General features: G+C 32.8%; 1 protein-coding gene and 1 pseudogene across 1 annotated transcript; both read left to right on the forward strand.

Moving 5' to 3' along the window:
* The first annotated feature begins 34,416 nt into the window (after nt 1–34,416).
* On the forward strand, nt 34,417–40,913 carry LOC123205772 (probable sucrose-phosphate synthase 3). The gene is made up of 12 exons (XM_044622804.1): nt 34,417–34,854; nt 36,526–36,761; nt 37,051–37,114; nt 37,209–37,910; nt 38,059–38,190; nt 38,262–38,393; nt 38,478–38,654; nt 38,746–38,799; nt 38,893–38,955; nt 39,096–40,052; nt 40,115–40,242; nt 40,324–40,913. The coding sequence occupies exons 1-12, from the start codon at nt 34,573–34,575 to the stop codon at nt 40,604–40,606; spliced, it is 3,210 nt and encodes a 1,069-aa protein (XP_044478739.1). The 5' UTR covers nt 34,417–34,572; the 3' UTR covers nt 40,607–40,913.
* A 321-nt stretch (nt 40,914–41,234) lies between these two features.
* Nucleotides 41,235–43,008, forward strand: LOC123205769 (annotated as a pseudogene).
* Nucleotides 43,009–64,141: the final 21,133 nt, after the last annotated feature.

Here is a 64,141-nt window from a genome sequence, read left to right on the forward strand (position 1 = left end):
AATTTTCTTCACTATGAGCTTATGGGAGTAAATAATACGAAGGTGGTTTCATAAACTTGATGATTGGTTGGTTTTGGGAGATGCTTTCCAAACATAATAATGTGATCCATGGAAAACCAAGAACGTGTGATCTAACAATGAATGACTATGACAAGAGTGTAGTAACCTAGATAGCATTGAGAATGTTGAAGACACAAGCTAAAGATAATAAGTATGACATGACAAATGACGTGAAAAACATCAAACACATGAGAAATGATATTATACATCTTTGGTGACATTTTTCACTTGTCAAAATACGAAGTGGAAGCTCGATTAGGCAAAAATTTGTGTGAAGAAAGTAAGAGAATTTAATTGTAGTTCAACTTTCTAGTATTTCTAGTTTTCTAGTTGTTTAGGAGTTTTATTTGTCTTAAGAGTTTTAGTTTTATTTTCTTTAGGAATTATATTTACATTAGGATTATTATTATTTTATTAAGATTATGATTGTTATTATCCTATAAATTATGTTTGTTATTATTCTATTTAGACTAGGGCCATAAATAATTATGTAACCCTGGGATAGATGATACATATTGGTATAATGAAATTGTGAGATCTTTTCTCTTTGTTTTTTGAGAACTTATGAACTTATCAAGAATATTTTCTTGTGACGTTCAAATATGACTTATCACTCTCCTTCTTTTCTATTATAGAGTGTGACATCAATTTATACCTTTGGTTCATGTCAATTATAGACATTGGGTCAATGTTTTTATATATTTGGTTCATGATTATCTATAATCATTAGGTCAAGGTTTTTATACTTTTGATTCGTGTCAAGTATACATATTAAGTCAAGGTTTTCTTTCGTTTATATAAATTTGATTTAGCTTTTTTGGGTTTCTAGCTTTTTTGCTTGCATGTAGGGTCTCATAGTTCATTTGTGAGATTCAAATCAGTTTGGTATCATAACTCGGCTCTAAATAAAAAAAAGAAGAAGAAAAAACGAAGTAAAAAAAAAAGAAAAAAAACCATTAATTTAAAGTGTGCAAACATGAGTGATTGAGTGATTCATTTTTTTGGAAATGAGTGAAACATGTGAAGGAGTGTGTGAGGTCCTTCTAACATATTTTATTTGTTACAATCATGTCATTAAGTCAAAATAAAAGTTTTGTTGAAAGTAACGATTTGAGGACAAATCCTTTTAAAGAGAAGGGGGATGATATGATCTATAAAAAACCAAGAACATATGATCCAATAATGAATGACTATGACAAGAGTATGACAGGCTGGATAACATTGAGAACATTGAAGACACAGGCTAAAGGTAAGAAACATGTTATGACACTTAAGGATGACATGAAAAACATCAAACACATGGGAAATGATGTAACACATCCTTGGTGATGTTTTTACTTGTCAAAATATGAAGTAGAAGTTTGATTAGGCAAAAATTCATGTGAAGAAAGCAAGAGAATTCAATTGAAGTTCAACTTCTTAGTATTTTTAGTTTTCTAGTTGTTTAGGAGTTTTATTTGTTTTAAAAGTCTTAGTTTTATTTTCTTTAAAAATTATAATCACATCAGGATTCTCATTATCTTATTAAGATTAGAATTGTTATTATCCTAGAGATTATATTTGTTATTATCTTATTTAGGCTGGGGCTATAAATAATCATGTAACCTTGGGATAAATGATACACATTGACGTAATGAAATTATGAGATATTTTCTCTTGATTCTTTTGAGAACTCATAAACTTATCTAGAATATTTTCTTGTGACATTCAAATATGACTGATTACTTTCCTTCTTTTCTATTCTAGAGTGTACTGTCAACTTATACCTCTGGTTCATATCAGTTATAAACATTGAGTTAATGTTTTTATACCTTTGGTTCATGATTACCCCTGATCATTAGGTCAATGTTTTTATACTTTGGTTCATGTCAAGTAAAGGTGTTGGGTCAAGGTTTTTTTCACTTATATATATCTGATTTAGCTTTTTTGGGTTTCTAACTTCCTTACGTGTGTGTAAAGTCTCATAATTCATCTATGAGATTCGCATCACATAAGCATATGGTACACAACCTCATAACATATGTTCAATAGCTATTCAACCAACATATGGTTGCATTCGAGTCAACATTAGCAGATGTCAACAACTATTGACAACTTACACTTATGATGCATCTACTATAGAGGTCAAGAAAAGATGCTTTTCTATTGATGCTGTAATACCTCTCTCAGAAACATACCCCTACATGGAATATAACCTAAACAAACGTGCACTACTTGACCTCTTAATTAAAACAGTGGAAATAAAAGCATGATATTAAATATTTTACTTAAATGGGTGCAAAAAGGTGTAATATTTTACTTTATTCATAAATACTAAAATTCATCCATAAATATTGTATCTGAAAACCAAACTCATAAATATAAGTGTATAATACATTCATATGGTCTCAAATTGAAATAAAAACATCCTATCAAATAAACTACAAAATGATTGTTTTATCTCCTGCCTTCATGTAACAATTCGGCTAGACTGCTAGCTCCCTCACATACACCATTACTCACCTTTATTTATGAAACCACTGAAAAGGAATGTGTGAGTGAAAAACACTCAGTAAGTAGGTAACCTTTTTACACCTTATATAACCTATAAACTGAAACTAACATTCTACTGTTGAAGCTTGTTGTGGTAATAACTTAGCACCTTGATGCCTTAAATATAGGTCATTCACAAAGACTACTAAAACCTAAGCTGATCTTGATATATTTGATACCCTAATAAAAGTAACTGTCCACTATTTGATGTGCCTTGTGCACATGTCATACGACCTATTGCACTAACTAGCTATGATAACCTAATCAAATGGGAAAAATGGTTGTAACTTCTCTCTTACCACATATGCATAATACAAGATTACTAACTAAAAAACCATCTTTGAATGGCCCCTACCATAGACATATATGTGATGTACCCTGCTGATCATGTGAGGAACTAACTACAGTGCCACTATCCTTTACTATGCACAACCAAATTAAACTGAACTATATGGCTAATGCACCTTGGTATTAAGTATATGATGCATCTCATAAGTATCTATCTCTAGTAAATTCTTATTTTTTTCATTTATCATGCCACTTATGCACATAGGTGGTAACTATATAGGTGCATACCACTTTCCTTAACTTTCTTGATTTTTGACTCAGATTTGATCCAATCAAGGTTTGTGTCGTCTTTCACATGGTCAAATATTTTCCTATAGCTAACTATCTTATCTCACTTTACTAAGGTCTTTCTATTCTTTTTCTTTTCTTTTCCACTTCTTGTACTTAGCTTAGGGGTAAAATAGTCTTTTCTTCCCTTTAATGTTTCGCTAATTACACATACATGGGCATGTTACACTTCTTGCATCCCTATATTTCTCACATTGTTTATATACGGGTGAGTTATTATCTTACGCCCCCATGTTTGATTGTTGTACATAATTTGCTTCCTAATATCAACACAAACAATCATTTTTGAGGAAACGACACATGGGCATGTGTCCCATATCACACGACTTTATGGGCATCTCTTTAAAAGAAATGTGAGGTCACACTAAATTTCCTATTTCAAACAAAAGATGCACGAGCATGTAAGTTACCCTATATGGTCGTGTATCGTAACTTGGACACTATCGGATCTACTGTTTCAAGATTTTCAACAATCCAAATGCAAACCAAAGGCCCTAATTCATGTGAAATATATTCTAAGTGCTCTTAAACATATTTCAAATAAGGAATAACCATTATGCACATTTATATTTGCATATCAACAATTTTACTTATATATATATATATATCCCATCAACAATTACACTTACGTTTAACATGTACAAATACTCTATGAATTAATCAAGCTTATATGAATCCTCATAGTCCAGAATATTAGTTACACATATAACAATCATCACACGACATGTTCTTTAAAAAAAAAAAACTAAGCCAAAGCCATCATACTTGGATTCCAACGACAAGCTTATCTTCATGTGACTAGGGCAATTCCAACGAGCTTTCAACTCTCTCTTCTCCTTCTTGTTCATATGGTTGTGGGTTTAAAAATAACATAACCATTAGGTTAAATGCTATTCTTACTTTGCTCAACAAACACGATACATGGGCGTGTATAATGTTGTTCAATTAATGCAGTTTCTGATTTTACCACGAAACTTATCTTATCTAAATTTTCAAATTTTTGTGGATGATGCACGATCGTGTATACTAACATACATAGTTGTGCACCCTACTAAAATCTCATCATTAATTACAATTTAATGCAATGAGAAAAGACTAATTTGCCTTTGGGTTTATCCATGGGTGTTACAATCCTTTCCTCTTAAATAAGTTTCGTCCTCAAAATTCACATGAAGAGCTATAAAAGCCTTTGTCTCATATCCTACCGACCTTCCATGTGACCTCCTTTACTTGGTGATTTCTCTAAAGAACCTTAACCAAGGGAATTTGTCTATGTCTAAGCTCTTTGACTTGTTTGTCTAATATTTAAATTGGGCACTCTTCATACGTTAAGTTATTCTTGAGCTCAACATCCTTAAATCTTAACGATAGTTAAGTCACTGATATACTTGTGCAATGACATATAAAACACATTAAAAATGCGATCCATGCTCGTTGGCTATGAAATTGATAAGTAACCTTACCTATATATTCCAGTACCTCAAATAGTCCCATACAACTCAATGCTAACTTACCTTTCCTGCTATTGTAGGAGGCTACTTTGACGAACACCTTATCACCTACCTCAAACTTAAGATCTCATCTTTTCTAGTTTATATAACTCTTCTAATAATCCTTAACTTGTCTCATCCATTCCCTTATCTATCTGACATCCTTTATCATCCTCTAGGTCATCTCGGGTTTTAATGCTTAAGTCAAGCAATGCAATAATGATTTACATTTTTTACTATATAATGTCTCATACAGAGCCATCTTTGATAGTTGTTATTGTATTACAAATTCCATTAAAGGCAACATCTTCATCCAATTCGCTCCTTTGCTTAGGCAATAAGCCCTTAAGGTATCCTCAATCACCTGATTGACTCTCTCAATTTGTTCATCTATCTAGGGATGATAGGCTGTATTGAAAGCTAATTTCATACTCAAGAACCTCTACATGCTTTACCAAAAAGCTGAGACAAACTTAGTATCTCGATTTGATACTTTAATCCTAGGTATACTATAAAGTTTGACTATTTCTTTGACATATATTTGACCCAATTGATTTATGCTTATGGCACCCTTAACTATTATAAAGTGTGCTGACTTAGTCAATCAATCAATTATGACCTACAAAGTATTATAGCCTTTTCAGACCTTTGGCAAACTAACCATAAAGTTCATCAAAATATGTTCCCAATTCCACTTTGGAATACTGAAAGACTACCATAACCTTAATGGTCTCTAGTTTTTAGCCTTAACCTATTGATACGCAAGATATTTAACCACAAAATTTGCTATGTCTTTCTTTATACCATATTAGCAGAATGATTTTATCAGATCTTGTTACATTTTTACATTTTTAGGGTAAAAGGAATTATACACCTTAGTAAGAATCCTATCCTTTAAACCTTGATATCAGGATACCTTTGATGACCCTCTATCTTATTTGAACATACCAATCATCTGATACTTGGGTTATATAAAGCTCATTCATAAGGGTTGATTGAATCTATAAACCTGTCAGTTACCCTATAATCACCTTAATATACTCTCTCACTAAGCCTATTATAACTCTCGATAAGCAATAATATATGACAAAACTACTTTCTTACTTAAGGCATCTACAATGACATTGGCCTTGTTTGGGTAATATATGATCTTGTAATCTTTCACTAACTTTAAACACTCTCTCAGCCTCATATTGAGTTCCTTATGGACAAAAAAATACTTAAAGCTCTTATGATACATATAAATGTTGCACTTGACCTCATATAAATAGTGTCACCCTTTTTTCAATGCAAACACAACAGCTACAACTCTAAATCATATGTCGAGTACTAAGTCTCATAATCTTTCAATTGATAGGAGGCATATGCTATAACTTTACCTTTTTGAATCAATAGTACTTCTAATCTCTGGTATGAGGCATCTGTGAAAATGTCATACTCTTTGCCCTTTATTGGCAAAGTCAAAATGAAAGCTTTTGTCAATCTCTTCTTTAATTCCAAAAAGTTCTGCTCGTAAACATCAGATCATCTAAAAGGAACTTTTCTACGAGTAAACTCTATTAGTAGCTAGGCTAATTTGACAAAACTCTTTACGAACCGCCTATAGTACTTTATTGACCTAAGGAAACTTCTTACATCCTTAGTTATCCTACCCCTTTGGTACTCTAATACAACCTCTAATTTGCTAAGGTCCACCAAGATACCATCAACTAAGACATGTGTCCAAGGAAAGCCATTCTGTCTAACCAAAACTTGTACTTGAAAAACATGGCATATGATTGTTTTTTAACATTTGTAGCAAAAACTTCAGATTTTGCACATACTCTTCTCGAGTCTTGGAATACGCTAAAATATCATCAATGAAAACTACAATGAACTTGTCTAGGCAATCTTGGAACACCCTATTTATAAGGTCCATTGATATATGTATAAAATACACATAAATAGGGTTATAATAGTATGGTTTTAAAGTGAATTTTGGTCTATTTTGTCAAATTCTTTATTTTTTATGTAATTTTGATGACTTGATCTTATTTTGCACTTTGAATTATATTCTTAAATGTTTTGGAGACATTCAAGCCCTTTCAGAGTGAAAATGAAAGCTTAAAGAAGCAAATGAGAATACTTTGTATAAGGAAGTAAGAGGTTAATTATAGGCAATCTTATGACCATAATTGGTACCCATAATTACTGGGTGTAAATAATATTTTAAAAAAAAGAAAATAGGGTTATGTGGCAACATATAAAAAGAAAGTTACGTTCTCTCCACTTCGTCATCTCCAATATACAACAGTCTAAAGGATTTTTAGAAAGAGAAAGCTCCAAAAAATAAGTAGAAGAGTGAAGATTCAAAATTTAACATAGAAGACCTAAGAGAATCAAAATTTGAAGACCTTAGAGTTTTTCCTATCTCTATTAATATCTTCTTTTACTCATTTAAAATGTCTTTCTCTTCAACTTTGTCTTGTAGTTTGAACTTTATAACTACGAATAGCTAATTTCCTTTGCTAGGGTTTATAATGAATCCATAAATTCTCTAGGATTATGTACTAGGTTTGGATTTTTAATTAATGAAGATGAATATTTGATTTAGTAATTGTGATTTTAACTTTTTGCTTGGTGTTAGGACTCAATACCATGCTTGTTTGTATATTGAAGTGTGTTATTGAGAAATACATACTCAATTAGTTCATGCATTTGCTAAACCTAGGGTTTTATTTAAAGATAAATGTAAATCTTTTGTGAGTAATTGATTGTCATAGAAAGTAATGGATTTTGATTAACATCATACCACGAAAGTAGGTAAACTTTTAATCCTAACACGTCTAATTCATCTTGAGAAAGGAATTGGGTAAAATAGGATAATCAACCATTAACAATTCATCTTATCATTGATTTTAATTGGATTTGTTACTAATTTTTGAGTAATTGATAATGAAATCATAAATCCTAGACTTCTCTATGTTAGTATTTTACTTTTAATTTGTTGGGTGTTTATTCGTTTTGTTAATTTTACCTTGTTAATTTATATTTCAATTAATTTTAATTCAATTTCACTAATTCAACATTTAATTCTCTAGCTAATTTAGATTACAAAACAAACTAGTATTCGATAACTAATTATGAGACTAATATCTTTTTATATTACTTGATAGATTTGTATACTTGTGAGCCATAAGCAACATTCATAAACACTGTTAGGACATTTGCCAACCTAAACGACATAACTATAGACTCATAATACTCATACCTTGTTCTAAAAGTAGTCTTAGGTATATCTTACTTGATAATTTGGACTTGGTGATATTTTAGTCTCAAGTCAATCTTGGAGAATAGTAAAACACCTTTGAGTTGGTTAAACAAATCATCTATCCTTGGGAGCAGATACTTATTTTTCACTGTCACTTTGTTTAAATCACGATATTCGATGCATACCCTTATCAATTCATTATTCTTTTTGACAAATAAGATCGGCACAACCATTACAAGTGACTTGATCTAATGAAGCCATTGTTCGACAACTTTTACAATTGTTTCTTTCACTCATACAGTTTAGTTAGAACCATTTTATGTGGTGCATTGAAGATTGGTATTGTCCCCAAGGCTAACTCAACGATAAACTATATCTTTCTTTTAGGGGCCAAAATTAGAAGACTTGCACCACGAGAGTATCTCTTACACTTGGGAAAACCTCATCTGACTTATTTACTATATGTGCCAAATACCTTGTGCACCTTTTACTTGGTATTTTTTTAGCTTTGATACTACTAATCAACATACTAGGAACTCGACCATTTCCAAAGGTGAACTCATCACCATTATCTAAGTTAAACCTGTAACACCCATCTCTAGATACATACCTCTGATAGGAATATATCAAAAGAAACGTTCACAACTGGACTATTTGAAAACTTTAATGCATGATCATGATTATAAAACATGAAAAAAAGTGATGTAATAAAAACACTTTATAAGTCAAACTCATAAAATAATAGTCATTTGAAAATCTCTATAATAAAATAACTACATCAATATATTTAAAAATATTGATAATAATAATAATAAGCATATGTCTAGTAATAATGAGATGACATATGTGCCTCTCTTCTTGTGCAGTTACTTATTGGACCATTGGTTCCTTGCTTGTCCTATTACTTACTTCCACCTATAAAACAAACAAAGAACACTTGTGAGTAAAACTCAGTAAGTGGAAACCTTTTGACATCAATGGTTATTAAACTATCTGGTGGTTAAACATGCGTTCTATTTGTAAGCTAACTATTGCTACATTATGGTACCTTGGTGCCCTAACATGGATCATTCACGAAAACTGCAGAAACCCAAGCTAGAATAGACATATATGATGTTTTAGTGAAAACAGCTATGGTGCCTTACGCACATGCCAAATGACCTATTGGGCTACCTAACTGGGACACCTTGATCACAAAAAGAAATTTATGATAATAGCTTATTCCCTTACCACATAAGCTGATCAAAACTACTGACTAACCATCTAGATATGACCTCTACTTTGGGTACATATATGGTGCATGTTAGAGTATGCCTTAGAAACCAATTGCTTTGTCGGTTTCAGGGCTATATATCTTACTTATACATTTATTAATAGAGGAACCGTTCTGTCATACTTCACATGTTTATTGCATCATTTTCATATACATGTTATAGTTGTACATTACATCCATATTAGCTACATACATATGAAATATGAGAGGTCTTGACGAGTTTTAATAAACGTCATCAAATTGTTCCTTATATAGGCAATATGTTAAGGTAATAGTATTACATAGTAGGTGTGTGTTAAATTACCATAGTATATCATTGGATGATATTAGACATGGTGAATGTATGCATGAGTAAACAATAGAACTGTTTGATGGTTAGAAAACTGATCGAAAGTTATTATATTATATTGTTTATCGACATGACTGTGAAATGATGATCACATGGGCATTGATATACAATCAATGATACATCGTAAATTATATTAGTTTATAGATCATTTGACCTAAGATATCACGGTTGTATTTCATTATGGGATGTATGGTTCATATGGTGTATACCATAAGACTAATCATGTCTGGTTCAGAAGCTGATTTGATCATATCTTGCTTGAGCAAGAGGACAAGTGATGATCATACAGGGATCCGTTGACTCGAATGCTCTGGAGTTTCTGTGCAAATATTGAAAAACATGAAAATCTAAGATGTTGTCCAGTGCATATAAAAGTCCACATGAAAAAAGTTTTGATGTGGCATATTCTGATGTATTACTTAATATTCAAAAAGATTAAATATTGGATTTTGACATTCCATAAATCTAAGTTTAATCAGGATGTAATGACAGAGGGATTGAACTACATGGTAAGTATGAGTAAAAAAGGTTCATTTGGCATCATGTGAAGTTTGTACTTCATTGTGATGTAGGGGTCATGGGACATTGCTAGATGACACCACATGATCATGGGAGCTTCGTTTCATAGTGAAAGACAAAGTATATCGGTTAACGATAGTTTTGGATTATACAGTGATATAACAAAAAATATCGTTTGATATAAGGCCCACAACTACATCATTATGAACCTTGAAGGTCATACCCATATTTCGAAGAAGAAAATGGTATTATGAAGATGAAAATATTTATCCAAGGTTGGCTAACACTTTTCATGGGTAAAAATGGTGTTTTTCGAATGAGATTCAAAAAAGGGGCAAAATTGTTATTTTACAATTTTTAAATTGCTTAGGAAGTTGAATGAATAATTTTGGGCACAAATTATTCAACATATGTCAAAAGAGTAAATAAATATTATTTACTCTTAATTACAAACTAATAGAAAAATGACATATGCTTTAACTTGAAAAATATCAAGTTTATGCTTAAAAAAAGTGTGAGAAGAAGGAAAAAAAAGAAAAGATTTTTCCCTTTTCTTCTTTCTTTAGCCGAGAAACACCATTGTTTTTCCTTGAAGGGTGCAAGTCAAGAGATTACTTATTTTAGTGATTCAAGCTTCCCAACTTCAAATTAAATTACAAGGTGCAAGGTATTTTTCATATTTCTATACTTTATTTCTTGAAACAACATCCGAATTTCATATTACCATTGTTGCATATGATGTGAACATTATCTAAATTATTTAATTTTGTTACCAAAGTCCTTCAAATGGTATCAGAGCAAGAGTTTGATCCTTGAATGACAAGAATATGCCATAGTTTTAGGTATTTGGAAGTGTTAGTAATCAAAACCTAAAATATAAGTTTTGTTACATGTGACTTGTTCAAACCAATGTAAATATGTTATTGAGAATGTCTTAATAGCATTTAAAAACCTTTAATTTGTTGAAATTGTGTTAGACAAATTTTGACATAAAAATCCTAATTTTGGAAATTTGACTATTTTTGAAATTAATGGTTTAATAATGTTTTATACATGATTGTCATGAGATACACATGAATTTTTAATTTAGACTTTACATGAAAATATGTTTTTAAGAAATTTAGTTTGTGATTGGGCGAAGGACATGAACAAGTTAACATAGTTTCCATGTGTTTTGTTGATAGATATAACATTCAATGTTGATTGAATTGTTATTAATACATTAAACTAGTATTTGACTTGGTTTGATTGAAAATTGGATTTTTGATAGCTTGGTTTGGATGAACTACATTAAATGTAATCTTGTTTATGCTTAAATAATAATCATATGGTGAGATAGATTATGTTTGAGTGATGAATGATTCATATATGTCATGATTTGGTGAAATGCATGACACTTGTGAATTTAGTTCACATTAGGCATGTGTTGTGTATTTAGTTTATGACTTGTCATTCTAAAATCTTTTCATGTTTAAGTATGAATTGAAACATGTTTGGTGAGATTTTGGTGAACTTGACATGTTTGGAAACATTAAGAGTTAGGGTTTTATGTTTGGTTTTAAAAAAAATGTAATTTTATATATGTATAAAATTTTGGTTTTAATTACTTTGTATACTTGTCATAGTTTGATCTTGTAAACACCAAACATTGGATGTGTTTGTGTTTTAGTAAACTTGAATAAAGAAAATAAAGATGGTAAATCACTTGTTAAGTTTTTGAATATTTTACCATGATGTTACAAAATTTATATGGTGCCCATAATGTCATGATATTATAATGTATATGTGCTAGCATTAATGTGTGACATGTGTATGCTATGTATAAGACATTATGATATGTTAAACATCATACATCTAAATGCTTAATATTATGTATAATGATATAAGTGTTGAAATGGACATAACATATTAGATATATTTGTTGTCTTAGATGCATAAATAATGAAACATCCCACCTCAAAGGTCATGTCCTATGAAGGGAATTTTTTTTTTTTAAATTTGGAATTGAGAGAGAAAAAAATTAAAATTAAAATTAAAAATAACTCCAAAGCCTTATTTACTCGAAATTCATAAATAATTTAATTTCATTAATAATTCATGCGGAAACCAAATAAACAAATCAAGTATTAACTAACAACCAACAATAAAATAACAGAAACAATGTTAAAATTTAAAACAAATAATTAAATAGTGTGTTCCAGTTTCGCATGTCAACCTCGAGATAAATTTATTAAATAGCATAAAAGATATTCCAAATTTCTATGCCTCCACCACTGCTCAGCTACCTGTAGTCTACTACAAACTCATTTCATACCTGTAGGCCGAATATAAAATGAGTGAGTGATAAATCATTCAGTAAATAAGAATCTCTATCCTATTTTATTAATCAATCTTTTTGAATTTTTATTTGTCACATATTTAGTCTTTTAGAATTCTTGTTTGTCAAAGAATAATTATCATTTCAATTTTTTTCATTTCTCCATGTCGATCGGTCTAGATCATATCGAGGATTCGACACCCAAGTCATGTAACTTCTTTTTCACGGCTATCACAGTCCATGGTACATATAAATCAATCTCAATGATATCACCTTCCAATAGGTGCCCTTTCATATAGGTGCATACAATGGACTATGTGTCCTCTCAATGGACCAACACCTCTCAATGGTGCAAAACTTATGTCACAGATATCCTCTCAATACAACCTTCTACCTCAAATCATTATATGACACAGGTAATTAATTATTCTTTCAATCTTAGGAGTCCTTGTCTCATCATCCTAATCACATGTCACACAATATTATATATATATAGTTATAAATTTAATCATATTTTGAGAAAAATCTGATTTGATATCCTTTTAACAAAAAAAAATTTCTTAATTAAAACTTATTTAACAAAGTCAAATGAATGTATAATCGTACATTATTTTATGCCCAAGTGTGCACAAAAATAAATTTTCTTATTTTTTTTGCATACCTATTCTATCATAAAATGTATAATCATAAATTCATACAAGATTATATTAGAAAATAATATAAGTATTCGTAATACTATTTATAATTTATTTACAGCACTAAAAACATACTATGATGTAAAATCTATACTGAATAATTGTTCAGTTTAACAACAAAAACTAAACTCGTAAGTAAATAAAAATAAATTCCTTCGTCCGCTGCCATTTTCTTTCACCACTATCACAAACTTTAATTTTGCATATATATATATATATATATATATATATATATATATATATATATATCTAATTTTTGTTTCTTTCCCCCTCACACCAACTCTCCAGCAACTCAAGTCCAGAAATCAAAATTAATTCCCACATAATCATTCTACAGCTGCCATTTTCCCCCACCAACATCACAAAAATATGTTTTTGTCTTTTTCTCTTTCACGTCACACTAACTCTCCCAGCAACTCAATTCCCAAACCAAAGTTAATTCCTATATAATCTTTCTATAGCCGCCAATTTCTTCAACCTAACATCACAAAAGCTTTTTTTTTTTTCACAACACAATAACTTAATTCTTCCAACAAACTCAAAATCCCAACCTAAGCATTAATTCCCAGAAAACCTTATTACACCGCAGACTATTATAAAAATTAGCATACGCAATTTTTGAAAAAATTTTCAACACAATAAACATTGCAACATTTATAGCTAGAATATACTACAAACAGTCACTAAAAATACTTATATCATGTAATCACACTGCAACATATTCCAACAGAAATTTTCTATCTTCCATACAACTTGTATTGTAATTTAACGACTAAACAAAACACCTTTATATTAAATACTTATCTTTAAGAGAATCATCTTTATTTAATGTCGATTAATTAATTAATCCCTACTAATACAATCAAATCTTAAAAATTTCATTCAATCATTGTCATAAAAAAATATATTCTACTTACCTTTTCTCTAGTAAGACTGTTTGATGTAGACTTAGTCTCCCAAGAATTTTTCAAAGTTTAATCTCTACTCTCTAGTCTTTTTTCTCTTTCTAAGTTAATGAATACAAAAAAAATCCCAAATTACTTTTGCCTTTTGTATTTTCTTTATGCTTAAATGAAGAAAACACTAGCGTTATCCCCTTATTATGCAGAACGTGAATTAACTGCCTTTGATATTATTCTAACCTCTCTCTCCTTTTTTTAACTATAAAATCTATCCACTAAATAATTAAACAAATTTTTGTAAATACCTAAAATGTCCCTTAAGTATACCTGAGGTGTCACAAATAAGAAATCAAGTTTGCTATTATAAACTTAAGTTATAAGATATTAGATATCTTATGTTCAAGATCAACCCAACATACATTTTAGATATGTGATATGTTAAGTTATATGAAAATATGAATTCTTTTGATTATTGAACAATATAGTTGATATATGTTCAATAATATGCCTAAGTTTTTATGTTTTATGTTACCATGTAATTTATTTATGACATATAATGTATAGTTTTGTGCTTTGGAGAACTAAAACTTTTAGGCATGAAATATTCTTATAATACCATTTAGTTATTAGATAAGTTTTAAATGACATAAATTGCAAGAATATGGTTTAGTAACAGGTCTTGGGTGACAAATACGTATCCTAAGATACGCACTAAACTACTCAAGATATGAATTGAACCTAATTAATAATAATAAAACCTTCCGTAAATCTTAAATATCAAATTCGAGCCTTCCGTTGTGGGTCGATTAGGGTTGTGTCATACAGCTAGAAATCCTAGATTTCTATTATGTGACGGATACTATGCAATATGACATAAAATTAGTCGATTGATGTTTAGAGTAATATTTCTATCATTTCCTAGATTTACTACGTGTGGGAGTGATGGGGTATTATGTCTGGAATGCATAATAGGTTGAATTTGACTAGTCCAGAGTGCCTAGGTCTATTATGTGTGGTGCTCAAAGCTAGAGGCACACATGAATCATAGCTTGCATTTGGAATGCAAAAGGAAATAATTTTCTACTTATTGAGTTTGTTGGGCCTTGATCTATTATGTGCGGTTTGTCAAGTTTGATAAGAACTTGATTCCCCACTAGAAAGTGATCCAATGAATTGTCCGAATCTTTAGCCAAGGAAGTATGAGATTTGAAAAAAATAGTGGGAGTTAATAAGATTAAGTTTCTTGGCAATTAATGATGAATTTGTCATTTCTTGCAGCATTTTCTCTTGTGATACAGAATCTCAAAATGTCAACGGCAAACAATATACTACTAAAATTGATGGACTCATATGTGCTTATTGGTCCAAATTTTAAAGACTGGCTGGAAAATCTGATGATTGTTCTCAAATCTTGAAAAGTCAGCATATGTATTGGAGGCTCCTCTACCAATAGCAGTGGACCCTAACACCCCTAAGGAGAAGCAAAGGGCTTTTTCTGAGTGGGTAGATGCCGACTTACAAGTTCTTAGTTATATGCTAGCATCAATGAACTCTAAACTGCAAACTCGGTTTGAGAACGTGCAAAATGTGTATGAAATTATCACTACTTTAAGAGAGTTATATAGTGAAAATGCTCGAGTGAAATAATATAATTTGATGACTTCACTGTTCAACATACGACTCAAAGGGGGCTTTTCCCCAGACGATCATGTTATTAAAATTATTAACAAGACTAGGTAGTTACAAATTATAGGCACATATTTGCCGTATAATGTTTGGGTGAATTTGATTCTCCATTCACTCCCCCAACTTTTAAGTCATTCATTACAAATTATAATCTCAATAGGATTGAGCGCACTTTCCCTAAGCTTCTTAATAATATTCAAGAATTTTATAATAATCAGAATAAAGGGAAAACACCAACTTAAGTGCTAGCTACCTCTGCCACACGAGGCAAAAAGAGGCAAGCTCAAAAGCCTTGGAGGATAGGTTCACAGATAGGATTTGGTGGACCAAAGGTACAAAGAAAAGGTTTTAAGAAAACCACTACCAGGCCTTCTAGGTTGAAGTGTACTAGCATTAGGGCATCACATTCTCAACCTCCATAGCCTTCTGCTCCACAGAAAGAAAAGAAACAGAAGAAGAACAATTGCTTTTATTGTAACCTAGAGGGGTATTGGAAGAGGAATTACCCTTTATACCTTGATGATCTGAGAAAAGGCAAAACAAGTACATATCAATACTATGTAATTGAATTTGAATTAAGTGTTAATTTCAAATATTGATTCCTAGATATTGGATTCTGCTGCAACTTACATGTTTGTGCTTGTTTACAGAATCTGTAGAATAGTTCTATATTGAGACGTGATGAGATCACACTAAGAATGGCCGATGGGACATGAGTTTCCCAGAGATTGTATGTGTATGTAGTGTATAGTTATTTACTACGTATGTAATAACTTTGTATAAAATTTTATATTTTACTAATACGCCAAGAATATTATTTTTATTTCAGTTTTGTGTAAAAATGGTTATCAGTTTACATTTAATGGAATTAGTGTCTAATTTATTTTGGAAATAGATTAGTAGGAAATGCTATCAATACAAATGGTTTGCATGTGATATAACTTGATTTACATGACGCCATATATTTCATATCGTCTACAAGAACTAAAGAACACATAAATCCAATAGTTTTATGACATCATAGATTTGGTCATATTAGAGAAGATCAGATTCGATAATTAAGAAAAAAGTGGACTTTTAGTTTTATTAGATTCAGAACTCTATCCTACTTGTGAATTTTGTCTTCAAGGAAAAACGATCAAGCTTCCATTTAAGAATAAAAGGAAGTGAGCTAAAGATATATTGGAATTGATACACACTAATGAAATGGACCGAGAAGGTTTTTCGTACTTTATTACTTTTATTGATGATTATTCTCAATATGGGTATTTGTATTTGATGAAATACAAATCTGAAGTTTTTGAAAAATTTAGAGTTAAAAAAAAAAACTAGACTGGAAAGAGTATTAAAGCTTTGTGTTTAGATTATGGAGGTGAATACTTGAGTATAAAATTTCAGGAGTTCTTAAGAGACAAAGGAACACTATCTCAATTGACTTCGCTATTCACACCATAACATAATAATGTGTTTGAACGAAGAAATAGTACTTTGTTAGACATGGTATGATCTATGATGAGTTTTACTGACTTGCCAGTTCATTTATAGGGATATACCCTTTAGACAACACTGCATGTGCTGAATAAAGCACCATCAAAGTCCATTAGAAAAATGTCATATGAGTTATGGTATGACAAACTTCCAAGTGTAAACTACTTGAAAATCTGAGGATGTCTAGCATTTGTTAAAGTGGTTAGAACAGATAAATTGGAATCTCGAGTAAAGAAAGGTTGGTTTATTTGATATTCGAAAGAAAGTTTAGGATATTATTTCTATTTTCACTCTAATTAAAGGATTATGGTAAGTAGAAATGCACATTTTCTAGAGAAAGAGTTCTTGGAGGAAGGTGGTGTACGAAGAAAAATTGTGCTCGAGAAAGAGTTTGAAGAACTAGTAACCGAGCCTATTAAGGTAAATCCTTCTAGTGTACAATCACCTATACCAATCACTTATACCAACTACAATGGCTCAATTAAGAAAGTTTACTAAAGTGTCTTGGCCTCCCGAAAGATATGAATTTCTAACAAAGGAAGATTTTGAATCGCTTCTAATAGGAGAAACTAAACATCTAGAGGATCAAAAAACTTACTAAGAGGTAATATTGGATATTGATTTTGACAGATGGCTAGAGGCAATGAATTCGAAAATTAAATCTATGTATACTAATCAAATATGAACACTCATTGATCCACCTGATAGAATAGTTTCAATTGGATGTAAATAGATCTTTAAGAGGAAAATTGGCAAGGATGGAAAAGTTGAAACCTATAAAGCTTGACTGACAACTAAAGGTTATATTTAAAAACAAGGGTTTGACTATGAGGAGACTTTTTCACTAGGTACAATACTTAAATCCATCATAATTCTGCTAGCCATCACAACACACTATGATTATGAGATATGACAGATGGATGTTAAAACCGTTTTTCTCAATGGATACATTAAGAAAAATATCTATATGAAGCAACGAATCAGTTTTGTATCCACTACCAAAAGGTATAAAATGTGCAAACTGCATCAATCTATATATAGATTGAAATAAACTTCAAGAAGTTGGAATATCTGATTTGATAAACAATCCGAGTATTTGATTTCATTAAAAATTTGGATGAGTTATGTGTCTATAAATTAATAAAGATAAAATTATCGTTTTTCTAGTATTATATGTAAATGATATATCGTTAATTGGAAATGATATAGGTACTATGACTAAGGTTAAGCTACGACTATAAAAATCTTTCTCCATGAAGGATCTAAGAGACGCAACCTATATTCTAGGTATTTGCATATATAGAGATAGAGCAAAAAGATTAACATGTTTATCTCAAAAGTTGTACATAGAAAAATGTCGAAACGCTTTCACATGTATGACTCTAAGAGAGATCTTTTATCATTTCCTCGTAAAGCATATCTATCAAAATATATGTGTCCAAAGACTAATGATGAGCGACAATGAATCCCTGAGGTGCCATATGCTTTAGTAGTAAGTAGTCTCATGTATCCCATGTTATGACATGACCAGACCTTGCTTTTACAATTAGTGTAGTAAGCAAATATCATTCAAATCCTAGAGAAAGACACTAGATGATAGTAAAAGCTATCTTAAAGTATTTAAAGAGGACCAAGAAGTTGATACTAGGTTATAAGGGTTCAAAGTTAATACTTAAAAGATACTCAGATTCTGATTTTTATCAAATATAAACGATAAAAAGTCTATGTCTGCATTTGTGTTTGTTTGTAATGAAGGTGCACTTAGTTAGAAAAGTTCCAAATAGTTGATTACTACAGACTCCACTACATAAGCTAAATATATTGTTGCTTTAAAAGCTACGAAAGAGGCTGTTTGGATAAGCAATTTCACCATAGAGTTAGGTGTGGTTCCTTAAATGAGTAAGACAATAATTATATTCTGTGACAACATTAGTATCATGACACAAGCAAAGGAACAAAAAACGCATCAAAGGGCAAAATATGTTTAACAAAAATATCACATTTTGAGAGAATTCGTTGGAGTTGGAGACATTGTCATTCAAAAGACTGCTTCAGCAGAAAATCTTGTAGACCCACTAACTAAAACACTGACACAAAGACCGTTGGACTATCATCTAAAGAGGATAGGCATTAGGTACTACAATGATTGGCTTTAGTGCAGGTAGGAGTTCTTGTTAGAGTATGTCCTAGAAACCAATCGCTTTGTCAGTTTTAGGGCTAGTTATCTTGCCTATACATTTATTAATAAAAGAAAAGTTTTGTCATACTTCGCATGTTTACTACTTTACTATTATATATATGTTGTTATTATTTATTGCATCCATATTAGTTACATACATATGACATGTGAAAGGTCCTAGTGAGTTTTAATAAATATCATCAAATCATCCTTATATAGGCAATTTGTTTGGACATAATATTGTATAGTAGACGTGTACTATATCACCATAGTATATCATTGGATGATATTAGACATGATGGATGTACATATAAGTAAACAATATAACGGTTTGATGGTTAGAGAACTGATCAATGGTTATTATATTATATTGTTTATTGAATGAGACCTCTAAACGATGATCACATGACATTGATATGCAGTCAATGATACATCATAAATCATATTAGTGTATAGATCATTTGACTTGAGATATCACAACTATACTTTGTTTCGGGACATATAGTTCATATGGTGTATACCACAGGGCTATCATATCTCGTTCAGAAGTCAAATTGATTATATCTTGCTTGAGCGAGAGGACTGGTGATGATCATATAGGGATCCATTAGCTTGAATGCTTTCGAGTTCTTATGCGAATGTTAAGAAATATGGAAATCTAAGAAGCTAGCCAATGTATATAAATGTCTATACGAAAAAATTTTCAGTGTGGCACATTTTGTTGTATTACTTGATATTCAAAGAATTAAATATTGGATTTTGACATTCCCTGAATCTAAGTTTAATTGGGATATAATGATAGAGGGATTGGACTACATGGGAAATATGAGTAAGAACGGTTTATTTGACATCATGTGAAGCTTGTACTTCATTATGATGTAGAGTTCATGGGACATTGCTAGATGACACCGTATGATCAGTGGAAGCTTCATTTTGTAGCAGAAACAAAATACATCTGTTAACGATAGTTTTAGATTATATAGTGATATAACCAAATGTATCATCCGATATGAGACCCACAACTACGTCACTATGAACCTTGAAGGTCACACCCATATTTTGAGGAAAAAAATAGTGTTATGAAGATGAAAATATTTATCCAAGGTTGGCTAATACTTTCCACGGGTAAAAATGATGCTTTTTGAATGAGATTCGAAAAAAGGACAAAATTGTTATTTTACAATTTTTAAATTGTTTAGAGAGTTGAATGAATAATTTTGCGCATAAATTATTCAACATATATCAAAAGAGTAAATAAATATTATTTAGTCTTAATTACAAACCAATAAAAAAAAGACATATGCTTTAACTTGAAAAATATCAAGTTTATGCTTAAAAAATGTGAGAAGATGGGAAAAAAAAAAATATCCTTTTTCTCCTTCCTTTAGCTAATAAACACCATTGCTTTTCCTTAACGGGTGCAAGTTAAAAGATTACTTATTTTAGTAATTCAAGCTTCCTAACTTCAAATTAAATTAAAAGGTGCAAGGTATTTTTCATACTTTTATACATTATTTTTTGAAACAACATATAAATTTCATATTACCATTGTTGTATATGATGTGAACATGATCTAAATTATTTAATTTTGTTATCTAAGTATTTTAATGCATCTTATTGATCATGTGAGGAATATTTAAAACCCACATCCTTACCATGCACAATTAAACTGAACTGGATGGCTATGCGTTTTAGTGTTGAGTGCATGATGCATCTTATGGGTATCCAACTATTGCTCTCACAAATATTGTCACTTATGCATATAGTTAGTGACTATCTAGTTATGTGACACTAGCTTTAGGGTGGTTGACTTGTTGACTTGATCTGAGTTTATGCCATCATCCACACAATCGAGGGTACCTCATATATATCTTTCTTAAATTCTTCATCCTCTATTAGCTCATTACTCTTCTTATGTAACTCTCCTCTTTCATGCATATAACCTAAGTGTGTAATCATCTTTTGACTTTGTCTAGAGGTACGCGATCGTGTGCTTCTCAACCTATACTTGTGTGCCTCCTAAACCATATACATAGGCTTGTCATATTCAATACACGATCATATGTAGAACAGATGCACATGGAGAGTTAACCTAGACACATATCTATGTCTTTAGGGTCCATGTGTATGAGCATGTGTCCTCTAGTGCATGTCGTCCACTTTTGAAAAGCCATACACAATAGTGTATCCCATACCATATAATCGTGCATTTCTCCCCTCAGAATAAGCATGAGATCTTCAAGTTTTTAAAATTTTGGAATGACACATGAACATGTATGAGATCACACAAGGCCGTGTGTCGTGCTCTGGAAATCACACCTTTGGGTTTTTATGTTGTTCCAATCATGCATAAAGCCATTCAAACACATATTTAGGCCAATACTAAGAGTCTCTAAGCCTCCTAAATAATTTATTCATTGGAAATCATGCATTATAACAACTATATATATCACATCAACGATATTATTAAACTACCAACTCAAAACACATAATATTCAAACTCAAGAGGCTAAACATGCTTATGGTTCATCATAATTGCATACAAAATCAAGTTCATCATTTAGATCCATCACACTTATATCTACACAAATATAGATCGTATGAATATTGGAGAAACTTCAAAGATTTCATGATTAAATAAGGGAAATTGCTTAATTTACTTGAATTTCGGTGAAAACATCCCTCTTACACGTCTACGGTGATTCCGATGATCGGCGACACTTCTCTTTCACCATCTCTCACTTTTTGAGCAATTGGGAAGTAAAAAAAAAGTGAAAATTAGGAGGATTGCATTTTTATTTTTTCTCTAAGATATGATACACAGTCGTGTATGGACTATACACGGTCATGTGTCTAACTGTATAACTAAGACAACTTCTTATTTCGCTGTAATCATAATCTAGTCCAAAAGTTTGACTTTTTATGAACTATACATGGCCATGTATATCTCCATACATTGGTATGCACTATTAAAAATTTAAAATCACGAAATTTAAACTAAGAAAAAAACTGAAATGCCCTTAGGCTTACCTGTGAGTGTTATAGTCCTCCCCCCTTAATATGAATTTCATCCTCAAAATTTACTTGAATAAATATGGGAATCTCTACTATATAACCTACTCAACCTCCCACGTAGCCTCTTTAACTTGGTGATTCCTTTAAAAAACTTTTACCAGAGGAATCTACTTATGTTTGAGCTCCTTAACTCATCTGTCTAATATCTGAACTAGTCGTTCCTTGTAGACCAGATTATCCTTGAGCTCAACATCTCCCTTACTAACATTAAACTGCTGTGAACTTGATCCCTATCTAGCTTCTCTATTCTAATCTGGGAGAACAACTATGCCTCTAGTAATAAAATAATACATGGCACCAAAGTCAATTAAAGCATATAAAGGACAAATATGAAATAGTAACTGACCTGTCATAGCTATAAGGCTAGCATCCGCTTGTGTTTGAGTAGTTGCGAATACTCGGGTCTGTCTTCCCCCAACTATTTGCTCTATTGGGGTTGACACCACTAATAGGGTTATGCACTACCTAGCAAAATGTCGTGGTTGATTACAACTCTAGCATACTCTCTATTAGGTTAAATACTCGCTGGTGTGCCTCCTACCATATCTGTGACATGTAAGGGAATCAATATGTCTAGGTTGCTCATATTTCTTTATTTCTTACCCCTCTAGTTTTTCTTATTCTTAAGTTAGAAGGGCATATTTGTTATCTCCCTTCCGGTTGCCATCGATGGTCAGTTGACTTTGCCTTTACACTTAGACTAGTGTTGTAGACACTTTTGATAACTCTTTGTTAATGGCCATGCACTATCTCATTATCCCAGATCCTAGTGGTTAACCGAGGACCTTTGAAAAAGTTTTGGGAGGATTATTTCTCATCACCATATCTTTAGCTATATCTAGCCTTAACCCTTCTATAAACACATCCAACTTGCCTTTCTCTAAACTCCTTGATTGACATGTTCCTCTGTCTCAGATGGAGGAACTCTTGGGCCTTCACCTACATGACTTCAGCTAAAATATACTCTGAATGAAAAACCTATTTGAAATCTTCCCATGACATCTTTGAAACTTGACAAGTCTTACATAGTGTCGCCATCAGACTTTAGTATCATCCTTTAGTAAGAGACTGACATACTTAGCATCCATCATGAAGTAGATCCTAATGACATCCTCTATTATCTCCAACCACTCATTAGCTTGCAATCCTCCTAACATTGCATTGCCTTTAAAATCTAAAGGTTGATGATGATTAGATAGGCTATAAATAAAATGTGCTTACCCTTGGTTGCTGCCTTCAATCTCTATTCGAGATGCTTCTACACTCCCCTTACTATATTGGGAAGGTACCTTTGTTTTTGAATGTTACTCTGATATTGATGAGGCCTAGGTCAGATGCTTTACACTAGCTGACACCTCTCTGTTTTGCCTCATAACCTTTTCCATAATCTAACAAATGGCAACACTATTAATGGAGGGCACAACTTGCATATCGAATACTTGTCGCTAAGCTTTAGCTTGACTCCTTCTTGACTAGGGACCTTGGGGCATCTCTAATTTATCTCTTAGATCTCCTCATCTTGAAATCACAACAACCTTTAGACATATATTACTTTTAATCTGAAACTAGATATATTATACTTATAGCAGTAGGCATGCAAGGGCAATCAACGCTGCACGAGGGGTTACTTCCTTGCTTAACTCTATATGCATTTTTTTAAACAAATAAAACTTTTCACCGTTTTGGGTACTAAGATCATGTTCTGATATCATAAATGTAACAACCATCTCTAGATACATACCCCTAATAAGAATATACCAAAAGAGATGTGCACAACTGACCTATATGAAAACTTTAATGTATGATCATAATTATAAAGCATGTAAAAAGTTGATGTAATAAAAACACTTTATAATTCAAACTCATAAAATAATAGTTATCTAAAAATTTTTATGATAGAATAACTGTATCAATGTATTTGAAAATACTGATAATAATAATAACAAGCGTATGTCTACTAATACTGAAATGACATAAATGCCTCTTTCCTTATGCAGCTGCTTGTTGGACCATTGGATCCCTGCTTGTCTCATTACTCACCTCTACATACAAAATGTATAAAGGAAATGCGTGAGTAAAACTCTGAAAGGAAACCATATAGTGCTTTGATGATTTCTAATTTGCAACTTACAAAAGATGATGAATTGTTTGATGATCCTAAAAAATATAGAAGATTGATGGGAAAATTGAATTATCTTCAGTGACTCATTCTAATATTGCATATTTTGTTAGTGTTGTAAGTCAATTCATGTCTTCTTCAACAATCGATCATTGGGTAACTTTAGAACAGATCCTATGCTATTTAAAAATAGCCCTTGGACGTGGCACATTGTATGGGAATTAAGGACATATGTACATTGAATGTTTCTCAAATGCAGACCAGACAAGTTCCAAGATAGATAGAAGATCTACTATTGGCTATTGTGTCTTTGTTGAAGGGAATTTGGTATCTTGGAAAAGTAAGAAACAAAGTGTGGTATCTCGATCTAGTGTGGAATCAGAATATAAGGCTATGACATAGTCCGTGTGTGAAACAATATGGGTATATCAACTGTTGACTGAAGTTGGTTTCCAAATTCCATTAGTAGCACGATTGTGGTGTGATAACCAAGTGGCTATTTACATTGTTTCTAATCCTGTGTTTCATAAAAAAACAAAACATATCGAAATTTATTGTCATTTTGTTCGTGAGAAAATTCAACAAAATTTGATTTCTATAAAACATGTCACATATGCTTTGAGTATTTTTTGGAATACCTAACACAGGAGATGCAATTATGGTTTTTCCTTTTGGTGTTGATAATAAAAAGCTAATCTGCTGCAAGGTTAGTAGAGTCCATGGAATTCTAAATTCCATTGCTATTGAAATGACATCCTCTTTCCCCTACAGCATTCCCATATATGTCTTTCATTTCCAAGAAAATTTAAGCATAAAAATTCTCTCAAGCAAACATACTATTAGTAAATTTATATTTTAGTTAAAACACCTTTAAAGATGTGTGCTCATAGACACTTAATGGAGCAGAGAGAAGTTGTGGCATAACACTATCAAACACTGATATTCTTTTTCTTTTTTCTAATTGAAGAAAAAAGATACAAGTTTTATTAAGTGCCAAAATAACACAAAATACCAGCATCCACTACTGCAAAAGACCAGATCTTACAAGAGAAAAAGAACACAGTGATTCCAATTTTAAGCTAAAACAAATTCCCAGTGCCCATGGATAAAGAATACAGAAGTATTCTAACATTGTTTAGAACTAAAAGACTACATCTGAAGAACAAATTTTACCCACCCGTCCACCAAAAAATTCCTCTAATTTTCTCAAACAAAATGACCAGGAAAACAGCTACAACACAAATCGTTCATAAAACAAAAGCTTGTTTATCATCAATGAAAGCAGAATGACTCTCAATGAAAAACTACACACATGAGCCCAGAACAGATAAAGATGTTATGGGTTCCATGAATATATTAAACCACAAACTTGAAGCAGTAGAACAGACAAGAAACAAGAGGCTAGTGCTTTTCCCCTTTTTCTTGCACATTACACATTATTTTTTTCTGTAGGAAATTATATAAATAGAAAGGAGGATAAAAGTGGATTAGATATCCACAAACTATCAAATTACGCAAGGAGGCAGGCAAAAAACTATAGAATGAATATACCAAAACCATCCCATGAGTTTAGAAAACAAGGTTTCTACTTCCAACAAACATATGCATCTGAGTTCAAATTTACTTCAAAAGTATAATTAACCAAGCAAGAGGTAGAAAACATCAGCTTTAATCAAGCAATATCTAACAAATTAACTAGCCATGTCTAACTGGCAATGGCATGGTTATGATACAAATTGTGTACAACTTAAAAAATGAGACACAGCAAATTGTAGGCCTAGTCCTCAGTGGCAGCAAAATGCATTTGAAAAGGCTCCCTAAGCTTTGTTTAACTTTTTATGAGCACTAAATGCACTAAGATTTTCTCTTTCAAAAATGTAGCAATTCAAGATTATATTAAAATTCAACCTGAGGTTAAAATATTTTCTTATTTTGGTATAAATTATAATGTTACAACACATACAACACAAACATAATTTAATAGATATAGTGACAAGTTTAAAGAATGAACCCTGAACAAATTGAATAATGTGTTGCTTTTTGTAAGGGCACTGCACCGCTTTAAGCTCCTCTTGATTATGAGAAACAACTGCAATTGATGACTGAGGGCAACCAAGAAATACAGTGACTATGATAATGGGGAAATCATATTACATTACATATTTTCCAATAAGAATAAGTTTTATTAATGCACTCAAAACAAACTGCATGAAAGGATCTTGAAAAATTAAAGTTCAAATTCCCAATTGTACCAACTTGGCATTCAGTATTATCCTAATATTTGCTAGTTGTTTGCACCAAGGATGAACTAAAATTATTTAACACCAAAACACTTAACCACATAGTTAATTGTCAGTAGTTAAAGGGATCTAATTAGTTAGGTTATTAACTATATCAAGACTGCACCAATTCTTTCTTGATATTATTCAGACATACAGATAGGAAAAAGATTGGACCAGAAATCAACTGATACTAATAAATCTCCCCAAGGTTAAAAGAAAAAAAAAAAAAATCTTAGTATAAAACATGTTAAGCAGCCTCCAAAAAATATAGGTCAGCCCAAATTTGCACTATGGTTAAAGTGAAAAAAAAAAGAAATGATGCATCTATTAACTCGTTGAGATTGAAGGCCAAGTGCGTACAGGTTAGTATAGAGCAGGGTCAGGTTGGACTAAAGCAGGGCTACAGTATAGATAGCATATTTAGCAGAATAATATATATTAACAGATGCAATGGAAGCATTTTAATACACACACACATACTTATATGTACATAGGTCAAGACAACCTGATTTAATTAATTTTCTTTATCTATCTATATATAATGTATTTTATTTACAGTTCATCTTTCTTGCATAAAAATTCGTGACAAAAAAGTATGTTTACCATTTTCCCGTAGTTGCATCCAGGAAAGGAAAAGGTGGGTAGGAGAGAGAAACTGAACCAACCTTTTCAGTTAAGAAATTAAAATTTTGAATAAAATATTCATTTATTCTCCTTCTTGATGTATATTTTCTCTTTTCTTTCCTAAAACAAAAATTTTCATTTCAAATCAAGACTCTTAATGCAAAATTGCAAAAGAGAATCAATAATTGACATATTCGAGATGAACTATTGATTGTTGGATACTAATTACAGTTACTGTGTTAAAAAGTCCTAATTTCAAAAGTTTTTTTTTTCCAGAGAGTGATGAAAAAATATAAAAGAAAAGAGAATATATGAATATTTAATCCAAAATTTTAATTTGTCTATATGAAAGGGTGGCCCTGCATTCTCTCTCCCACCCATCATTTTCTATTTTCTCTCAACTGCAATTTCACAAAAAGGGTAAACGAATGAAGTCCTTACACATTTATATACAAGGAAAAGAAAACGATAAATAAAATACATATGTGAATGTACCCCTAAATTTGCATTTATGCAAATTTTCACGTCAAGACCATGTTCATTGGATTCACCTGTAAAATATTTTATTTAACTCAAATGATGATGAATTCAATGTCATTTAAGCACGATTCTAAAACATTTAATATCCTTTTTCTTGACTAGAAAACTACTGTGTGTGAGCACTTGTGTGCCCGTGTGTTTTGTTTGTTTGCATGTGTCTGTGTATCATGTCGGTGACTTGATAGATGCCAAAGTGAACGTCATAATAAGGCCAATGGATTCATTGAAGAACTAAAATTGATCCAACAAAATATCCAAAAAATCTTAGCTAAATATCAAAGAAAGACGCGAGACAATGATTGAAAGTGGATCATTTCATAATTGGCTTCTAGAATATTAAATATATAATAAATTTAATGAAAACAAACTCTTTTTCCTCTATTTTTTTTTCTCCCTTCCACTCATGTCACTTGCTCTCCTTTTTTCTTACGAACACCGTTTATAGGAAAAGGAAATTTGAATTTTACAGATTAAATGAAAGAAACCTGAGAAAAAGATTATTAATTGACACAAAATTGTATCATATCATTTTGAGGAGGGTAGGTGTTGAATTGGGAATAAAATCTTTTGTTGGTGGTTGGGCGGGGATTAGAGTAGCCAAGGTTGATTCATAGAACACAATTAGAGAGATCAATAGGCTCCGGTTAGTCATAGTGAAATTGCATATAGGGGATCATGGGTTCTGATAATTAGATACAAGAATGAAAGTATGACCCATTGATATTCTTTGTTCGTTAAACAGTGAAATGAGAACAAAAACAAAGAAATTGGATTAGTAACAAATTTCCAAAACACTATTCACATAATAATGATCTCTTCTTTGCTGTTGTTGGGTTTGTTTGTTTCTGAATGTAATTTGTTCCTACGATTTCAAGAGTTTGAAGAAAAAGAAAATGGAAGATTTGATGGACACGAGAAAGTGGTGAGAGGGTAAACAAGGGAGGGCAAGATAAAAGAATTTCTTTGAATAAATTAAATATTAAGTTGCTGTTTTCAAAATAAATGTTGAATAATGATCCCACCTTCATTTGATTTTCCATAAATTTCTGTGTTTTTCTTTGATATTTGGTTAAGCCTTTTCTTATAACTTGTTAGACTCTTTTGATTCTTACAATCTGTCTGCATTTTTGCTTCTATTAGGTCACCTACATGAGAAACATCTTGATATGCACAAAATTCTCAAGTTAGGACCATTCTTTAAATCTTGTTGGATGGCACTTATTTTCACAAATAAGAATATAATTGAGATTAAGTATAATCGTGATATAATTATATCCACAGTTAGGATGTCCTGATACTATATTATATAAAAGACCATTGGACTTGATCACTAGATGAAAATGATAGATTAAATATAAGAATCTAACAATGTTCAGCATGCATTAAACATGATAATGATATAGTTAACGTGAGAATGTCAGAGGACATAGGCATCTAATTGATGATTGCATCCAGTAAGAGTCCTAACAAGCAAACAAACTTTAGATAGGCAAGAAACATTTTCCTCGTCTCCCTACCTCCACCATACTCTCCACTCCAACACTCTAGTACAATTAAATTCCTGGTGTGAATCAGAATAGATTCTATATTCTCTCATAAGAGTATATTTCATTATCAATAAGCTATTAGTGGCACAATATAAACTTGATGCTAATTGATTTATATTTTTATCTTTACAGCAGGTCTTTAGTAAATTAGCCTGTGGAGTTCCACAAAATTCAAGAGCCAGATCAAACAAGATTTTAACACACTGAAGATATCGATAAATCAATTATGGAGGTGCACCAAGCTGAACTACTAAGCTAGAAAGAGAACTTCACATGATGATCCACAGATTGTAAGGACACACTGCACACATGCCAAGAGAATAAACAAAAACTAATGATTAAATTCTTACTTGCATTCTACTATTCAGGACATTATTTTGGCTTGCTTCTTCACTATCCCATGTTTCATCCTATTACAAGATAATTATTGGAGATAAGTGCAAGAACTATCCAAAATGCAAAAAATGTCACATCCAAATTACCTGAACGAGCTTATCCAGATTCTCCATTAGTATCTTTTCATCTAGTTCTACATAAACAATCATGTGAGGTTCAAAGAAAGAAGAGATAATCCCTCGGAAATTGAACTGCCAATCATGAGGAAAGATTAATTTAGGAGTTATCTGAATCTTCATAAACTTCGAGCTTGAAACAAGAACAAAACGTTCATACTACTACTTAGAGAAGAAAAATTAACAGTGGCAACATATCAGTAAGAACACCCACGTCAGATTCATTACAAAGTGAGATATATCTTCTCAATGAAAAGAGCTAAAATGAACTACTAACATGACAAGAAGGCCAGAACTTCAAAGAAAAATGGCTTAATTGGTGAACCCTATCAATGTAACCAAAATTTTTTGAGAACACAATTTTTTTTTTTTTAGAGATAATAAAATTTTGTTCTGCGAGGGATAACAAAAAAGGATCCAGAAACACAGACCTTTTTACTCTATTGCAGCATTTAGATTCAAAGATCATACATATGGCTCAAGCTCACAGTATATTTAAAAACTATACTATAATTATCCATCTAAAACAAATACATACACCAGCCCTGGCACCGACAAATCTGTATTTCCATCCTTTTCCTGTCAACACAGAATCGAAAGGATCAATAAGTAAGTAATACAGCATGGATCACTTACTGAACAACCAATTTTTCAAACTATATAGGAATATAGGATCCATACTTCAGTTTCACTTCCCTGATGAGCAGCAAGCTTTTTTTCATACTTCTATGGAATATCGGATACCTTTTGACTGTTACCTTCTGCTCTACCTATTTCTTCAATGTCAGCACCAACCTCTGCCGATGCTGCCTCCTCCAAATTTCGCAGCTAATTCGTCCTCAAATTCTAGGGTCCGTTGTAGTGCCTATAAAATTTATCAATGCAGAAAAACACCATTAAGAAAAAAATTTAACCAGAAATAAAAGTGAAAAGCATGTATATAATACTGCTACATGTATGAAGATAAGTTATGCCTTTCTGTGAAAATATAACCCCAAGATGGAAGAACTTCTCTTTTACAGAAGACTGAAAAGGTGAAATAGGACATTCGAGAAAGCAAGTCCCCGTATTCACTCAAGATGCTTTATTGTCAATCAATTATCTCTTTTTCCATAAATGTATTCTTCTTATATAGCATCAAGCTCTGTCCTTTAAGTAAAACTTGTTTTAATCTATGTCTCTTTGCTATAGCTCTTTCACACATCCTGCACCTAAGCTACGTGCAGTATGGAAGAGAGTATCATCCAGGAAAGTAGTAGCCTCAAAAGACCAAGCTTCATCACAAGGATAGAATGGTTATATTCCCAAGGTATTCATTGAAGGTTTCAGTTGGCTTGGCATCACATAGTTCCAGCTGTACACAATGAAGAAACTGATATGCAATGAAAACATGGGTTGAATGCTTAAAATTAAAACCAAAACTTTTATCTAAAAAGTGTGCTTGTGAGACTCAGTTGCAAGCACTACAAAGATGAAGTGGATATAAAGCATATGCCATTTATAACATTTAAAGAAGACAAGAAAGTGTATGTTCCAGCTGAAACTAAAATCACGAAATGCCACAGAATGGAAAAACATGGCAGCAAGCACGCCAATAAAATTCATCGGAATATATAAGCTAACAGCTCTTTGATAACATATAGGTTAACGCAGATTTTTAATGGCCTCCTCAAATTTCTGTAGCCATATAGCATCAGCTCAAAGAAACAAGAATATGTGATGCCCAACCATTTTCAGTAGCTATGCCAATAAAATTTATCTGAAGATTGAAAACTCATTCTAGAATCGAGCATATAGTGTCAGTTTCCAAAAAGACTATTTTCTTTAATTTTGCAAAAAGTATATCTGAGATTTGTAGAGGACATCAAAATGGACCTTCACAAGGTATGAACACTGTGATAGTCTTACAAACCAGCCCCTTCAAAAATCTGTTCGCATGAAGTTTAGCTCCGGCGTCAAAAATTATTTACCAACTCTTTCCTCACAGATGGCTCCAAGGAATCGACAACCAAGCAAGCATCAGATAACTGCTGCAGTAAATTACTTTGTTCTGTCTCTTTGCCAGTACCTAGGCTGAGATGAAAAGAGAAAACAAGTTGGGAAAAACTCTAAGAGAATAGATGTCAGAAAAGCTATCCAACATGAATATCAAAAAGAATTCTACGATAAGATATCAGAAAAGCTGTCTATGCATCAAACATTATGAGAATAAATGTCACTGACAAAAAATCAGCATAAGTTACTATCTTATATGTCAACTCCGTCAGTGAAAGGGGAAAATATAAAATGGGTCTTTTGCAGAAATAGCCGATTTTTTAATTAAAAACTATAGATTTTGTATCAATGGTTACTTTCAGATGAAGTAACAAAAGTGGACTAGGGTATCATCATGAGGACAATAACCCTGAGGTGGGGTAACCACCCTATGCAGAAATAATAATTAAAATTAGCATTATAATAGACCACCTATATATTATGGGAAAGGAGAGCAAAAGATTAAAAGTTTGCATACCTTGAGAAATCAGAAAACACATGTGACTTAAGTATTTGTTTTATACTCTTAAATTTCTCCCTAAGCTCTGTGATCTTTGTGATATCCCTGTGGGCTTCAAAATGACTACATAACTGGTTTAGAGCCTGAAATGCATCACAACTAGCATTTGTAAGCATAATGCCTTCTCATAAAAATTAAAAAAAAAAAAAGCAAAGCATTTTTAAACTAAAATGCCAGAAAAAAAAAAATCCACAGAAAAAGGAAATATCGTAAATAAGAGGATGTAGTAAAGAGCTAACCACAATATAAAAGAAACCAAGGAAGCACGGAAACGCACAGCATAGTGTGTTCCCAAGTTTCCAAAACGTTTCAGTTCCTGAAACGGCCTGAAACCGGTACAAAACATTTCGAATCCGTTTCGGTTATTTTGCAAAAATACAAAACGTATTTCTTGACATATCCCCAAGCATAGGAATGTCCCAAAGCAATATGCTTCTTCCTCATTCCCAATTTCATTCAATTTCCAGTAACCTAACATCTCTCCATCCCAAGCATATGTCTCGGCTCCTCACAGTCTCCAACTCCGACTCCAACGCGGCATCTTAACTCCTCACTGCCTCTGACAGCTCAAAGTCTCAGGCGAATCTGTTACGTTATTCTTTAATCTTCATATTCTTCTACAATCTTCATATTTGTCTTTAATATTCAATTTGACGATTAAACTGTAGAGATATAAATTAGTCTTTGGTAAAAAGAGTTTCTTAAATAGTTATTAAAGGAACATGTGATGCATCTTGTTGTCAGAATTTTGAAGATTAGAAGAAGGTTAGAAGAATAAGAGAAAAACCCAGAGAAAAGTTTGAAATATGCAGAGGAAAAAAAGTAAGAAAAGAGTGGACAGTAAAATATTCATTCAGAAATTAGTGCTGTCTGGTTTAAATTTTATTCATGTTAGCATTGGATTGTAAATATTTCCTGGAAGAATTGGAAAAAGTGTCCCATTGTTGTGTTATTTATTTTTTTTAAATGCAGAGTATTGTATTTTCTTATAAAAATTTGGTATTTATAAATAATCCCAATATTTTTAATATTTATATATTTTTTCACGTTTTCATTTCCTATATTTTTGAAAAAATGCGTTTCAACGTTTTCATTTCTCCGTTTCCATGTTTTGACGTTTTCGTTTCCGTGCTACTTAGGAAGAAACACCAAAATAAACAACTCAATTCCTTTTAGCCCAAACTTCAGTCAGTAGAACAAGCTTCCTACGGATTGGTTCATTCATCTAAAGCAATCTAGATCATATTCACAGTAATGATGAAAGGAGATAGGGTCTGTCAAAGAGGATCTCAGCAACCAAAAAAAAATGAGAAGATGCTGCTGGAAGTAATGGAAGAGAAGAGACAACAGCAGAAGATGCATCAAAAGTTTCATAAAAAATACCAACTGATTAAAAAATGAAGAAGGTTCAATTGTTTTGATTATATTGAGGAAAATGGTTTAAAAGAGACAGGGAAGGAGTGATCTCAACTCAGGAGAGATTCACAGGAACTGTGGACAAAAAAGATGGCAGTGGAGGAAAATAGAGGAAAAGTACGATGAAGGCACTAATGACTCTGTCAAAGAACTAACAGAAAATAAAATCGTAGAAAAATATTGAGGCGTCATTTCAGCTAATCTGGAAAAGGATTAAAGTGTCAGGGTCTTTAAGTTCAATATATAAAGCGCCAGACTCGCATTGGAAAGCGGACAATATTAGAAATGGTGAGGCAAATAAGAGCCACAACTTCTTGTGATTTCTCTAACTTCACTCTCCACGTGTCCTTCGTCCTTTTCTCTTTCTCCATTATCTCCGGATATATTATTACTATTACACAATCCCACCAATACACAAACTCTTCTTAACCCAACTCCCAATAAACAACATTCAAACTGCACTATTTTCTTCTCTTTCTTCTACCAACATTTTGCATGCCACTGTATTGTTACAAGAGTAATCCATAATGGCCGGGAATGAGTGGATAAATGGGTACTTGGAGGCGATATTGGACACCGGGGCAACGGCAATTGAGGAACAGAAGCCAGCGCCATTGAATTTGAGAGAAACGGGACATAATTTCAACCCGACTAAGTACTTTGTGGAGGAGGTGGTTAGTGGAGTCGACGAGACTGATCTTCACCGAACTTGGCTCAAGGTTGTCGCCATGCGCAACACACGTGAGCGGAGTTCCAGACTTGAGAACATGTGCTGGCGCATTTGGCATCTCACTCGCAAGAAGAAGCAGGTCCTTTCCTTTCCATTTCTTTTTTCTCTACATGCTTGTCTTCAACATGTCAAGAATCTACTCGGTTAGGATTCGCAAAGAAGCACCGAAACGCTCCAAGGGATGCGTTTCGGCTTTTCCAAAACGTTTCCGTTTCAAAACGCCTCGAAACTGATATTTCCACTTCTGTAAACATTTCAAGCTACACCTCTCATACTTGTTTTGTCTTTTCAGTGTTCCAACACCGGAACCTCCTCTCCTCTCCGGCGAAACGCATCTCTCGTGCTTCATTTTGTCCTTCTTCCCACTAGTTGTTGCCTCCTTCCATTTATCTGTTTTGTCCTTCCGATTAGCAGTTTCCTTCCTGCTATCTGTTTCGCAATTGTTCTCACTATTAATTCCCTCTTTCTCATTTTTTATTCATTGTCTGATTCACCTGTGTTTTAAGAATGAACTACAAAGAGAGAAGTAAATAACATGGTTATTAACTGTTGGGTTTTGTAGAGTTTTTTTTTTTTTTTTCCCTTTTCTGATCGAATTTATATTTGCTGGCTCTAAGGTTTACAAGGTAGAAACAATTTCATTAAGCTTTAGTGTATATTTTATATGGAGACTTTCGTTTAAATAACTCCAACCGATTTATATTTACAGACTTATAACAGTAAAAGCTTAGTTTCACTAGACATCTCTTTTATGCACACATTTAAATAATTTAAAAGATAAGAAGTTTGCACACTAAATAGAAAAGGTAAAAAATAATACAGGTAAATTTTTCTTATATTTTATAAAAAAAATTTGTACACTTTTAAAGGTTGTATCTTTTAAATAAAATTCGGATATTTATAATAAAATCTTTAAATTTTTTATATTTATATGTTTCTCTGTGTTTCAGTTTCTTATATTTTTAAATAAAAGTGTTTTATATTTTCCATTTCAACATTTTACCGTTTCCATGCCACTTAGAGGATTTGTTTCAATTTCATTTGTTCACGTTTATTGAATTCTTTTATGGCTTTTATGGATTGCGTAGCATTATTGCATGATTCATTCAGATTATTTCCGGGTTTTCAAGAATTGATGGCTGGGGATATGTTATATTGTCCTGAATATAACTTCAGAAAACAGAATTTCCAGAGTTGTATTTGCTGAGTAGACAGTTTTTTACAGACAAAAGATATTCAAAGTTCATGAGATATAGAAAAGTTTAGGTTACAGATTATGGGTTATGTGCAAATTTATTGTGTGAATAGGTTAGCAGTAACCGGAACTTTGTTACTTTGTTAAGTTGTCCTGTTAAAACCTGCTGTACAGAAATGTTTCCATACTACTCCGACGTCAGGTCTTGGCATCGGAGTAATATCACTGCCTTGGAACTAACAGTTAACAAATGCCTGAAGCTGCTTGGCAATGGCGGTGGCATCTCAGCAGATAGGTATTCTTGTAGTGAACACTGGATATTGACTTTTTGTTGAGAGGGATGGATAGAGACAGAAAGCATAATATTCTTATTTTACCGCATACATGCTCAGTCTCCCTACTGTCATCGATCTTGCTTGATTACGAAGGAAGTTAATATGAGATGAATTTTTCCCTTTGAATATTGTAACTATGATATAATTATTCTAGTTGTAACTATGATATAACTATGCTCAGTCTCCCTTTGAATATTGTAACTATGTTATATTTGAACAGTTGGAGTGGGAAGAAGGACAGCGGCTGGCCCATAGGAGATGGGAGCGGGAACAAGGGCGCCGGGATGTGACTGAGGACATGTCTGAAGACCTGTCAGAAGGAGAGAAGGGAGATGGTCTGGGGGAGATGATGCAGCCTGAAACTCCAAGGAAAAGGTTCCTTCAGAGAAACTTGTCTAACTTGGAAGTATGGTCTGATGATAAGAAGGAAAAGAAACTCTACATTGTCCTTATCAGGTATGAATCTTTCAACACATAATAGCCAGATTAAAGGATTTCTTTGGTGTGATGTTAATGCATCAGGAATACCAGTTTCTATGCTGAAATTAATATAAGCCAAACTGAATTTAATATATGCTCTGTCCAATAACTAAATTATTAAGTGTTTGAATGAGTTAATTCCAGTAAATTATGATTGAGTTTGGTTAAAATCATAATAATTTTAATAAGATTATATTTCTAAAGGAAAAGATTTTCGTAACTAAACAATTATTATTCAAATTAGTAACATGCACTTTATGACCAGTTTGCATGGTTTGATTCGGGGAGAAAACATGGAGCTTGGTAGAGATTCCGACACTGGTGGACAGGTAGTCATTGCAATCATATTCAAATTATTAACATGTTTATTAATGAATCTTTTCTCATTTTATTGCTCTATGTGCTTATACAAATAATTGTTAGGTGAAATATGTGGTAGAGCTATCCAGCGCACTTGCAAGGATGCCAGGCGTTTATAGGGTAGATCTTTTTACACGCCAAGTCTCTTCACCTGAAGTTGATTGGAGTTATGGTGAGCCTGCGGAAATGCTGACTATGTGCTCTGAAGATGATGGAAACGGAGATGAAGTGGGAGAGAGCAGCGGAGCATACATTATAAGGATCCCCTTCGGTCCACAGGATAAGTACCTTGGCAAAGAATTACTATGGCCTTTCATTCAAGAATTTGTAGATGGAGCTCTAGCTCACATTCTTAATATGTCAAAGGTTTTAGGTGAACAAATTGGTGGGGGGCAGCCTGTGTGGCCTTATGTCATCCATGGGCATTATGCGGATGCAGGGGACAGTGCAGCTCTCCTCTCTGGTGCTTTGAATGTCCCAATGGTGCTAACTGGACATTCACTTGGAAGAAACAAGCTTGAACAGCTTCTTAAACAGGGACGACAATCCAAGGAGGATATCAATTCGACATATAAGATTATGAGAAGGATGGAAGCTGAAGAGCTTTCCCTTGATGCTGCAGAACTTGTTATCACAAGTACCAAGCAGGAGATTGAAGAGCAATGGGGGCTTTATGATGGGTTTGATGTGAAGCTTGAGAAAGTTTTACGTGCTCGGGCTAGACGTGGAGTCAATTGCCATGGCAGATACATGCCAAGGATGGTGGTAAGTTGAGATTCACTTTCATATACTTATTTAAGTTCAAGTTAACATGCTTTGAATTAACGAAGAAAGAAACAAATTACTAGTCTAAAGCTAGTATGATTTCTCTTTGATTCTTCTTTTTTCAAGCTCTAAAGTAGAAGTTGGTCAGGTAATCCCTCCTGGGATGGACTTCAGCAGTGTTGTGGTACAAGAAGATGCCCCTGAGGTTGATGGGGAGATTGCCACACTTATGGGTGGTACTGATGGGTCTCCGAAGGCAATTCCAGCCATATGGGTTGAAGTGAGTGCTCTGTTTGTTAAGCATTGTTTTCGTTTAACTCTTGTTGTTTCTCAACTAAACTACTTTTGTAGGTAATGCGGTTCCTTGCAAATCCCCACAAACCAATAATCTTGGCTTTATCAAGGCCTGACCCAAAGAAGAACATAACAACACTTTTGAGGGCCTTTGGAGAGAGTCGTCACCTAAGAGAGCTCGCTAATCTGGTATGTAATTATGTTAAAAGTACACGATTTACTTAGGAACCTTTAAATAATGTTCTTAAGAAAAACAATTGAGCTGTTATGCAGGTACTAATAATGGGGAACAGGGATAATATAGATGAGATGACTGGTGGAAATGCTAGTGTGCTTACAACAGTACTGAAAATGATTGATAAGTATGACCTTTATGGTCAAGTTGCCTACCCAAAACATCACAAGCAGAACGATGTTCCAGACATATACCGGCTTGCTGCAAAAACAAAGGTTTGATTCAAAGAAGATGATGATTTTAGAAGTTGCTTTTTATAGATAGTTTTACATTGAGGATAATCTAAGTTGTGAAACAATTGGGCAGGGAGTCTTCATAAATCCTGCATTGGTTGAACCATTTGGGCTTACCTTGATTGAGGTTGGTTCTAAGTCGTTTATACTTGTGATGAAACTATATCTTTGTATGCAAGAAAATGAGTTTGGATCTTTATATTTTTGGAAAATGATGTAGGCAGCAGCGCATGGGCTTCCAATGGTGGCTACTAAAAATGGAGGACCAGTTGACATTCATCGGGTAGGATGACCATTTTCTAATTCTGAAATTACAAGAAGCTTTCTTATGAAATGTTTAATTAGAATTCTTAGGGAAAAGAGAAAAAAATTGGATTTTATAGCATTAATAATAATAATAATTTAAATTTTTATAATTTTTAGGCACTGAACAACGGCCTGTTGGTCGATCCTCATAGTAAAGAAGACATTACGGATGCGTTGCTTAAGTTGGTATCAGATAGGAATTTATGGCATGAATGTCGAAAGAATGGTTGGAAGAACATTCATCTTTACTCGTGGCCTGAGCACTGTCGCACTTACTTGACTAGGGTGGCTGCTTGTCGAATGAGGTACCCACAGTGGCAAACTGATACTCCATTGGATGAAATTCCTGACGAAGAGTCATTTCTTAATGACTCACTTAAGGATGTGCAGGATATGTCACTTAGACTCTCTGTTGATGGGGATAAATCATCACTCAATGAATCTCTTGACTATAAGGCTGCAGCTTCCGGTGACCCTGTCCAAGATCAAGTGACACGTGTTCTCAGCAAGATCAAGAAACCAGAATCTGATTCAAAAGACAATAAAGAAGTTGGGAAGAAAACAGTCGACAATGTGACAAGCAAGTATCCGTTGTTGAGGCGGCGACGCAAATTAATTGTTATTGCACTTGACTGCTATGACAGCAAAGGGGCTCCTGAGAAGAAGACAGCCCAGATTGTGCAAGATATGTTTAAGGCTGTTCGATCTGACACAGAACTTGCAAAAGTCTCAGGATTTGCTCTATCAACAGCAATGGGAGTGTCGGAGACAATGGAGTTCTTGAAGTCAGAAAAGATTCAAGTAAATGACTTTGATGCTTTGATTTGTAGTAGTGGAGGTGAAGTATATTATCCCGACACTTACATAGAAGCTGGAAAACTTTCTCCCGATCCAGACTATGCATCACATATTGATTACCGTTGGGGCATTGATGGCCTAGAGAAAACTATTTGGAAACTGCTGAGTACATCTGACAGTGGATCCGAATCGAATCAATCTTCCTGCGTCATTGAGCCAGATAAGAAATCAAGCAACGCTCATTGCATTTCATTCTTGATAAAAGATCCTAGTAAGGTAAGGAAAACATTAGTTTTACTTCCACACTGAGCTCCTCTAACAGTGGCTTGGTTTCACAGATAAAACGTGTTGATGATTTGAGGCGAAAACTTCGGATGAGAGGTCTCCGGTGCCATCCAATGTATTGCAGGAACTCAACAAGAATTCAAATTATTCCTCTTCTAGCTTCTCGATCACAAGCACTCAGGTATTGGACACATTTTAGGGGCTTTGTTTTGTTGAATGTGAAAATGAGTTTATAATTTGCATTGATTGTGGCTGTTGTTAGGTATCTTTTCGTCCGCTGGAGATTGAATGTGGCGAACATGTTTGTGGTTGTTGGTGAAACTGGTGACACTGACTATGAGGAGATGATTTCCGGGGCTCATAAAACCTTGATCATGAAAGGTACGGTGGAAAAGGGTTCTTGTGAATTACTCCGAACGGTAGATCTAAGAGATGACATTGTTCCTAAGGAAAGCTCCCTGATTGGATTCTTAAACACGGGTGCAAAGGTCAATGAAATCACCAAGGCATTGAAACAACTGTTGGAAGCTTCAGTAGGAATGTGAGATAGTAATCTCTAATTGAATGGGAATTTGCTGCCCCTGGAGTAGTCCTTGTTGATGTAGCTAGCTAAGCTAACATCTGTCACTTGGAAAAAAGAAAGCTTTATGTTGTTTAAATATGCATACAAAGTTCAGTCTGTTCTTTTTCTCTTGAAGAAAGACTTGTAAATGCAGTACAGAGGGACTTGTAAATGATGATTAGGGCATTGGAATACTGATGCACTTAAACTCTCTGCCACTTATTTGTGTAATGTCATGTCGAACTTCATACTATAATATTTATGTTTGAGATGCCTAAACTTGCTGCCAACTTAATCTTTGTGTCTGTCTTGACTCTTCTCTTAAGTCTATTCTAGCCAAGTAGTTAGAGGTTGTTTTGTAGAAAGTAGGATATTTTCTATGCTTTTCTGTTCTTGTGATTTCTATGTGTTTTTTGTCCAGTGGGTTCTGTTAATTTTAACCACTCATGGGTGGGTAAATGGGATTTTCAAAGTTAAGGGGTGGGAACTTGAGATTAGAGAATACTTTGGGTGGGAACTTGAGATTAGAGGATATTTTGGGTGGGAAATAGTCATTTGGCTTTTTTTTTTTAAATTACTTCTCTCCTTGCATTTGTGTAGTTTGTGAACTCATGGAATTTAGTAAGCAGAAAGAGGGGCTTAACTTTGCAATGTATTTGGAGAAGCTGTTTTTCACAGTAGCATTAGAAGTTAAAGAAACTAGAAAATTATTGTTGCAGTTATAATTTTGTGCATGCTATATGATTGTTCATAGAAAAAGTTGGTAGATTATTTTGTTAGAACAGAATTTGACAATCCAACAGTATTGGATGATTTTAATAATACATGCAAATTATAAGCCTTAATGGAATCGTTTCAAAATCTAAAATTTAAATAAACTATTTATAGTTATGATTTACAGTAAACTGTTTAGGGTGGATTGGGCAATTGTTTAATGTTCGATGATTACATACACCATAGTGAAGGGTCTGTAAAACATTTGAAATGAGATCTTTTATGGAATAAAGGGGATGAGTGCAACTTATCTTCGTCTTGGATAAAAAGTAATAATATTTGCGGATGGGCACACCCTGCATAAAACTTAGATGACCAGTTATTCATGTGTCATCTAATCTCTTAGGTATATATATATACACATATATAAGGATAAAAGAAAATAAAATGAAAAATGGAGAGAAAGAAGAAAAGAATGGTTCATGGAGAGATATTAAATGCGTGTGGAAAGAAGAAAAGAATGCTTTTGTGCATAGCACAGGAAGTTGTCTTAGTATGAAAGGACACTTCATTATTCTCATCAGGCAATACTGATCTGAACTAGACCAAGTAGCTATTAAATTTTATTTCACTATATCTATCACTTTGATAGGAAAGTATCTCCTTTGGTCAAGATGTGCCTATCTAAGAGCATAGCATTGGGCTTGCTCCTTCAAAGTGTCTAGGTATGCTTCAGCCAAGTGTCAAATTAGAATGCTAGAAATTTTAAGCACTTCTTTAGGATTGTTGATGGTTTTATACTCTTAGCACATGATAGAGTCAAAAAGGAACACTAATTTATTCTTTCTTACCTGTTTGCTTCAATAAATTTGATTTTTCTGAGCTAGTTGCATCGCCCGTGTCTTGGTACTCCTCATCATCTCCAACTCTTTGGAAGTAGAGAGGGTTGGGAAAGACTGAAATTTGCAGAACTTGGACAAACTGTACTTGTATCTTAGCTGAAACTCATCTTAATATATATTTAACTTAACCTGTTTTGATAGATTGTTTACTTGCCTTGTTGATCTGAATTTTGTACATTGGGTTAATTTATCTCAGGCAACGGCAAGGTGATGAAACACCAATGGTGTGGGAAATTCTCCTATATATCTATATTCTCTACTCACCAGATTGGCACTACAGGAGTACAATGCCCACCTTCTTGTTTCTTTACGGTGCTGCATTTGCTATGCTATTATACATGGGCTGTTTCGTTTTGAAATTGGCTTCAAGTTACATTGCATCATACTGTGCCTTCTTTGCATCCCTCGGATGTACAAGTACTACATCCACACTGCAGATGTATCTGCAAAGCGTCTTGCGAAGCTATATGTAGGCACCATAATCCTAGGAAATCTTTGCTGGCTATTTGATCGCCTGTTCTGTGAGAAGGTGTCTACTTGGTACTAGAATCCCTAAGGTCATGCATTGTGGCATATTATCATGAGTTTCAACTCCTATTTCACAAACACATTCCTGATGTTTTGCCGTGCCCAATAGCGGGGGTGGAATCCAAAAGTTGTTCACTTAATCGGATGTTTCCCGTATGCGAAGAATGAAAAACCAAAAACCCAGAGAAGAATTGCTGAACAAGAAAATTATACCCTCCTCTTGCTCAAATTTTGTTGGTAGGTAGCAATTTTATAATTCTTTTTCCCTTATTTCCTAAAATGGATGTAAATGATAATTGGATGTGATATGACCTGTTGAGATATTAGTTGATTTTAACTGTAAGAAAAGTGTTATCTTTTTTCTTATTTTCCAAAAGAGGAAGCAGAAATATTTGGTAGCACAGGATTCTTTTTTTCTTCAGAAGTTCAGTGAGAGGTTCTTCCCCTTGAAGTTGATTAACAACCAACGATTTTGAGAATTTTCATTTTTATTATGTTGAGGGATAATTCTATACATAGGAGCATTGAGAAACTTGATAAAGGGATGAACTAATGAAAAGGTGAGGTTCATTCCAGAATTTATTGTCTCTGATCTGTTTCTCAAACAATCGATAAGTTATGTAATATGGAAATACCTTTCACCTTAAATAATTTAGTTATATGTTTTTGCGCGAGAAGACTTCCAATGTTTTTAGACTTGTATTAACTATTGGTCCTATAAAAGAGTCGGTCTAGATAAATAAACAGTTTGATCGATTTATTATTTAGATTAACACTAGAAATAATATAAAAACCAATTGATTACTTGATCATTTAATATAAAATTGAATTATATTTACGTATAATCATTATGATGGCAGACATTTCATGTGTATTGGCAACTTTAACCCTAGGAGTTAATAGTTTGGTCAAGTTGTAAAATTTTATGATATTGAAATCATTATATGATTTGATTAGGGCGACCTAGTTGTCAAATTGGAATAGTTCAAATGGTTCAAACACACTTTATCTCAGTCTGATGCTAAAGCTAGAAGTTGGGCAAACCTGATCCAAGTTTCAAAGCCATGATAAATTCAATTCCATTTAAGTTATTTTTAATCAAATTACAAAATAATCCACTTTCTTTATATTCATTTGACAATGGCCTTAAAAGAAAAATTATAGTTTTTTTGTTAGGAAATTAATAAAACAACATAATTTTAAGGTGTTTAAACGATACTAGCCATTATAAAATTATATAAAGTTGGTTGAAACACTATTGCGTTAATTTAATCGTTTACTTTGTCTTCAAACTTTTGATTTTTCATCTATTTCTCAATCAAATTCATCAGCAAGAAAAGTTTTAAAGTTTTATATTAATTATTTTCATTTCAATTCAAAATATCTAATTTTATTTTTTAATATCTTGTTTTTGAGTTTGAAATTAGTTGTTTATTGGTAAAAATTAGTTGTTTATTAGACTTGGATGTGCTTTTTGTGTTGAAACTGTAAATTTTATTGAAAAATAATAGATTTTCTATCGATAAGAAATCTAAGATTTAGGGGTGAATTTTCAAAATTTGCTTAAGAAAATAAAGTGTTCTAAGTTTAAATTGGTTGTTAGATGATATAAAATTGTTTTGGATAATTTGTTATTTGATTTGTTGAGTGAAACAATGAATTTGATTGAAATTAAGAAGATTTTCCTATCGTTGGGCATGAAAAACCCACTAGACATGATCTCGCATAGTCATTGTTCATTATGCATAGTTACATAAAAATATAAGGGAGCAAAATGACAAGCATGGTGTCAATCGGAGGCAAGTGAATATTCAAAGATCACACCCAATTACTATTTAATGTTCATTAAATTTAAGGGGCAAAATGATAGGTGTGGTGCCTATCAAAGTTAAATGGATATTTGTTAGGTCATACCTCGCAGGCAGGCAGTAAAATGGTATTTATGTTTTTTTTTCTATATTTTTTCATTTTATAACATGTTTATATGTTAAATTTTCTTACATTTTATTTGCTTTAAAAGTTAACTTTCCATTAACTAATGTATAGTTATTTTATTTATTTAATATTTGTTAGGTCATACCTCGCAGGCAGGCAGTAAAATGGTATTTATGTTTTTTTTTCTATATTTTTTCATTTTATAACATGTTTATATGTTAAATTTTCTTACATTTTATTTGCTTTAAAAGTTAACTTTCCATTAACTAATGTATAGTTATTTTATTTATTTAAAAGAGCAACTTTTAGAGAAGAGAAAGATAAGTAGTCATTTAATCCTATTAATTTCAAAGAAGAAAATATAGATTCTATAAAACACACTACTTTAAGGTCCAATTCACTGTGAGAGCGAGCAAAGACATAATTGGAAAAATTCAAGAAAAATTGAGTAGGAGTCAAAAGCAACTTTTTAGGGGGATGTGCTTTAGGTAATTTATTGATACGAAGGAGCATATGTTTAGTGTTGTGCTCCACCATTGGGTGCTTTTCAGTAAATTAATTGTCAAGACCTCTTATTAGAGTTTTGGTTTCAACTAAATGGAATGGATGTTTGTTTTAGCCATTTGGAGCTTGCATTGGTGATTGAATTAAGGTTTAGCCTCTAAATCGATGTAGAATCATATGAGTCGGTCTCATAGGCAAACCATTTGAAAGTTAAGATATCTTATTGGATGCAATTCAGTTTCTTATGGGGATTTGCATTCAATTTTTTAGGCACAAGCTTGAGGCAATAACAACAAGGATGTTGTCAAGCTGGCTATACATAATTTTCTTCACCATGAGTTTATAGGAGTAAATAATATAAAGGTGGTTTCTATAGACTTGATGATTGGTTGGTTTTCAGAGATGTTTTCCAAACATAATGATGTGATCCACGGAAAACCAAGAACATGCAATCCAATAATGAAGGACTATGACAAGAGTGTGGCAGGTTGGATAACATTGATAACATTGAAAACATAAGGTAAAGGTAAGAAGCATGATGTGACACTCAAGGATGACATGGCAAATGACGTGAAGAGCATCAAACACAAGGGAAATGATATGACACATCTTTGGTAACATTTTTGACTTGTCAAAATATAAAGTGGAAGCTTGATTAGGCAAAAACTCACACGAAAAAAACAAGAGAATTTAATTAAAGTTCAGCTTCTTAGTATTTCTAGTTTTCTAGTTGTTTAAAAGTTTTATTTGTTTTAAGAGTTTTAGTTTTATTTTATTTAAGAATTATAATTACATTAGAATTATTATTATCTTATTAAGATTAGGATTGATATTATCCTAGAAATTATGTTTGTTATTATCCTATTTAGACTAAGACTATAAATAATCATGTAACCTTACGATAGATGATACACATTTGTATAATGAAATTGCGAGATCTTTTCTTTTGGCTCTTTTGAGAACTTATGAACTTATCAAGAATATTTTTTTGTGGCATTCAAATATGACTTATCACTCTTTTTTTTTTCTATTTTAGCTCATGACATCAACTTATACCTTTGGTTCATGTTAATTGTAGACATTGAGTCAATGTTTTATACCTTTAATTCATGATTATCCATAATCATTAGGTTAAAGTTTTTATATTTTTGGTTCCTGTTAAGTTTAGGCATTGAGTCAAGGTTCTCTTGCGCTTATATAAATTTGATTTAGCTTTTTTGGATTCCTAGCTTCCTTTCTTGCATATAGGGTCTCATAGTTTATCTATAAGGTTTGCATCAATTTGGTATCATAGCTCGGCTCTAAATCAGAAAAAAAGAAGTAAAAAAAGATAAAAAAACAATTTAAAGTGTGCAAACATGTGTGATTAAGTGATATATATATTGGAAAGGAATAAAACACATGAGAGAATGTGTGAGGTCTTTTCTAACAAATTTTGTAGGTTATAATCATATTATCAAATCAAAATAAAAGTTTCGTTGAAAGTGACGATTTGAGGACAAATCCTTTTGAAGAGAAGAGGAATAATGTGATCTATGGAGGAATAATGTGATCTATGGAAGATCAAGAACGTATAATCCAATAATGGAAGATTATAATAAAAGTGTGGTAGGTTGGATAACATTGAGAACATTAAAGACATAAGCTAAAGATAAGAAACATGTCATGACACTTAAGGATGACATGACAAATTATATAAAGAGCATCAAACACATGGGAAATGATATAACACATCCTTGGTGATGTTTTTTACTTGTTAAAATATGAAGTGGAAGCTTGATTAGGTGAAAATTCATGTGAAGAAAGTATGAGAATTCAATTGAAGTTCAACTTCTTCGTATTTCTAATTTTCTAGTTGTTTAGGAGTTTTATTTATTTTAAGAGTCTTAGTTTTATTTTCTTTAGAAATTATAATTACATTAAGATTATTATTATCTTATTAAGATCAAGATTGTTATTATCCTAGAGATTATATTTATTATTATCTTATTTAGACTAGGGCTATAAATAATCATGTAACTTTATGATAGATGATACATACTGACATAATGAAATTGTGAGATTTTTTCTTTTGATTCTTTTGAGAACTCATGAACTTATTAAAAATATTTTCTTATGATGTTCAAATATGACTTATCACTTTTCTTCTTTTCTATTCTATAATATGACGTCAACTTATACTTTTAGTTCATGTCAATTATAAACATCGAGTCAATGTTTTTATACCTTTGGTTCATGATTATCCATAATCTTTAGGTCAAAGTTTTTATACTTTTGGTTCATGTCAAGTAGAGGCATTAGGTCAAGGTTTTCATTTGCTTATATAAATCTAATTTAGCTTTTCTAGGTTCCAAGTTTCCTTGCTTACATGTAGAGTCTTATAATTTATTTGTGAAGTTTGCATCACATAAGCATATGGTACACAACCTCATAACATATGTTCAATGGCTATTCAACCAACATATGGTTGCATTCAAGTCAACATTAGTAGATATCAACAACTATCGGTAACTCACACTTATGATGCGTCTACCATAAAGGTCAAGAAAACATTCCCTTTTGTCTATGTTTTAATACCCCTCTCTAGGAACATATCCTTACATGGAATATGACCCATAAAGATGTGCACTACTTGACCTCTTAATTAAAAGTAACGAAAATAAAAGTATGATATTAAATATTTTACTTAAATGTATGCAAAAAGGTGTAATAAAATACTTCATTCATAAATATTGAGAATCATCCATAAATATTATGTCTAAAAACCATCTATGGTCTCAAATTGAAATAAAAGCGTCATATCAAACAAACTACAAAATGATTGTTTTACCTTTTGCCCTTATGCAACAGTTCGATTGGACTATTAGCTCCCTCGCATGCCTCACTACTCACCTTTATTTATGAAACCACAAAAAATGAATGTGTGAGTGAAAAACACTTAGTAAGTAAGTGACCTCTGCGCACCTTACGTAACCTATAAACTGAAACAAACATTCAACTATTGAAACTTGTTGTGGTAATAACTTAGCACCTTCATGCCTTAATTAAAGGTCATTCACAAAAACTACTAAAGTCTTTGTTGATCTCAATATATTTGATACCTCAGTGAAAGTAATTAACACCTCGTGTGTCCCCTATTTGATGTGCCTTTTGCACATGTCATGCAACCTATTGAGCTACTAGTTATGATACCTTAATCACATCAGAAAATTGGTTACAATTTCTCTTTTACCACATACGCATACTACGAGACTACTAACTAAAAAACCATCATTGGATAGCCCTTACCACTAGCACATATGTGATGTATCCCATTGATCATGTAAGGAACTAACTGAAGTACCACTATCCCTTGCTATGCATACCTAAGCTAAACTATACTGAATTGAACTATATGGCCGATACACCTTGGCGCTGAGTACATGATGCATCTTATAAGTATCTATCTATTATAAAGTTTTATTTTTTTTTTCACGTATTATGCCATTTACACACACAATTGGTAGGTATATAGGTGCATACCACTTTTTTGATTTTTGACTTAGATTTGATCTGATCAAGGTTTATGTTATGTTTCATATAGTCAAACATTTTTTCTATGGTTAACTATTTTATCTTGCCTTACAACGTCTTTCTATTCTCTTTCTTTTCTCTTTCACTTCTTGTACTTAGCCTAGGGGTAAAATAGTCTTTTCTTCCCTTTAATGCATACATGGTGTACCTTTACCTTGCACCTTCGTGTTTCGCTGATTACACATACACAAACGTGTTACACTTTATACACCCCTATGTTTCTCACATTGTCTATATACGGGCATGTTGTTATCTCATACCCTTGTGTTCAATTCTCGTACACAAATTGCTTCCTAATATCAACATAGGCATTTACATTTGGGGAAACTACTCATGGGTGTATGTCTTATACCACACAACCTTATAGGCATCTCTTCAAAAGAAATGTGCAATCACGCTAAATTTCCTATTTTAAACAAAAGATATACGGGCATGTAGGTTACCCTACACAATCACGCTAAATTACCTAGACATTGTTTGATCTATTACTTCTAAGATTTTTGACAATCCAAATGCAAACCAAAGGCCCTAATTCATGTGAAATACATTCTAAGTGTTCTTAAACATATTTTCAACAAGGAATAACCATTATGCACATCTATATTTGCATATAATCAATTTTATATATATATATATATATATATATATATATATATATATATATCCTATCAACAATTACACATACGCTTAACATGTACAAATATTCTATGAATTAATCATGCTTATATGAATCCTCATAGTTCAGAATATTAATATAACAATCATCACATGGCATGTTCTTTGAAAAAAAAACTAAGCTAAAGCCATCATACTTACTTGGATTCCAACGATAAGTTTATCTTCATGTGACTAAAACAATTCCAGTGACCAAGATTCTCTTTAGTGATCAGAGCTTTTAACTGTCCCTTCTCCTTTTTGTTCATGCAGTTGCAGGTGCAAAAATAACATAACCATTAGGTTAAAAGTTCTTTTTATTTTGTTTGCCAAACACGATACACCACATGTATGGTGTTGTCCAATTAAGGCATTTTCTAATTTTGCCATGAACTTTATCTTATCTAAATTTTCAAATTTTTGTTGACAATACACAATTGTGCACCCTACTAAAATCTCACTATTAATTATAATTTAATGAAATGAGAAAAGACTAATTTGCCTTTGGGTTTATTTATGGGTGTTACAATCCTCCCATTTTAAATGAATTTCGTCCTCAAAATTCACATAAAGAGCTATGGAAGCCTCTATCTCATATCCTGCTCGACCTCTTATATGACTTTTTTTACTTGGTGATTCCTCTATAGATTCTTGACCAAGAGAATTTTTTTGTGTCTGAGCTCATTGACTTGTTTGTATAATATCTAAACTGGGCACTTTTCATACATCAAGTTATTCTTAAGCTCAAAATCCTCAAATCTTAACATATGATCGAGTCGTTGATATACTTGTGTAACGACACATAGAACTCATTATGAATGTAATCCATGCTCGTTGACTATGTAATTGATAAGTAACCTTAACTACACACTCTAATACCTCAAATGGTCTTACAAACCTTGACGCTAACATGCTTGTAAAAGGCTACCTTGACAAATACTTTATCACTCACCTCAAACTCAAGATCTCATCTCTTTTGGTCTATATAACTTTCTTTTATGATCCTTAGCTTGCCTTATCTATTCCCTTATCTATTTAACATCCTCAATTATCCTCTGGGTCATGTCAGGCCATAATGTTTGAGTTAAGGCATGCGTCTTACTTACCTCATCCCAATACAATAGTGATAAGCACTTCTTACCATACAACGTCTTATATAGAGCCATCTTAATAGTTTCTTGATAATTGTTGTTATATTACAAATTCCATCATAGGCAACACCTTCATCTAATTCACTTTTTTGTCTAGGCAAAAAGCCTTGAAGATATCCTCAATCACCTAATTGTCTCTCTCAATCTGTCCATTTATCTAGGGATGATAAGTTATACTGAAAGTTAATCTCATACCTTAGAACCCCTGCATGCTTTGCCAAAAAGTTGAGATGAACTTGATGTCTTGATTTGATACTATAATCTGAGGTATGCCATGAAGTTTGACTATCTCTTTGCTATATACTTGACCCAATTGATCTGTGCTTGTGGTTCCTTTAACTATTATAAAGTGTGTTGACTTGGTCAATCGGTCAACTATGACCTACAAAGCATTATAACCTCTTCTGATCCTTAGTAAATCAACCATAAAGTTTATTAAAATATGTTCCCCGTTCCACTTTAGAATACTGAGAGGCTACAATAACATTGATGGTCTCTGGTGTTCAACCTTAATATATTGATACATAAGACACTTAGCCACAAAATCTGTTATATCTTTCTTTATACTAGACTAGTAGAATGATTTTCTCAGATCTTGCTACATTTTAAACTCTTAGGGTAAGCAACATAAAAGGAATTGTACACCTTAATGAGGATCATATCTATTAAACCCTAATCTTAAGGAACACATACTCGATCTTTGAATTTTAGGATGTCTTCTACTACACTGAAATCTACCTCGATACATTTAATGACCCTTTATCTCATTTGAACACATTAATCATCTGATACTTGGGTCATACAAATCTCATCTAGAAGGGTTGTTAAATCTATAAACCTATCAATTACCCTATAATCACTTCAATCTACTCTTTTACTAAATCCTGTTATAAATCTTGATAAGCAATAATATATAACAAAACTACTTTCCTACTCAAGACATCTACAATGACATTGGTTTTGCTTGGGTAGTATATGATCTCATAACCATGATTTTTCACTAACTTTAAATACTTGAAGCTTCTATGATTCATGTAAATGTTGCACTTGACCCTATACAAATAGTGTCGCCATATCTTTAATGCAAACACGACAGCTACAACTCTAAGTTATGTGTCAAGTGCTAGGTCTCATAATCTTTCAACTGATAGAAGGCATATGCTATAATTTTACCTTTTTGCATCAACACTAATCCTAAACTTTGGTATGAGGCATCTAAGAAAATGTCATACTCTTCGTCTTTGTTGGCAAAGTCAAAATGAGAGCTTATGTCAATCTTCTTTTTAATTTCTAAAAGTTCTACTTGCAAACATCAAACCATCTAAAAGGAACCTTTCTACGAGTAAACTTTATTAGCAGGCGGGCTAATTTAGCAAAACTCTTTACGAACTGCCTGTAGTACCTTATTGACCCAAGGAAATTTCTTACCTCTTTAGCTATTTTAAACCTCTAGCACTCTAATATAACCTCCAGTTTACTAGGGTCCACTGAGATACCATCTATTGAGACTACATGTCACAAAGAAAGCCATTTTGTCTAACCAAAACTCGCACTTGAAAAACATGGCATATAATTAACTTTCAACATCTACAGCACAAACTTCATATTTTGCACATACTCATCTCAAGTCTTGGAATACACTAAAAAATCATCAATGAAAACTACAATGAACTTTTCTTGGCAATCTTGGAATACTCTATTTATAAGGTCCATTGATATATGCATGAAATACACACAAATAGGGATAATATGTTGTTAAAGTGAATTTTGGTCCATTTTGTCAAATTTTTTAAGTCTTATTTAATTTTGATGGCTTGATCTTATTTGCGCTTCAAATTATATTCTTAGATGTTTTGGAGACATTCAACTCCTTTCAAAGTGAAAATGAAAGTTTAAAGAAGCAAAAACTTTATATAAAGAGGAAGAGGTCAATTATGGACATTTTTATGGTCGTAATTGGTGCCCATAATTACTGAGAATAAATAATATTTAAGAAAACAAAAAATAAGGTTAAGCAACATCATATAAAAAGAAAGTTACGTCCTTTCCACTTCCCCATCACTAATATACAACAACTTAAAGGATTCTTAGAGAGAGAAAGCTCCAAGAAACCAGCAGAAGAGTCAAGATTCAAGATTTAACATAAAAGACCTAATAGAATCAAAATTTGAAGACTTTAGAGTTTTCCCTATCTTTCTTAATATCGTCTTTTACTGATTTAAAATGTCTCTTTCTTCAACTTTGTCTTGTAATTTGAACTTTATAGTCATGAATAACTAATTTCCTTTGTTAAGATTTATAATGAACCTATAAATTTTCAAGGATTATGTACTGAGTTTTGATTTTTAATTGATAATGATGAATATTTGATTTAGTAATTGTGATTTTAATTTCTTGTTTGGCGTTAGGGCCTAATACCATACTTGTTTGTAAATTGAAGTGTGATATTAAGAAATACATACTCAATTAGTTCACGTCTTTGCTAAACCTAGGGTTTTATTTATAGATAAATATAAATCCTTTGTAGGTAATTAATTATCATAAAAATTAATGGGTTTTGATTAACATCATACCACGAAAGTAGTAAGGTTTTAATCTTAGCACGGCTAATTCACCTTGAGAGAGGAATTAGGTAAAATAGGATAACCAACTATCAAAACTTCATCTTATCATTGATTTTAATTGGATTTGTTATTGATTTTTGAGTAATTAATAGTGAAATATAAACTATAGGCTTCTCTATATTGGTATTTTAATTTTAATTCATTGGGTTTTTATTTCTTTTATTAATTTTACCTCGTTAATTTATATTTCAATTAATTTTAATTTAGTTTCACTCATTTAGCATTTTAATTCTTTCGCTAATTTAAATTATAAAATGAACTAGTACTTTACAACTAATCCTAGTAGGACTAATATCTTTCCATATTACTTGATAGACTCATATACTTGCAAGCCATAGATAATATCCATAAACACTATTAGGACATTTGCCAACTCAAAGGGCATAACTATAAATTCATAATGCTCATACCTTGTTCTAAAAGTAGTCTTAGATATATCTTACTCAATAATATGGACCTAATGATATTGTGGTCTCAAGTCAATCTTGGAGAATGCTAAATTACCCTTGAGTTGGTCAAACAAATCATTTGTCCTAGGGAGTAGATACTTATTCTTCACTATCGTTTTGTTCAACTCCTAATAATCGATACATATCCTTATCGATTCATTATTCTTTTTAACACACAAGATCGGTGCACCCTATGGCAAGTGACTCGATTTGATGAAGCCATTGTCCAACAACTCTTATAACTGTTTATTTAACTCATACAGTTTAGTTAGGGCCATTTTATAAGGTGCATTAAAGATTGGCATTGTCCCTAAGGCTAACTCGATATTAAACTCTACCTTTCTTTTTGGTGCTAACACTTGAATATATCTATAAACTCTTACACCATGAAAGTATCTTTTACACTTAAGGTTGTCTCATCTGACTTGTTTATTATATGTGCCAAATACCCTATGCACCTTTTACTTAGTATTTTCCAGCTTTGATACTACTAGTCATCATACTAAAAATTTAACCTTCTCCAAAGGTGAACTCAACACCACCAACTAAGTTGAACCTATAACATCACTCTTTAGATACTTACCCCTAATAAGAATATATCAAAAGAGATATGCACAACTAGACTATTAGAAAATTATAATGCATGATCATAATTATAAAGCATGCAAAAAGATGATGTAATAAAAACAATTTATAAGTCAAACTCATAAAATAATAGTTATCTGAAAATCCCTATGATAAAATAGCTGCATCAATCTATATGAAAATGTTGATAATAATAATAACAAAGCATATGTCTACTAATACTGAGATGACATAAACACCTCTTTCCTCGTACAGCTGCTTGTTAGACATTAGATCCTTGTTCACCTTTACCTACAAAATATATAAAGGAAACGCATGAGTAAAACTTAGTAAGAGGAGACCTTTTGACATCCATGGCTATTAAACTATCTAGCGGTATAACTCGTGTTTCATTTTTTAAGCTAACTATTGTCACACTATGAAATCTCGGTGCCCTGACATGGATCATCCATGAAAATTATAGAAACCCGAGCTAGAATTGACATATTTGATGTCCTAGTGAAAACTACTATGGTATCTTATGCATATGCTAAACAGTCATTAAGCTATCTAATTGGGACACCCTAATCACATGGAAAAATCCCTAATAACAGATTATTCCTTTACCATATAAGTTGATCAAAAATGTTAACTAACCATCTAAAGATGACCCCTACCTTAGGGTATATATGTGGTGCATCTCACTGATCACCTAAGGAATATGTAAAAGCCACATCCTTACCATGCCTACCTGAACTGAACTTAACTAGATGTTATATGCCTTGGCACTGAGTGCATGATGCATCTCATGGGTATCTAGACTTATTACTCTCACAAATATTGTTTCTTACACACACAACTGATGACTATCTATTTGTGTGACACTACCTTAGGTTTATTGATGTTTTGACTCAATTTGACTTTATGTCATCATCCACATAGTCGGGCACTTCATCTATATCTTTCTTGAATTATTCATTTTCAATTAGCTCATTACTCTTCTTGTGAAACTCTTCCCTTTCATGCATATAACCTAAGAGTATAATTATCTTTTAACTTTGTCTAAGGATACACAATTGTATGCTTCTCAACTTATACTCGTGTACCTCTTGAACCATACACATGGGCTTGTGACACTCTGCACATGGTCGTGTGTAGAGCAAATGCACATGGAGAGTTAACCTAGACATACTCCCGTGTACTTGGTTCCATATGTCCTCTAACACATATTGTCCACTTTTGGAAAGCCATCCCATGCCACATAACCATGCATTTCTCCCCTTAAAACAATCATGAGATTTTTACGTTTTCAAAATTCTAGAACAACATAGGGTGTCTATAAGATCCCACACAACTGCATCTCGATATTTGGAAATCACACCCTTGGGTTTCTACATTGTTCCAATTACACATAAAACCATTTAAACACATATTCAAGCCAATACTAAGAGTCTCTAAGTCCCTTAAACAATTTATTCATTGGAAGTCATGCTTTATAACAACTACATACATCACGTCAACAACATTATTAAACTATCAACTCAAGACACAGAATATTCAAACTCAAGAGGCTAGACATACTTATAGCTCATCATAATCGCATACAAAATCAAGTTCATCATACAAATCATCACATTTATGTCTACACAAATCTAAATCATGTGAATACTAGAGAAACTTCAAAAATTTCATGATCAAAAAAGGGAAATCACCTCACTAACTTGAATTCCAATGAAAATGTCTCTCTTGTTTGGCTACGGTGATTCCGGTGATTAAAGACATCTCCCTCAGTGATCATTGACTCTTTCCTCACCTTCTCTCACTTTTTGAGTGGCTAGAAAGCAAAAAAAATGAGAAAATTAGGGTTGATCACATTTTTATTTTATCTTTAAGATGCGATACATAGGTATGTATAGATCATACACAGTCGTGTGTTTAGCTACACAACTAAGGCAACTTTCTATTTTGCAATGATCATAATCTAGTCTAAAAGTTTAACTTTCTACAGACTATATATGGTCATGTATATCTCCATACACAGATGTGTATTATTGAAAATTTAAAATCGCCAAATTTAAACTAGAAAAAAGGCTGAAATGCCCATACACGGTTGTCCTCAAAATTCTCTTGAACAATTGTGGGAATCTTTACTGTATATCCTGTTAAACCTCCTATGTGGCTACCTTAACTTAGTGATTCCTTTAAAGAACTTTTACCATAGGAATCTACTTATGTCTAAGTTTTTTAACTCATCTGTCTAATATATGAATTAGTTGCTCTTTTAGACTAGATTATCCTTGAGCTCGACATCCTCAACATTAAGCACATGGTTGGGATCACTAATATACTTCGTAACAACGATATATGGAACATGTTATGAATGTGATCCATGCTCGCTACTAACACAAGCTGATAGGTAACCTTACTTATATGTTCCAATACCTCAAAGGGTCTTACAACTTTTGGTGCCAACTTGTCTTTCCTACTGAATCTCATAACATGCCTATAAAAGGCTACTCTAACGAATACCTTATCACTTACCTAAAACTCAAGATCACATCTCCTCAGATTTACATAACTCTTCTAATAGCCTTGGGCTTGCCTCATTCTCTCCCTGATCATCCTCACATCCTTAATTATCCTTTAAGTCAGTTTGGGTCCAAATGACTAGGCTAGGGCATCTCTTTCTTCTATCTTATCCCAATGCAACTGTTAATGTACATCTTTTACTATACAAAACCTTGTACGGAGTTATCTTAATGGTTACTTGATAACTGTTATTGTTAGCAAACTCTATCAATGGCAACATATCCATCTAACTCGCTCCTCTGTTTAGGTAACAAACCTTCAACATGTTTTTGATAACCTCGTTGACTTTTTTAGTCTATCTATCAATCTAGAGATGATATAATATGTTGTGTTAATCTCGTACCCAAAGACTTCTATATACTCTACCAGAATATTAAGACAAATCTAATGTCTCGATTTGATACTATTATCTTAGGTATCCTATGAAGTCTGACAATCTCCTTTACATAGATCTAACCAGCTAATTAGTACTCGTGGTGTCTCTAATTGTTATGAAATATGCTAACTTGGTCAACCAATCAATTATAACCCACAATGTATTATAGCCACCTTTGATCCTTGACAATCCAACTACAAAATACATTGATATATGTTCACACTTCCAATCAGAAATACTAAGGGGCTATAAAAGTCCAAATGGCCTCTTATATTTAGCTTTAACCTGTTAACACACAAGACACTTAGCCACAAAGTCTACCATATCTTTTTTCATTCCTGGCTGCTAAAACGTCTTTTTTCAAATCCTGATACATCTTTATACTCCAAAGATGGGCCATGTAACTCAAACTCTACTCTCGAAGAACACATATCCTCCCTCAAAACCTTAGAATGTCTTCCACCATATTGAACTTAATCTCAACATTTCTAGTCATTTGTTATCTGATCTATAGACATCTCTCATATGAAGCCTATAATACACGAATCTTTTCTAATAGGATCGACTGAATCTAGAAACCTATCAACTATCTTATAATAATCTTAATCTACTTTCTCACTAACTCCTATTGTAACTCATGATAAGTAGTAATTTATGATAGGATCATTTTCCTGCAAAGGGCATTTGCAACTAAATTGGGTTTACTTGGGTGGTACTTGATCTTGCAATCATAGTACTTTACAAACTCTAACCACTGCCTTTATCTCATGTTTAGTTCCTTTTAAGTGAAGAAATATATAGATGCTACTTTTTACCCCTATAGTAATGTTTTTATATCTTAAGTGCAAACACCACAGTTGCCAATTCAAGATTATGAGTATGGTATATAGTCTCATACTATTTTAACTAACAAGAAACATAAGTCATCACCTTCCCTTTTTACATTAGTACTGCTCCTAAACCCTAACATGAGGTATATGTGTATAAATTATAGTCCTCGCCCTTCTTTGGCAAGGCAAGGATAAGAGCTGAGGTCAATTTTTTTTTAATTCTTAGAAACTCTACTTATAGGCTTTTGACCATCTAAAAGGAATCTTTTTACGTGCCAACTCTGTAAGCGATTGAGTTAACTTAATGAATCCTTCAACAAAGTGTCTGTAGTAATCTACCAGTCCTAGAAAGCTTTTTATCTCCTTAGTTATCTTAGGCCTCCGTCACTCTAACACTATCTTAATTTTACTAAGGTTCACTATTATACCATTTGTTGAAACCACATCACCCAAAATGCCACTATATCTTGCCAGAACTCACATTTAAAGAACTTTGCAAACAATTGCCTCTTTCTTAGCCTCTGGAGCATAAATCTTGAGTATTGTTCATGCTTCTCTCAAGTTCTAGAGTAGATCAGGATGTTATCACTAGATACCATCAAAAACTTATCTAGAAAATCTTAGAAAATCCTATTCATGAAGTCCATAAATACTATAAGGCATTGGTCAATCTAAAGGCATGGCTATAAATTCATAATACCTATATCTAGTTCTAAAAGTAGTCTTGGGTATATCCTACTCTGTTACTTTGACTTGGTAATATTGTGCCCTCAAATCTATCTTAAAGAACACTAAAGCACCCTTGAGCTAGTCAAACAAATCATCAATCCTTGAAAATGGGTACTTATTCTTTATTGTCACCTTATTTAACTCTCTATAGTTAATACACAACCTCATTGATCTATCCTTCCTCTTTATGAAGAGGATTGGTGCACCTTATGGTGACTTAATTTGATAAACCCATTATCGAGTAGTTTTTGTAACTACTTCTTTAATTCCTATAATTCTGTTGGGGCCATTTTGTAAAGGGCTTTAGAAATTAGTGTTGTCCTCGAGACCAACTCAATATTAAACTTTAGCTCCTTCTTTGGTGCTAATCTTGGAAGACTATTAAGGAATACATCTGAAAACTCTTGTACCATTAGAGAACCTTTTATGCCTAAAGTCATGTCTACTGATTTTTTAACCACGTGCACCAAGTACGCCATACACCTTTTACTCAGCATCTTCTTAGCCATGATACTGCTAATCATCATATTGAGGATTCGACCCTTTTCAAATGTGAACTATTTAGCATCATCCATACTGAATATAACTTTCTTTTTCCTTCAATTTATTTCAACTTTATATCTACTCAGGAAGTTCATGCCTAGCATCATATCAAAGTTTGTCATGTCTATGATAATCAGATCTCTGACCATTGTATGGCCTTTCAAAAAGACTATCTCCTCTATCAATATTAAACTGTTGTGAACTTGAACCTAGTACAACATCTCTATTCTAATTTGGGGAATAATTATGCTTCTAACAAAAAACAATGTGTGGCACCAGAGTCAATTAAAGCATATAAAGGTCAATTATGAAACAGTAACTTACCCACCACAGTTGTAGGGATAACATCTGCTCATGTCTAAGTAGCTATAAATACTCAGACCTGTTCTTCTCTAACTTTCTTTTCTATTAAGGTTGGTACCACTGTTGGGGTTGTGTACTGCCTGACAAAATATCCTGGCTACTTACATCTATATATTCTCTGTCAAGCTAAACACTCACTGGTGTGCCTCTTACCATATCTGTGACATGTAGAGAAATCATCATGTTTAGGCTGCTATTCTTTTCTCTATTTATTACCCTCTCCCTTTCTTAATTCTTCTTATTTTTAAGCTAGAAGGGCATTTTGCCTTTATTGTCTCTACCAAAACCATCTTTGTTGCCTCTTTTTCAATTGCCACTAATAGTTAATTAACACTGCCTCTACGCCTGGGTTAGTGGTGTAAGCTCTTCTAACAACTTTCTATCCCTAGCTATGCACTGTCTCATGGTCTCAGATTTTACTGCTTGATTGAAGGCCTTTGAAAAAGTCTTAGAAGGATTATCTTCTATCATTATATCTTTGGCTATGTTTAGCCTCGGTCTTTTCCATGAACATATCCAGCTTATCTCTCTCTGAACTAGCCATAGTAGGAATATACTTGGCCAATAAGTTCAATTTAGTCGAGAAAGCATTGATAAACATGTTCCTCTATCTCAAATGGATAAACTCTTAAGACTTCACATACATGACTTTAATTGAAATATACTTTGACTCAAAGGTCTGTCTGAAATCTACCAATGATATCTTTGAAACTCAACAAGTTATACACAATATCCATTACTAGACCTTAGTATCATCCTTTAGCAAGAGACTAGCATACTAGGTCTTATTAGCATCCATCATTAGATAGATCCTCATGACATCTTTCACTACCTCTAACCACTCCTCAATTAGTAGTCCTTCTAACATTGTACTACCTTTAAAATTTGAGGGTTGATGACAACAAAATAGGCTATAAATAAAATGTGCATGTCTTTGACTACTACCTTTAATCTTTATTTGAGGTGCTTTTGCACTCTCTACTATACTGAGAGGGTGCCTCTATTTTTGAATGTTTCTCTAGCATTGGTAAGGCCTAGATTGGATACCCTATATTAGCTAACACCTTTCTAATCTATCTCAGAACCTCTTTCACAATTTGATGGATGACAACACTATTAATGGAGGGTGCAACTGGTACACCGGATACCTATCCCTGAGCCTCAGCTTGGCTCTTCTCTTAACTAAAGACCTCTAAGGCATCTCTGATTAATCTCCTAGATCTCTTCATCTTAAAATCACAATAACTTTTAGGCATATATTACTTTTAATCTGAAAGTAAGTATATTATACTTATAGTGGTAGGCATATGAGGGTGGTTAACACTGTATGATGGGCTACTTTCTTGCTTAACTTCATATGCATTTTTCAAACACAAAACTTTTCACCTTTTTGGGTACCAATATCATGCTCTTATACCATAGATGTAACACCTCTCTCTAGATACATTCTTTTGATGAAAATATGTCAAAAGAAAAGTGCACAATTAGACTATTTGAAAACTTTAATGCATTATCATAATTATAAAGTATACAAAAATGTGATGTAATAAAAACATTTTATAAGTCAAACTTATAAAATAATTGTTATCTGAAAATCTCTATGATAAAATAGTTGCATCAATGTATTCGAGAATACTTATAATAATAATAACAAGTGTATGTCTACTAATACTAAGGTGACATAAACATGTCTTTCCTCATGCAGTTACTCACTAGACCGCTGGATCCTTATCTGTCCTGCTACTTATCTCTACCTGTAAAACATACAAAGGAAATGCGGGAATAAAACTCACTAAACGAAGACCTTTCAACATTCATTCCTATTAAACTATCTGGTGGTAAAACTCACATTCCATTTATAAGCTAACTATTGTCACACTACGACACCTCAATGCTCTGACATGGATTATCCATGAAAACTATAGAGACCCAAGCTAGAATTGACATATATGATACCCTAGTAAAAGCTGTGTGCCCCCTAAACCATATATATGGGTGTGTGACACTCAACACATGGTCGTGTGTAGAGTAGATAAACATGGGAAGTTAACCTGGATATACTCTCGTGTACTTGGATCCACATGTCCTTTAGCACATGTCGTCTACTTTTGGAAAGCCATACACAAGCGTATGTCATATACCACATGACCGTGCATTTCTTCCCTCAAAATGAGTGCAAGATCTTCAGTTTTCAAAATTCTAGAATGACACACCAGTATGTATAAGATTACACACGGTTGTCTATCATGATCTAGAAATCAGATCTTAGGGTTTTTACGTTGTTCCAATCACATATAAAGCCATTCAAGCACACATTCAAGCCAATACTAAGAGTCTTTAAGTCTTCTAAATAATTTATTCATTGAAAATCATGCTTTATAACAACTACACACATCATATCAATGACATTATTGAACTAACAACTCAAAACACATAATGTTCAAGCTCAAGAGGCTAGACATGCTTATGGCTCATTATAATTGCATACAAAATCAAGTTCATTATACAGATCAACACACTCATATCTATACAAATTTGGATCATGTGAATATTGGAGAAATTTCAAAGATGTCATGATCAAATAAGGGAAACCGCTCCACTTACTTGAATTCCAATGAAAACGTCTCTCTTACATTGTTAAGGTGATTCTAGTGATTAACAGTGGCTCCTTCTGCAATCACGTACTCCTTTGTCACCTTCTCTCACTTTTTGAATGGTTTGAAAGTAAAAGAATATATGAGAATTAGGGTTGATCACATTTTATTTTATCTCTGAGATGTGATACATGGGCTTGTAATTTTAAATTTTCAATAGTACATGCCCATGTATGGACCATACATGGGCACGTACTATTGAAAATTTAAAATTACCTAATTTAAACTAGGAAAAAAACTAAAATACCTTTAGACTTACCTGTTGGTGTTACAGAACAAAACTTTTTTCTTTCTAGAGTCAACTTTTACACTATATCTGCTTAAGAAGTCCATACTAACTATCACATCAAAATCAGGCATATCCATCACTATCAAATCCACAACCAACTCTCAGCCTCTAAAGAAACTATCTCTCCAATCAAATATGACTATTGTGGACTTTGTCTGTATCAGACATATCTATATTAATTTATGAGACTAGTGTGGGCTTTAGTCATCTTCTCTCTACTATACCACTTGCATCTAAACAATGTGTAGCACTAAAGTCAATTAAAACATACAAAGGATAAGAATGAAAGATTAACTAGCCTGTCATTATTGTTGAGGTGGCCTTGACCTAAGTCTGAGTGGCTATAAATACTATAGTTTGTCCTCCCCCAATTGTCTAATATATATGGGTTGGTTTACTATCGTAGTGCACCCTCTGACAAAGTGGTCATGCTTCTTGCACTTGCAACACACCGTCTAATCAACCAAACACACCAACATGTCTCTACCCATATCTATAACAAGCAAAAAGATCATCATGTATTGGTTGATCCTCTCTCCTCTATTTCTTACCTCTCCAATTCTTTTTATTGCTCTTGGACTGCAAGGTCGTCTTGCCACAAAAGTGCCTAATGCCACCATCACGACTACTTTCTAACACTGCTTATTCATGTCTCTAGGTTAAGGTTATTGGTATTGATTGATCCAATACTACTTTCTTTCTAGTCATTCTTTACCTTATGGCTTCTGACCTTAATGCCTTGCTTAGGGCCTCTGAATGGGATCCGGGGGCATGATCTCCTATCATGACGTCTTTGGTAATGTATGACCTAAGCCCTCCAAGGAAAACCTTCTTCTTGCCCATATCTGTGCTTGCCACTTCTAGAGAATACTTGGCTAATGCATTTAATTTGGTAAAGAACTTTTTAACTGACATGTTGCCCTACTTTAGATTGATGAACTTTTGGGCCCCCACGTGTAGGATGTCTATTGATAGGTACTTTTTTTCAAATGCTCATTTGTACCATCCATAGATGGATGACCAAACAAAGATAGTCAATTGTTGTTTGGAAAACTATCTAAGGTGTATGGCAAATGATTTACCACATAACTAGGCAAAATGGCTTACACTAACAGAGTTTTGGTAAAATACTTTGTACCACACCAACATTCAAACAACTCATTTTCAGGCATTGTATGGCTATCCTCATTCGATTCACGTTTCATACTTTTTGAACGACACCAAAGTTGTGTTAGTTAATGCCTTCTAAGGATGAAGAGAAGAAAGCATCCAACTATTAAAAGATGCCTCAATAAGGTACAAACAAACAAAGATTAGAGAGGAGGTTTCAGGTAGGGGATTGGGTTTACCTCAAGCTTCAACCTTATAAGTAAAGCATGATGCACCGAGGAAATGCGAAACTACAAGCGAAGTATTTTAGCCCATTACAGATAATAGACATGATGAGAACCATTGCTTACTGCCTCCGTTTGTCACCAAACACAAACATCTATAATGTCTTCCACGTGTCATTATTGAAACCTATGCATGCTTTAACTCAAGCATCA

Source organism: Mangifera indica, unplaced genomic scaffold (genome assembly GCF_011075055.1).
Source record: "Mangifera indica cultivar Alphonso unplaced genomic scaffold, CATAS_Mindica_2.1 Un_0015, whole genome shotgun sequence".
Lineage (NCBI taxonomy): Eukaryota > Viridiplantae > Streptophyta > Magnoliopsida > Sapindales > Anacardiaceae > Mangifera > Mangifera indica.

Bases quoted from the DNA above. Each gene is read 5' to 3' on its own strand.
- LOC123205772 (XM_044622804.1), top strand. From the start codon at position 34,573: ATGGCCGGGAATGAGTGGATAAATGGGTACTTGGAGGCGATATTGGAC. The intron at 37,911-38,058 runs GTAAGTTGAGAT...GAAGTTGGTCAG, and splicing joins GATACATGCCAAGGATGGTG to GTAATCCCTCCTGGGATGGA. The intron at 38,394-38,477 runs GTATGTAATTAT...GCTGTTATGCAG, and splicing joins TAAGAGAGCTCGCTAATCTG to GTACTAATAATGGGGAACAG.